Source organism: Lichenostomus cassidix, chromosome 9 (genome assembly GCF_008360975.1).
Source record: "Lichenostomus cassidix isolate B80296 chromosome 9, HeHo_3.0, whole genome shotgun sequence".
In the NCBI taxonomy this organism is placed as follows: domain Eukaryota; kingdom Metazoa; phylum Chordata; class Aves; order Passeriformes; family Meliphagidae; genus Lichenostomus; species Lichenostomus cassidix.
The window spans coordinates 1-70,117 of NC_139490.1; the positions used below are offsets into that span (position 1 = coordinate 1).

Sequence of the window (70,117 nt, forward strand, 5' to 3'; positions counted from 1 at the left end):
TGAAAGAAAGCACATCTGTAATTTTAAATACTGAAGGGTAACTGTCTTGACCTTCCTCCCCTGCACCCTCGGTGAGGCACTGCATGAGGCTTCGTAGGGTTTATCTCAGCCTTGGCACAAAATGCTGCATGGCTCCTATGGTGGGTAACTTACAGTGTATGTTCCACGTGCTATTCCGCTTAGCCGAGTCACACAAAAGCGAGGAAGATGCTCTAAGGGGTACTTGGGACGTACTGGTTGTGTAATCGTTCATTCTGAATGGGTCAGCAGCCCACAGTATTATGGCCTGTGAGCAGAGATGACAGCATGTAGGCAAAGGCCTCCCGTTCCCCCCTGAGCTGGGGGAGAATGGGTACAAACCTGCTTCCTGCAAGCGTATCCTCTTGGCCTGCTGCATGCTGAGGCTTAGACAGCTTGGAGTGCAGCTGCAGGCTTTGGCCTCTGTGCATACACACCTCTCCCAGAAGGTGAGATGACTTAATAACAACTTTTCGTGGATGTAATCAGCTGGCTGAAGGTCAGTGCAAAGTATGTGTCTTGAGGGAAACTTGTGGATGGAGTGAGATACGAATGTTTGGGTGAGGAAGAATGAGGAGTGTGTGATGACCATCCCTGGAATGGAATTGGAACTCTGCAGAGAATGGAGTGCATGCACTGCTAGGCAGCCTTTGCTGTATGCGAGTGTGAAGAAGCCCTGGAGATGGGAGCCATAAGAAAATATTCCAAAGCGGTGAGAATGATTAGAACGTGTTAGAATGGGTGGTTCCAGTGGGATGACATGTGGGTGGGGTCACGGATGGTGCACCTGTATGAGAAATGGTATAATACTGTGAAACTTTGATGTGCTGGTGTGGCTGAGCAGGCCTGAAGCCCTCCCCTGTGGTCAGGACTTAAGCACGCAGCTGGTGGGTAGGAGGCCAAGGAAGAGACGGCATCAGGCACTTGGACTTGCACACGTGCAGAGCTGTTCAGAAATGATTGACGTGTGTGTTGCGTTCTGTTCCAGATGGTGGTGTTTGGCTGCTGCTGGAGTTGCCGGTCCCTGCGAGGATATTGTGGTGATGTGGCATGCGTAGAGAAGAGAAAGATGGCATCTGTTCTGTTCCAAAAGATGTTGAAAACAAAATGACATGAAAGGCTACTGAAGGAAAATTGTTGTGACTGAGTGCTACTGTTGGAAAATGTATCAGGTTAAAAATGTTGTGTAACTGTAGTCAAACGTTTTGTTTAGGTTTCCCCTGGGAAAAGGTATTTTAGGTTTCTTGCAGGGCAATGTTGTGCCAGATGAGGTCTGGTGAAGTCAGCATACCAACAGATTGGGAGTGACCCCCAAAGATAAGCAGAAAGATAAGCACTATGAACAGAGCAACCAGCAGGAACTTGTGGTTCTCAACAAGACATGATGGATATCACAAGCAGCTAGGCCAGAGCACCTGCAGCAGAGCTGAAGACATCCTGTCCCAGAAAAAAGACTGATAAGAACAACTGAAGAATGTCATTAGCATCAGAGGCAAGGAGATTGGAGTCCAATGAGAGACTGAATATGGGGAGTTTGCTCAACTTTGGAGTGATGAACACTGAACCAATGCTTTCCTATGTACTTTTACTGTATGCAATATCTGAGAAATGGAGTAAAAGCTGTGTATCCTGGAATGATTGTCTCTGCACACCCGGGCTATGGGTGGATGAGATGATTGCTGTGGTACATCCTGACCACAAAATAAAGTAATGCCTTGAGTCTGTAACATGAAAATGTTGTTGGAGAGTTTTTCTATTTTTTTCTGCAGATTGGGTGACACTGGTAAACACATGGCAGTAGTGTAGAGGTGGAAAAAAAACCCCCAAGACCCCATCCTTGCAAAAGCACAGGATGGGGTAACACATGCAAACACAAGTGAATGAACCCATGAAACAAGTGAAAAAACCCCAGCAATACATAGTAGAAGCCCCTATGAAATGCTGTAGAAAGAGATGAGCAAAATGTACGTAGCTGTGAGAAACAGATGTGTGCTAGTGCTGCAGTATCCCCCAAAATGTGTTTTGTTTTTCAAGAATTGTAAATGGTGGAGTTTTCAAGAAATGGTAAAAAGACCCACTAAGATTTGAAAGAATGGTAATTTGTGCTAATACAGTTGAGAGAAAGCGTGTAAAAATCAGGCACTGAACCTTAGTAAAATTCTATAGCAAAAGAGCTCCAACAATTGTGAAAAAAGTGAAACGGTAAAAAAGCCTCCGCTCCAGTGTTGCCATAGCGACAGGCGGGCGGAGCCAGGCGTAGCTTTGGGCGGACTCAGGGGGCACCGAGGGGCGGGCTCTTGGGCGGGGTGCGGGGAGCACCAGGGTCGTGGCTGTGTTCCGAGCCCCGTGACGTCGACAGGCGGGGTGCAGAGACTACCAGAGGCGTCGCTTTGTCCCGGGCCGAGAGACGACAGGGGCGGGGCCAAGGGAGGGACGAGGGGCGGAACAGTAGGTGGAGTACAGTGACGGACGCAGAACCGAGGGCGGGGAGGTGGGCAGGGCTTTGGTGACGTCATTGTGCGGCGAAGAAGATATGACGTCAAAAAAAGCCTTTATAATGAAGGCGCTACTCTGGCTCGGTGGGTATTGCCATAAGCCGAATCTGTGCAGTTCAGGGGTTCGAGTCCCACCGCAGGCTACACTGTGCGCGTGCTAGGCACGTCACGGCCACGTAGTGCGGCAGCCCGCCGGGCCCGCCTACCCCCACTGGAACGTAACTAAGGCACGTAAGCCAGAAGGTGGGGCGACTGAGGCGGGGTCCCCGGCGAGAGGGGGCAGCCCGCGCGGGGGGGGGGTATGGCGGCGCCTGGAAGGCGCCTCCCGGGGTGGGTACCCCCCAGAGCCACCGCGCCGCGCGCCGAATATTGGGGGGGGGGGGGGCGGCACGTGGCAGGGGGCGACGCACCAACGTTGCCAAAAGCGCTTTTTTCCACCTACAAACATACAAAAAAAACCCCATCTCCTCAAAAACACACCACTTCTCTCCCTTCGAAAACACAACACACAACCAACACCAAATACCTCTCCTACTACAAACAACAAAATACACAACTAACAAACAACAACACACACCAAAAACATACAACAAACACAACAAACAACTAAATATACACACCTACACTCCAAAACATTCACACACACATTTCACAACACAACTAACAACAATGCCCAACACCACACTAACTAATGGCTCTCACATACAACAAACACCTCTACAAACTACACTCCTACAAACACAACACACCAAACATCCTCACAAACACAAACAAGTGACACTTCAAAGAACTACTACTCTCTTCTACACTTTACTCACCACACTTCCTCATTCCCACTACTACACAACAAACACCCTTCTGCTCACCACAAACACTTCAACACAACTTTACACATTTTAATACATACAACACCACCATCTTTTCCACCTACACATTAGACATAATACATAATACATTCATATCTAATACCTCATTGGACTTTGGATACAACACCTAATACATCTATTTCCTCCTTTTTTACATTCTCTCCTATAGATCATCCTTCCTTAGAAGCTAAGCTCCTTCATTGCTTCATTTCTATATACAAGACTTATGTTTGCACTTCCAAATCTATCTGCTTTGGCCTTGTACAGACAAGCTTATGCGGGGCACACATTACTCTTGCTCTCTCTGCCTCATCTGCATGCTGCCCCAACCAACATTTTACAATACCATTTGCCTTTCCTTCCCTACACTTTAGATCCATTTCACACCCTCCATTATTCAAATCATAACCCTTTTCTTACTGCCTACAAGATCACTGTCATCAATGAACAACACAAAACTTGCAAGGGCTCCCTGGCTCAACATTACTTTTTCCTCTTTTTCTATATTCCTCTTCCCATTTCACACAGGACCTTTTTCATGCATATTTAAACAACTGCAATTAGCACTGCTCCACAACAACTGGGGAAGTGCTACTACTCCCTCCAGCTCACCTTGTGAACAAAATCCAGACGCAAGATGCCGCTCTGTAGCTGTGGCAAACCTCCAGGTATTCATACAATTAATAAAATAAATAAATTAAATTCTATGCCTTCAAAAAATTAACCATGTCTGTAAAATCTAACAAAACACATTAATAAAACTCTCCTGATCAAGTAGGTATCCATTTCAATGCTCAACACACACACTTTCAACTTTTAAAAACTTCTGCCTTTGGATAATGGTGCTAACACTTCTTACACTACAAAAATTGAAAATTCTCACCTCAAATCTGGGTTCTGGGGGATCACAGCAAACTACACCTGGCCTGTCACCAGCCCACATCCTACCTAGGCCCGTATGGGATATAGGCTCACCTTGGGCTTACACACAGCTGCTCTGCCAAAAATTCCTCCTACACTCACAACACTACATGGCACATGTTCTTAAGGCACACCCTGAAAGGGGTAGCTTTCAAGGGCACTCTGGGATGCAGACGGCTGCATCACCCACTGCCCTTAATACCTCCCACTCATCCTTCCTCACAGCTAATGGGCCAAGGCCCCCAACCCTCTCCACAGCCCCCTACAGCCCTGTGGTGCCAAGTGCTGCCCTGGACAACACAACACCTGTCAGCTCTGGAGCCCAAATCCTGGTTTTGTAAGCCTGTGGTGGGACTCAGCAATAGGGACTGGGGGCTGCACCTCTCCTGGGGTGACCTTCGGCTCCACTAACCTTGTGTGCTAACAATTCACACGGTAGCCAGGACTCTGCCCGTGTCTCATGGGTTCCCCCCCATCCCGGTTAGGGCTCACCACTCCACACCCAACCTGTCCCAGACATGCTCTCACGCCCCCAGCAGCCCCACAGGAGGCGGTCCCCTGGGGCTCTGCACCCTGTACACATTTACCTATGTCTCTCTGACATCCCCTCTATGCCACCGACAGCAACCCCCCTTGGGACTGGGCTCTATCTCCCACACCCTTCTCCCTTCCGCTACTCCCCATGCCTCTCCCACAAATTTCTACTCATGCTTTCCAGTGCTCATCAAACACAGAAATAATTCACACATTCACACTTTTCATTAGGAGTTTATTTATTAAAGGAATCATGGGGAGTAATAAGCGAAAATAAATTGCATCAGTCTGCACTTACCACGCAGCTTTTCCTTGCCAAATAAGGTGACCCTCAACTCCCTCAGCAGGACTAAAAAATCCAGCTTTGCAGTTCAATAACAGCCACCTTAGACCCACTGGGCCCAAAAACATAAGAAATGGCACACTTCTTTTATAGAGCTCTGCAACGAGTCACATTGGATACTAGTTTGGGGACTGCCACAATGACAGTCATGCCATCCTGGGAAGCTCTGGCTCTGAAGAGCCTGCTTGCTGGCAGCTCCTGCAGCCAAAATTTATCCACCAGGTTGATGATTGGCATCTTCAGCCCCACCTTCATGCCACCCTAGGCAGCTGAACCGGGACACCCAGGACATCCCAGGCAGAGGTCCCTGCAGAACCATTAAAATGATTCACTGCTTTGCAAAGCAAAGCTCAAATGGCTACAAGGCATTTCTCAGGAAAACCCACCAAAAATACCAGAAATTTTAGTGCCCAAAAAACACTCTTTTTGGAATGCAGCCACAGCCCAGCTGATACCAAACGCTACACCTATCTGCATTTTTCAGGCTGTGGATAATGCCTTCAAAAAAAGGCTATGCCGTCACCACCCCGCACTGACAGTATCCTTGGGGCAACTCTTTGAGTTTTCATGTTCAATTGACAATAGGAAAATAAGACAGGTCTTTGGCATTTCTCTCAGCACTCTAGCATCTCACAATACCCTTCATGAAAAGAAGGTACTACCAAAAATGACAACATGATGGATGGCAACATCTATCTGGTCTCATCAAGCAACAGTGCCAAGATGCCAAAAGAAGCCCCATCAGGGAAAAAATGCAAGCACGGAGCACAGACCCCTGCTGCGGACACAGCCCAGAGCAATGCTGAGAAAGCATCAAGAAGGAACAAAATCCTATGACACAGAACACAATGGACACGGACAACATCACACAGACACGATGCACACGGACAAATCACATGGACACGGACGACATCACATGGACACGGACAACAGGACACAGGCACGGGCTGAAACGCCTCAACAAGATTCCTAGTGCAAGACTGCCCAGAGGCCGATGATGCTCAAGGAAAGAAGCCTCCACAGCAATAGCACAGGATAATAAAGGTAAATCCCGACAAAAAGTTACTTCTGAAGCTATTAAAAGGATGCTCAAGAACCTCAGCAGGCCTACAGATGGGGCCAATGAATGCCACGTGACCGTGCCAGGTTTCTTGTCACAGCTCCTTGATCACAGATGTTTGTACGATGCAAATAAAAATCTCAATTCTGTTTAAAAACAAGGATTTTGTTTATTTGTGAAGTAAAAAAGGTGCAGAGCCCCATCAGAGCCACTTTGGCAGCAGCTGGGAGGTCCTGGGCGTGACCTAGGAGATCCCAGAGTCCCCAAAGAACAAATGAATGCTTTTCAAGACAAAAGGAAAATCTTTTGACAACAAAAACGTCACACAGCGACATAGCCAGAAGGATTCCAAAGATAATTTCTCTTCATTAACACTGCTTTCTCCATCCATTCTTAAACATAGTCACACTCAAATCTTTCATCATTAAATTACATTAACAAGGATAGACTGACAGGCCAGCACTACAATAAAGTCAAACCAAACAGTCAAATTATCAATTTCTCAAAGAATACATTTCAATTCTTAAAAGGAGCAATGCCTGGGGAAGTTCTGGAGCAGTCAAATGTGCTGCTCAGATTTGATTCTCCTCCTTTGCCTCCACACACAGACAGAAATTACCCCTCTGTATAGGATACATTTTATACCATGTGTGTTAACGAAAGGGTGGCTTGAGAGCACTTTTTCCCTGAATTCTTATGGCTCTACAGGCAGCACAATTACTTATACAGGATGGCCTCTTCACCAAAAGGAAAAAGATTCAGTCCTCAGTAAAAGTACAATTTTAAGAGCGACTAATGTCTGCTCATGGCACTTTTCAGACCCATACCTTGGCTGAGAATATGAACACTTAGGAAAATCTAAGAAGAATTTTCAGATTTTAAAAATTAATTTAGAGACCTACAAGAGGCATACTTGTTTCTTGTTATTTCAGACATTAGCGTAAGAAGGGTAATGTTATCTAAATAGGGAGGCTTTTTAGCACCGTATCAAAGGCGAGTGCAACGTAAGATGTATGCTGCATATACACCCACCGAGAATTGTTTCCGCTAATTCCGTTCCTTTATTGGAAAGTGAACAGAGGAGTATGTCTGCTAAGGGAAGATAGAACAGAAAAAAAATCTAATGGAAGCAAAGTGGGATATAAAGTATCATGCAGCATTAGTAGCTGTATGCCACTCCAAGTGAAACTGCTGACTGTAACTCACTCTTACAAATCACAGTCTGCTGGGTCCCTAGCAAGGTCTTGCTGTAAAAAGGCTTGGCTAATGCCCTTCTTATTTTCCACAAATCTTTCAGGGCAATGGTTTCAAGAAATACCGACAAATATCCACACTTAAGAAAGCACTCCAACATGTCTTCAGACTTCTCTCCCATATAATTCTTTAGCTTCCTTATTCTCTTACTCTCAGCACTGAAGCCTTTTAAAAATTCATCTCACTTAGTGTCCCAGGCAAAGTCACTGATTTTCTCTTGCCTCTTCACTACATCCTTGAAATTTCCTTGCCAAGAACCCAGAAGAAACATTCTTTTTATTTTTACAGATTTCTTTCACTTCCAATTATTACAACTCCTTACAGCTAACATTCTTTTCAGCCTTTCATGTCTTTACATTCCACTTATTCTCATTTATGCTACAACCTTTCATCTTCTCTCAAGCTTTCCTTTCCAATCCTTTCCTTTCCAGCTTTTCCTGCATTATCCTCACTATGTACATGCACGGAGATCGATTTTTACTCCACTTCGAGCTCATTCAGCTGAGCTCCATCACTATTGGGTCTGGCTACCCTCTTCCATTCCATAATAAAAGAAGTCAGGGAGCTAGGTCACAGCCTACAGCAACTATTATCTGCTGCATTTCTTCTGTCTTTTCTGAACGGGAACACTGAGAAATCTAAATAGACGGTTTCACCTGGTACTGTAAGGGCAAAAGGCAGAGTGAGGTTTATGTGTCTCTGTAATTAGAACTGGGGCCACCTTTAAACCGATAATAAAAATGTTCCTGTTGCAATGCCCTGACATCCTCTGTCACTCAAAGATCGCAACACAGCAATATAAGACATGCTGAGAGGGCTCAAAATAAGGAAGCACTTCTGGTTTGAAAATATAAAGGACACGTTCATCACTAAGTGTTTCTCACTGAATGTATCCTTGCCCAGACCCCATTGCATGAACAGCATTTTCAAAGAACTGCAAGTCCTGCTGTGGAGTTCCAACAGCAAGTTGAGAAAAGCAGATAGAAAAAAACAACACTGGAAATGTCCATGCCTTATGCCCATTTTACCGGTTTGATCCGATACAAAAGGTCTGGCAACAAATAAGGGCTGGGAACAACCTCAGCGGGTTGCATGAAACACACGTGATCACGCATGTTTACTTGTCCAGATTTATTCATCACGTACATGAGAACTGAAGTAGGGGCACCTAGTTGCTGCCAGGACCTGGTAACAAATGATCTGTGCAAATACTGAGAGCCTGCCTGGTCAAATGGGATAAAGGTTTCTTGTTCTACAGGAGGTTAACTCCTGTAAATGGTGTGACTGAGTAAACAGTACTTAGCTTTAGAAAACCTGGGATGGTCAATAACGCTGTCACTGCAAAGGAGAGAAACAAAGCTGCAGAAGTCACACTAATTACTCCCGTTATATCCCGGTACGTTTCAGAAAACTGCATGATAGAAGGCAACAAATACAAGTTCTTGTCCCACTAAGCTCACCGGCATACAGCCAAAGGTGTAAATATCAATGAATATGCACAATGAGACATGAAAGGAGTGAGAAATGCACTTACACAAGAAAATGATACCAAGATCTGTCAGAAAAGCTACATGGCCCTGGAAATGTTTTTGCCTTCAAAATATGCAGAGTAAGACATACCTATATTAGGAGTTAAGAAGACTAGCATTTCTGGACTGCTTCCTCATATGGTAAGGAATTGTAAGGCTTCCAAGACAAATGTAAAATGTAACAGTTCTGAAATCAGTTAAACTCATGTCATTGCTGTTTCCATTACGTTGCATCCAGTATGCATTCAAGTTTTTCATTTATGTCCTCATCCCTCAACAATGAATCATTACACTTGCAGATAATTGTGGAACAGCTTGAGTGGAAAGGATCTGAAAGATCACCTAGTTCCAACCCTTGCCTCACTTCCACCTTGGGCACGGATGTCAATCACTAGATAAGATTGCTTAGGGCCCCATCCAACCTGGCCTTGAACACTTCCAGGGATGAGGCAAAAGGTATTATTCTGCATCAAACTAGCAGCTGTAAAAAAAATGGGGGAAGATTTTTAAAACATTCACAGCTTGGATCACAACACAGGTCTTCATCAGGTCCAAAAATTATGTGGCAAACCTAAATAAAATTGGCCAAGGTACATACAACTAAAAGGCAATTTCTCAGGGTTTACTTAGGTATGTATCGGCTAGATCATCTCCGAAATAAAAGATAGCTGACAGCTTTGAAGTAAAAGAAAAGTTAGTAAGGGGATGACACTGGAGACAGAGCTACAAAAGAGAAACAGGTAGTTTGCCTCATTAACAAAGAAGTTAAGGAGGAGGTTTATTGTGATATGCCATTTAAAAAAGAAAAAAAAAGTAGTAAGGCTACTACTGAGTACATAGTTTTATTTCAGACTAAAGAAGGCCCCATGCGTCCAAAGCTTGCCTACTTCCTTCTACAAATCAGATAATCTAGTAAAAGACCCACAATTTCTGTTACTTATGTCCTGCTGTATTCTCCATAGTCATCTTTCAATGTCACAGACATACTATTGAAGTAAGAGGAATTCCACGGCTCGCTCCCCCATTTCCTGAAACCGGGCCTAAACCTCTCTTTATACCAGCCAGGATTAGCTGCAAAGATACACTTGGACACGGATCTTTGAAGGATGTGATGAGCAGTTACGAGACAAGAATTATACAGATTTCCCTATCAGAGTTGTTTAATATAAGCAGCTCATAAAAACCTAGATTAAAAATTGGAAGAACCATACTGAAACATATAGCTTCTGGTCCTGTCCATCTTCATTTATCATCTTCATAGTTTAACGACCACATTCACCAGCAGCGTGACTCTGCGGCACAGAAGACCACTATTACTGATTATCTGACATCTCCCAATTCTTTTACCTATCGCAGATGTCCCAAATTGCTACTCGTGCTGCCGCCGCCTCATTTCCTGCTCTTTTGCTCTTCTTTCGCTTCTCATCTGGACCAGTGCATAGCTTTGATCTGTCTTAACTCTCCAAGTGCAGTTAAGAAGCAATACAAAACTGAGCGGAAAAACAATGTACAAATAGTAAATATTAGGATACTGCAGTGCTTTTCCATTTCTTTCTACTACTTCGGAAGAAAACTCTGTAATCTGTAATACAAGTAATCACAAAAGGGCGTCAGTAAAGATGTCCATATAATATTTCAAGACTAATGGTGGCTCTACATATACCTAAAATGCTAGCAAGAAGAAACACATTTATTTCAGTTAAACTATAGACATTAAATGTGCCAGGGATGAATCAGATAATGGAAGAAAAACATTTTCTACTATGCTATTTGTAATTGTTAACGGGTACATAAAGAGAGGTCTACTCTTAGTTGTACCTTTTCCTAAATGAAACACATTTCCTCAACATATATCAACATAAATGACTCTGTGCTTTATCCAAATGGGCTTCTTGAACAGAACCTTTATTGATGTTAAGTGCTTAATAACCGCAAGCTAAACTCAATGGTCTCTCAGCTGGACCATTATACCCATTAAACCTTTAAAGAAAACCATATTCAAATTACATACGAGGTTGGATGTTTCTTGTGTTTTTTGGCTGTTTGGTTTTTGGCTTTTTTTAACAAGATTTGTGCCACAAATAATTCTGTATTATGGCTTTTTTAAAAAAGCTGAAAGTATATACATTTAAATGAAAAATACCAGCTGGGAATTTCTACCTACAAATTTTTTATTTCTTTTATATTACAGAATACAGGAATCAAATCCAGAAACTTCTGAGCAGTGACCCCTATGGGATCTGAAATATTCAGAACATCCCTTGACAATGGTTGTTGCAAGAATATGTAGGATCCCTTAAATAACAAAAAAAAAAAAGCCTTAAACTTTCCCTGAAACACTAAAAATTTCACTTGAAGCAGGGCTTTTCCAGAAGATATGGGGAACACAGAACGAGAAAGCTCTGTAGCCTAGATTTGGTGCTGATAAAAATGTTAAAGTTAACCAGCGATGTTCACTTCATACCTATGATGATGTAGTCAGAAGCACTGCAGGGCTTATAAATAACCTAAATAATCGTGGAAAATAGAAATTCAGGCACAAAAATAATACTGAAAACCTCTAAGGCTCGAAATGCACTCAAATCCACATGCTTCGTATATTAAGCGTGAGCCACGAGAGCTGTATCAGTGTAAACTGCTATTACAAACTGAATTTCATGAGCAATACGCCGCATCAAAATATAACCGGTCACTAGCAAAAGTATCAGTATAGAGCGAACAGAGCTTGGGCCTTCTTACTATGTCAGTTGTACATTTTAAAAGAACCAACCAAGTGCCCTCCCATCCCCAATTAGTACTAGCTATAATTAAATTGATCTTCCTATGAGCAACTAACGTACAGAATGCAGGGCATGGCTGGGTTGCCCAGCCCCGTGAACAGAACTGCTGCATCTGCATTGTGAACGATCTGGAAGCTGTGGGGAAACATTGATGAAATAATGATAAAAGACAATGAAAAAATAACCAGACTGTACAGTGAGAAAAGCATGAGTAGTTTCATTTGCACAGGATTAATAATGCTATGGTCTGTATCAATTACGTAGATGGAAAACCTTCATTGAACCACGCCTGATGTGCATGGACCAATTAATAAGAGAAGGCATTGTCAAACTACTTCTGTTTAGCTTCCTAACGTAGTCCCAAAATATTTTTAAGAAACCCACTTCATACAGCACAGACTGCAAGGCAGCTATATTTGACAGCTACTGTGACTATGACAGAGTGTAACATTAAGGATTAACCTTTTAACATGTGGACATTTTCTTGGAATGATACACCTGAGACAGCAAAACGTACCCAGCACAGCCAACAGTGTTGTGCACTGTAAATTTGACAGAGGAAGAAGTTGTTTTCTGCAGACTTTCAACAGAAAAGCAATTCTTTATCTCTTAAGTGGAATTTACGGCACTACAGCATGCAATCAGTGCGATTGAGGCGCTCGTAAGACTGACTCAGCACTCCTTTAACTGTTCACCAGATACATTTCTTTATGCCCAGCCTAAGTATTTCTTAGTACTGTGACAAGACCTCTGTCTTTCAGCACTTACGACATCACATTTAGCACAGAGATGGGGTTTCACGCCTACAGACCATTTCGTGCCGTGATGGTTTGGACAAGGACTTCTGATTGTTGTATTATAACCTAGACTAATGGCCTTTTTCTAATGCAAAACTGTACATCCAAAGACAAAACTACACCTGAAGATGATCTTACTAATTAGCCATTGAGCACACTGGGAAACTTGGGCTGAGAACACAGGAACGTGTACCTCTAGGTTCACATCATTCAGCTCTGATGTCAGCGAGGTCAAGTGTGGAAGTCGTTACACCACAGATCTATACTGCTGATGTTCTGTGGAGTCCTGAGGAAATAGTGTAAGACAGACCAGTGCTGCCCAAACTCATGGGGCCATGCTGAAACAATTTATTTGAGGTCGATTAAAATGACCTCCCAAGCAAAATTGCTGTTGCTTTATGCTAGCAGAAACTGCAAATTATCTTCCCATTTAATAAAAATGAGCCCTATAATCACGTCAGTAAAAAATTATGTGGTAATGCCTAAATGCTCAGAGATAGGGAATTAATGCTGATATAGATTTTTGACAACTTTTGACAACTATAATTGATGAGCATTATTGTTAGTGCATCATCTCTATAGTAATACTCTAGTCCTACACAAAGACCCTGGCTTTGTGTAGTTCAAAAAGAAAGAGGCTGAGAGGCAACCTCCTTGCTCCCTGCAGGTTCCTGAGGAGGGGGTGTGGTGGAGAAAGTGCTGAGCTCTTCTACCTGGGATGCAGGGACAGAATGCGTGGGAATGGCTCAAGGCTGTTCCAGGGCAGATTCAGACTAGCCATTATTAGGAAGAATTTCTTTACTGAGACGGTGGTGAAATACTGGAACCAGCACCCTAAAGGACGGTTGATGCCCCAGGTATATCAGTGTTTGGATTGTGCCCTTTTAATAATATGCTTTAACAGTGGTTCAGCCCTGAAATGATCAGGCAATTGAACTAGATTATTGTTGATCCTTTCCACACCAAGTATTCTATTATATTCTACTCTATTCTAATCCATTCCATTCCATTCCATTCCGTACCATATGCTATTATAATTCTTTACCCCTTTAGGAAAGGGGTTGAAGCAGCTCAACTTGGTGATACTAAGGTTCTTCAAAAGGGAGTAACTGTATTCACAAAATATTAATCATAAATGTCATTCCCAGTACATCACCCTAAATTTTTTTTTAAAATTTATTTTCACATACAACTACCGTTAATTACATGGCTTAGAACGGAGGAAGTACTACCTCGAAATTCAACAAAAAACTAGCATCTCCAGGAATTTTACCATCAGCTATTTTTTTAAGTATTAAGAGTTTCAGCACTTCCCGTAGTAAGGGAGAACATGCATGTTCAGATGAGATACCAACACTAGAATTTTTCTATTTTGAGAGAGTTTAAAACTCTGGTCTGTGGAGGTAAGAAATGATAAGGTTTATTGTTACCTATTGAGGGAGCAACGGCTAGAATTTGGATACGTGACTGGGACTCCCCTGTACAAATACAGAGCAAGAGAGTGATTTACTGTTTTTAGACCAGTGGTAAAGAGAGGGGAAAAAAAGAGAAACACATAGCTGTCCTGCCCACTCTTATTGCCGTGGCAAATGAGGAGTGGAACTGGTGACAAACCCCTGCTTTCTGCTCCCAGCCACATGTCCTAATCAGTAGGTCTTTTGGCCTCCCATCCCAAAAGAAAGCTGGAAAAAGGGGAGCAGTCAAATATGAAGCAGAGGGCAAGTTAGGAGAAAAACACATATACGTGTGCCTTGTTTAGCCTATTTGCCAAAGGAAAGGAGGCTTATAAATCAGTTGTACGCGGTTCTTTGTTCTTCAGTAACATTTAAACCTTTCCATTAAGTCTGAGAAAGCGCCAAGAGGTCTCAGCATTACAATTTTTTAAAAGCCTTGTAAAGACTGTTGAAAGAGGTAACTATTTCTCCAGTAAGAAATAAAGGTTCACCATAAATTTCCTTAATAGATGACAAGTTAATAATGCAACTGAAACAACAGCTTCTATTGTAGCTGGCTTGCATTGCAGATCACTGAGAATCAACCCAAAAGACAATACAAAAGCAACTGAGACCTACACATTTCACTGTTTACAGGAATGTTTATTTCATCATGCTAGCTAGAAGAAATTATAAGAATTCCTCAATCCACTCAGCTTGTGGCTCCACTCACTGCAATGCATTAAGTGAAATGAACCAAGCAAATTACAGAGCCTAGCTTCTTAGAAGGCCATCACATTTGTGTAGCAGGTGGATTTTTTATTTTTTTTTAAGAAAACAAGGCCGGAACTGTAACTGGCTCTGGGATGGGCAAAGAGAATATCCGTTAGGAAAGGAGAATGTGAAAAGCTGAAAGAAATTGGAGTGACAACATACTATTTTGATTATTTAGATAGAAACACAAAAATCTTTTCAGCCCTGTTGGAGTAAGTTACATTACATTGAAATCCTAGCACTGGGAAAAATTCAGCCCAAATTTTTCAATTCCATGTGCTCAATAATTGTTTAGTCTAGCTTCACAGTAATGTCAGGGTGAGAAGGGCTTCAAAAAGAGGACGGGATGACTCAGAACAGTTTTTGACATCAGGGAGGTTTGTGACAACTTCAGGGAAAGACAGAAATGGCTGAACAAAAATGAAATCAAATCTCTCTCAACACAGTCTTGAACTGAGCTACATTCTTTCCATCTATCTAGCTATGCACTTCACACCATTGAGGTGTCTGTCCTAACCTGACAGATTACCATTTCAGTGTTGTAAAAACTGAATTCCAGTACTTTAAGCTTGGATTGGCTACATGGAATCAGCTCTCCTGGGTTGCTTTTTTAATGTTTTGTTCTGAAATGTTCTCCACAATGCTTTATTAATTTCATGGCCGGTCAGGATCATTGTGCACATTTGCAAAATTATTAATTAAGTGTAAATGGCTAATCAAGTACCGTAGAAGACTACACTAAACACAGTCCTGTTACAAGGATAGCAGTTTCTTTTACCGCTGTGTAAACCCTAACTATATTTCAAAGGTACTCCTTGGTACTTGGTGTTTTCAAATGCCTTTTTAATTACAGTATAGACAGGTTCCTGTTAAAATAACATTATAACTCATTAAAAATAGGAAGTTCTCTAATGTACAAGGGTAATTTGACTTCTGCGACATGCATGGTGATGGAATTTTTTAATTGCATGGTGACCAGCTCATTTTCCATAGCAGTTGCACCTTGTTCAGTATGCAGGTTTCACCGCAGGAGCTGCTATGCAGCATTTTGTCCACACTTTCTGAATGCTGTCTCCTTATCTAGCAAAATCTATTCCTTCTCCCTCCTCGCTAGGTTCTTATCCAGTCTTTCTGTGCACTGACAACTGTTTCGCTGGCTAGTTACCATCCTCATATCTTACTTATCTTTTACCTAGTCTTGAATTTATTCCTTCCCGTCAGAACTGAGGCCTAGCTGGTGTTTCTGCTCAGCCTATCCTACGCTTAGATGCTTACCCATCCTAGCCCTCATCTCGCGAGAGCTTGTCCTGAGCACTCTTTTTCTGGCGGCTTTTTTCCTTCTATCCTCATGTCACGTGATCCTTTCTTCCATCTGTACTGGTAGTCAGTGGGATAACTGTTTATCTCTCAGGTTCTTCCTGTGACTTTCACCTTCGGATTATGGAAAAAGAAGTGTAAACAGCCAATACAAAGGCACAGATGCACATGCAATCGAGTCACACAAGCGAACCATAGAATTGACAGTCTGTTCAACCACGAACATCACAAAAATCTCAAACGTGCATGCGCAAACAGGTGTTTACATAGGGGCAGGAGCAGCACTTCTCTGGCACACTTTCAAGCTAAATACTGGCAATCCCAGGTTTTTGTTCTAATTGTTTAATGTGGAAACCAGAAGGAATTACGCTCTTTTGCTCCACTCTAACATAACACAAAGGAACCAAGGGAGCGGGGGAGGGCAGTCACCAACAGTGGCTATTCTATTGTTTTCTCTCAAAACTTGGCAAAGCAACTAGCTAGACACAGCTGAAATGTGCTGGCTAAAAATTTCTCAAAACTTTCATCTGTGACAGAGAGAAACCATGCCTAATAGCATCACAGAGAAAGTTTGTCAAAGCCACGGATCTCTGAAAAAGGGTCGCATACAAAACAACATTCGTAATCCCCACACAGGTACAACGTTACCGGCACCGCCTACAATTCTGATTCATACATTTTTAAGCATGCGATGCATGAATTCTAAATTAATGGCATTCTCTAAAAGCGTATTTTGTTTTGGGCTTATTATTTTGTGGTTGGTCAAGGAGCACTCCCTTGATTTTGGTATTTTTACAAGTAAGTAACTTGATTTCAAAACAGGTCTGGAAAAATGGTCTCAGCTCAAACCTGATTTTGCATACTGGGAAAATTTCAACTGTTCTTTGGTCATCAGTTTGCACTTGAGACTTTGTTTATTTCTTAAATACTTTCATGGCTCCTTTGCCATTTCAAGTTAAAAAGGAATCCCCTTCCTAACAGACTTCCCTGTGTTTACTGTGGTCACAAAGCAGTTATAGGTTATTGTCTCGACGACAGTAACGGATTGCAGAAAAGGATCTGAGCATCCTAGGAGACATGAAACTGACTATGAGCCAACAATGTGCCCTTGCTGAGAAGCTGAATGGTATGCTGGGCTCCACGAGGCAAAGTCCAGCCGGCAGGTCGAGCAAGGGGATCCCTGCCCTCTGCTCAGCACTGCTGAGGTCACACACCTGTAGGGCTGTGCTGAGTTCTGGGCTCCTCAGTATGGAAGAAAGACATGAACATCCTGGAGAGAAGGCAACAAAGGGCCACAAGGATGACGGACAAGAAAGCGTCTCTCCCACGAGGAAAGGCGAGAGAGCTGGGATCGTTCAACCTGGAAGAGGCAGCTCGGGGATCTCATCCACCTGTACAAACACCTGCAGGGAGAGTGCAAAGCAAGACGGAGTCAGGCTCTTCCCAGTGGTTTTACTTCTTCTTCCCGCAGGGCTTAGCGGCCACAGGAGCAACGCCTTCCTCTACCACCGCCGTTCCCACCCTGAGCCACGGCACCCTGACACTGTCCTACCATCTACTCGCGCAATGGAGTATTTTCAAGTACCATCAAGCTCCGCTTTACCCGAGAGGCACCGGGGTGGGCGGAGGGGCCGGGGGATGAGGCCTCTCGGAGCGAGCGCGATGCCGACCCCGGCCGGAGGAAAGGGGGGTGACGTGCCGCTGCCGCAGGAGGCCATGGCGGAGGCCCCGCCCGCGGCGCCGCGGGGATTCCTCGGGGCGGGGCCTCCTCCCGCTGCCCTTGACGTGTAGCTCTTGGCCCCGCCCCTATATAAGGGGCGGCCTCAGCGCAGACCCGAGCGTGGTCGCCGCCTGTCCCGCAGCTGATCCGCGTTCGGGCACCATGGCAGGTCAGTGTGCGCCCGCTCGGCTCGCACCACCCCCCTCGCGAGGGCCGCGGGCCGCGCGCCGCGCTCGTGAAGCCGCCACGCGATCCTGGCCGCGGGATAGGGGCGGCCGCGGCTGCGCCTATTTTTAGGCAGCCGTCCCGGCCGCGAGCGGGCTCCGGCTGGTGGGGGCAGGGGCTGCCCGCGGGGGGGTCGGAGCCGTCGCGCCGGGCACCGCTGTGCGGTTTGAGAGGACGCGCACGGTGCCGGCTCGCTGCGCGCCTGCCTCGATGCCCTGCCCCAGGCTCCGTCCCCTAACGGGAGGGATGTAGCCGGCGTGGCCGGGAGCAGGATGGGCCGGAGGGGCCACTGTGGGGCTGCAGCGGCTCACTGAGGGAAAACCCAGCACTCTCCTGAAAAGCCGGAGAGAGCTTGTGACTTCTGCGATTTTGTTACTTTGCAAGGAGTAGGTCCTTACCGCCTCTCCAAGTACGTCTCGCTTCTTTCTTCCGTTTTTTTTTTCCCCGATTCTTACCTGAAGTTGTCAGTAAAGTCGGCTTCATTTTCAGGTCTGGAAGCCTGCAGGAAGTCTGCCTCCCGACGCGTATCTTGATAAGATGCTCCTGTCTTCTCTAGCAATCCGCTACTAAAAAAAAAATTTAGATGTACCTAAGTCAGAGAACAGGGGGAAAGGCAAGCATCTGTGAACTCTGGCTATGCCTACGAAAAAGCTTCCAGGGGAATTTTTAAATGATGTGGGGCATGCACTCCAGTAGCCTCCTGCACAACATCAAATGAAAGATTGCTCCTAGCTCAGACTTCGAGGATGCTCATGGGTGTGTAAGGGCTAGCACAAAGACTCTTGCAAAGAGATATTATATGGCTTGTGAACTGGGCAGAAAAAGAGGTCTCTGAAGTAGCCTGGTTTTGTCTGGATAAGTCAATTAGGGAGCTGCGTAACTGTCTCTCATTCTGTGTGGTTTTGCAGGCATATTGTCACCAAGAGTTCATTACGTTTTGGGCCTAACAGTGGCTGCCGTGTAAATGTAAGATTCTGCGGAGGAAATGTTTACAGAGGAGGAAAGGATGAGGAGGGAGACCCACAGAGCTCAAATACCTGTTGTTTAGGTAGAACGGACTAGTCCTTTGCAGATGTAATTGCCATAATAAGCAGCAGCTGGTCTTGCCAGAACTGTAGTAGCATGGGCTCATTTACTTATGAATGTACTTTAGAAAAGGTATGGAATAGAACATAGTTTATTCAAAACTTTGGAAGGCTACGCTGACTTGGATGGTCTCCAAGTTGGCAATATTCGCCTCCTGTCAAGCAATTGTAAAGTTTCCTCCTAGAGCTGGGATGGAGTAGAGGGCTTCTTAGCCTTTACTCCATCATTAAATTGACTTTTATTTCTCTAAAGACCTGTGTGTGTGAATATTGTTTCACTAAGGTGAGGAGACAGAGTAGAAGTATACCTGCTAATAGGTCAGTAAAGAAAAGACCAGTCTTTCAATGGCAAGGTCACTTTAAGAATTAGGCTTAGATTGGCAGAAAAAAACCCAAACAAGCAACATTCAGGTGAATGTTGGCCACAATCCCACTTAGTCTACACTGGATTTTTAGTGAGCTGTCTGAGAGCATAGTGTCAAAATTCCATGTATTGAGTAGTAACATGAAAATTACCTAGTGAAAAAGCCTGTGCTATTAGGAGGATGTTCATGCAACTTAAAACATAGCATGCTTGCCCTTTCAAAGAAACATTAAGTTGTTCTGTACACTTGCTGAATATGAAATAGTACAATTAGGCAGCTAAAAGTGAATTGAAACAAAATATCTTTATTCCAGGCATTATAGAAGCTTTTTTGATCTTTGTGATTGACCTCTATAATCTAAATCCCTTGGGACTAGTTGGTTTTGCTGCTAAGCAAAACAGAAGGTTTTGTAGCTGGTCTATAGATCTTGTAAATGAGGTTTGCAGAGCTTATAGGCAATTATGGTACATGACTTTCTGTCATGAACTGTTAAGGGGGTATTCAGTCAAACAGATATCGGTGATGACTGCCTGGTGAACTTAGGAGTTGTGCCAAACAACAACTTTTGTGAAAGGAGTCAATGTTTTAATCTTACTACTAAGCTTGATAGTAAGCCTTTAAGTGCCCTGAACCCTCACTCTGATCTAAACTCACTAGAAGATCTAATACCTTCTGTAAAGAAAAAAAATCAAGGCCGATAAAATAAAATTGAATGACAATCTACTCTTGAAATTCTTAGGAAGACACTGCTTTGTCGACAGTGTTGAAAATGGATTGGTAGAAAAGAGCTTGCTTCATAAAGTGATATAACTTTGAAAGGAGGCCTGCGTGAAAATAGTTAACAGTGAACTGAAGAACTTTCAGAAGTTACTTGTTTGCTTCTGTCAGTCCCACTCTCGCAGTTTAAAACAACAGGAAGATTAAAAGAATGCAAAGCTTGTATTATATGGCCTTAATAAGTACTATATTGGCAAAACAATGTCTTAAGCTATTTGTAAGATACAGCTGAAGCAGAAGATCATAGTACCTCTTTTTGCTTGAACAGTAAAAATTTGTTCCTGCGAGTTTTAAATTGCTTTTTGTATTACTAGCTACTTCCCATTTAAATCTTGCGTTCTTGTCACAGAGCTGCAATCATGAGTTGCAGAACAACTCATCTGCAAAATCCTGAGCTTGCAAAACTTAAAACTGTTGTCTAAGATATAATTCAGTGCTCACTTTAATTTAAAAATGAAATGAAAGTTTTACACTGCTGTAGCTTCAGGGTTGAGAGCCGAACCTAGAGAAAACTCCAGAAAAGCTTACTGACTTTAGGCTGAATGCAAGCCCACAGACTCCAAACACTTTTAGCTTGATGGCCTATTAGTGGCCAAACTAAGGCTTTTTAGACTTTTTGGACTGCCTCTACATTTGGCATGACTTGTTTAACCTGTGGGCAAATTTCAACTGGTGTTCTCTTGCAACAGTCTTGATTTTGTGGGTCGTTTTACTGCATTTTGCCATGTGTCGAGTTACTAGTAGCAAATACAGCTGTGCAAGTAATCTGCTTCATACAGTCACGTAGGAAGGCCCTAACAAAGAGTTAAAGGGCACATCTGTGAGGTCTCACAGCATGATTACCTAACAATACTAGGTTTCTAATGTATCTGTCTCAGAATAAAGTAGTTGATCACGCTAACTTGACCAAGTTCATTTCTTCCAGACCAGTCTTTTGTGACTCTAGCCACAAATGACTCCTATGTGAAAGGAGCACTGGTACTTGGTTCATCCTTGCAACAGTACAGAACAACAAGGAAGCTGACTGCACTCATAACTCCTCAGGTCTCAGATCTTATGAGGTAAGGTCACTTACATACTTCAAACTGCCACAGTTCCTGCTGATGTGCAGGTTGAAAAATGGAAGTTAAATTCCTTAATAGTAACTTTTCAAAACTCTGGAAGCTAAACAGCTTATTGCAGCAGAATTCAACTTATCTATACCATCTGGAGTTCTGTAAGTTCTTCAGACAGGAAACTGTTCGTTATGTTTTGGTGTGGTTTTTTTTTTCCTTCCCTAAGATAAGTTAAACAAGTAGTCTGTAGTTAGAGCTCTGAACCGTGACTTGATACTGATATTTCAGCTGGATCTTTGCTCTCCTGTAGTCCTGCTTAGAATTGTCCAACAGTTTGATATTGCCTGTGCATTTGTTGGTGCTCTGTGTATGCATGTGGAGGTGGGAGTAGGGGATTGCTATTTATTTTTTTTCAGAAGTATTCCTGATTGAGATAATATAACATAAGCTCTCTTGAAATCTAGCAGACACTTCAAATTTTCTCATGGGAGAAGAAAGCGAGCAGAACTAAAGTAGCACCAAGTATGTCAAATCAGCAACTCAACAGAGGCATCTAACAAGGTCACCACAGTACAACAAATGAAATTAACAGGCAACTGCTTCCTACAGCCTCCTTAGAACAGTCTCACTATGGAGTGGACTGGATTCTCTTTCCACATGTAAGAGGGTAAAAAAAAAAAAAGACATACAAACAACAAAACAGTTAATAACTGTGGGAACTACAGATGATAGGTCAAGATTCTCTGCATGGGGAAGTACTTCTGAGAAGACTTCTCTATATATAGAGACTATAGAGAGGTGGCTCAATAAAAAATGGAGTGACTCTCCCTGGAGTCTCGTGGCAGCTAAACAGTGATATAATATTAAGAACATCCATTCCAGCCTACTAGGTGAGTGTGCTCTTTTAAGAGGAATCCTAAATGTACTTACGTGCTAGTGCAAGCCAGCTAGTACTGTGCCCTTAGACCGCTGATACCTACATACCTACTGGTGTAATTGGAACTTGCATTTCTCGCCCTGTCTCCGTGAACTAGGTACGCCTTAAGTTCAGAAGCACTGTCCACACCAAACTGTCAATGTAAAGACTGCCTTGCAAGGCAGAGTTCCAAAACTCATTTACAAGCTCTGTGGCTCAAATTGTACTGGTAATTGCTGAGCATTCAAGATATACTGTAGAACAGTGAGGCTTTACAGATGTTTCCTATTTTAAGCAGCATGAACACCTTAATCACTTGAACTAATGGTGATGCTCTATGGATGATAAAGCAAAGGTTGGATATCTGCCACAGAATTTCACTACACTGCCTGAAGGTGTGTCACTCTTTAGTGAATGTGATACTGGCTCAAAACATTTCTGTACCCACAGCCGTGACTAAGTCAGTCCTGAAAAGACTTTATGGGATAAAGAAAGTTTTAGCAACTGGGTCTAGTTGTCTCACATGTCTCACATGTCCCAGATGTCACAGAATCCAGAACAGTTGCATTGCATAAACTTGTGTTGCAGCTGTTTAAGGATTCAGCTACTGTCCTGCTCAAGCTAGTCTGACAGCGTCCCCTTCTTAACTGCCTGCTCAGAGTAGACTGTTAAGTTGCCGAAAATCAGAGTTTGGACAGAAAAAAAGCTTTGTGGAAAGTTTGTACTACGTAGCCATGACTTACTGGACTTGATAGCCATGCAAACTAAAGCTCTGTTTGTGGAAGAAAATAAAAAAAAAAGAAACTTCTCTGTTCCCCACAATGTTCCCATTGCAAACTAGAAACTTTGGAGGCAGACAGGTGTACTTGTGCATTCCAACACAGGCAGTCAACTCCTACTTCTTTTCAACAAGAAATGTTGCTAGGTTCCCTGTTACTCCACTTCTCTTTACAGAATCTGTCATGTGGTCTGTTGTAGGAGTAACACCAGAACTAATTCTAGCCAATTGACTCTTCCCCAGGAGAGTGCTGGAAAAAGTCTTTGATGAAGTCATATTGGTAAATGTCTTGGATAGCGGGGATTCAGCACACTTGGCGTTAATGAAAAGACCTGAGTTGGGCGTCACACTAACAAAGCTTCACTGCTGGGAACTGACACAGTTTTCAAAATGTGTTTTCATGGATGCAGATACAATGGTAAGTGGCTGTGTCTCATGGTACCTCTTAAAGACCTAGTGTTGGGGAGGTTGGCTTTTTTCTGTGAGGTTTTTTTTTTTTTTAAGAGTAAGGGCAATAGAAGCCTTTTACTAGACAGACTAGTAACAGTAAGAATGTATGTGCCTTTTTATCCGAATTAACTGTAATGAAGTCTGTGGGGACTATTTCTGTAAAGTATTGTCTTCCATAAGATGAGCACTAAAACAAGAACTTGCTCTCATGTTTTCAGGTTGATGCCAAAATCCATTAAAACATGATACCACAATTCCTAAACTGCAAACTTTTTTTTAACCCCTTTACAATTAGGTTTTGTCAAATATTGATGAGCTTTTTGAGAGAGAAGAGCTGTCTGCAGCACCAGATCCTGGCTGGCCTGACTGTTTTAATTCAGGAGTTTTTGTTTACCGACCTTCCATTGAAACATACAGTCAGCTGTTACAGTTTGCCACAGAGAAAGGCAGTTTTGATGGTACGTATTAATTTGTAGTTCTATGAAAGTTAGAGTAAAATGGTGACAACTAGTTGCGATGGCTCAGTAACTACATATATCTCATGAGGACTCTGTATTATAGAATTCTCAACATTACTACACAAAAATTGTATCCTTCTCAGAAATAGAGGCTGTAATTACAGTATGTAGTAAAACTACTTTTTCCTGACTTAGTGAAATAAAAATGAGTTTAGCCTCCAGACTAACAGCTCTCAGCATTTAAGAGTGTGGAATCACGTCAGAAGAAATCTTAAGCTGTAGCAATCACAGTGCGTGCTTTAGGAAATGAAATTCCAGTACTATGCTTCAGACATTCCTAACATTCAAGTCTTGGATGTTCTATACTAACTCAAGTTGCCACGGAAAAAGTAGTACCGGTCAACTTGAGCACAGCTTCAGAGAATCAAACATTTGAAGACACAACTATCTCTTCGTATGCTATGTGATAGCTTCCTGTCATTATAGGGTGGTGACTCTCTTTTGCAATATCAAGTGCATGTAGCCTTGGCTGCTTCCCACTATAGGTCAGTTGGGATCGGCCACTGTACCAGGTTTAAGCTTGAGAAGCCGAGTTCTGCTGTCCTGTAAGTCTACTAAATCTATTACCATTGCACTAAAAAGCGTATGTTGCTTGGAGACTGCTACAGTTAAAGGCTTCCAAGTATCACTGTCTCCTGTTACTTAATTTCTTTATGTAACTACTGTGGTACAAAACAAAGCCTAACTTAAAAAGCTCCAGAAAACAATGTAAATAAGACCCTAACCTGGAACTTTGAGATAGAAGGCAGTTAGCTGGCCTGCTGACTTACCTTTCAGTACTTTCTAAAAAGTAAAATTTCCAGATGTGACTCCTAGCCTGAAGAATAATCCTGGTTATTGTAGGGCCTCTTGTGTGTGGCCTTCTAAAGAACATTGGTCACAGCTGCATGCTTAATGCTACCCTATGAAAATGAGTACTGCTGGGTAATGAATGTCTGTACCTTGCTACTGACAAAGCTAGCAGTTGGTAGCTTTGTGAGTGCTCTCAGATACTGGGTGCAAATTGATCCCCAGCTGTGGCAAAATCTACAGCATAATTCTGAATTGTTGCATTTCACCAAACAAACCAAATTCAAACAAACCCCCACAAACACTAAAAACAAACAAAAAACCGCCCCAAACACAGCCCTCCCCCTTCACCCCCAATTAAAAAACCCACTCAAAAAGCAAACACACCCAACCAAAAAAAGCCCAAATGCACATTTTCATGCAAACTGACTGTTGTGTAGCTTCAGGAACATCTGAGACTCAGTGGTTATCTCCTTTGAGCTTTGTCCTTGACTGCTAGATCTTCTAGATCAGACCAGATCTTCTAGGTTGAAGGCCCTTGTCCTTTAAAAGAATAGAACTGCTTCCACAATATGCTTTATGACTTGAAAGCTAAAGCCATGGAACGGTGAAACTTCCATTGTGTCCTAAATGCAAAGCAACTGTTGCAGCACTTGACAGCAAAAAAAAGTGGGTTAATTGTTTAGGTTTCAAATTTCTAGAACTGTAATTTGTACTTCAGCTTCAAAAATTACCTATTTTTGATTACATGATAGCACTGATCTGAGTAGTGAGACCATGGAGACCTAGACCATCTGTATAAGCTACTGCTGAGCTCAGGAACTTGGTAGGGAGAAAGGGGATTGAAAATTAAATTGACCTAGAGAGTGATAAAAGATTCTAGGAAACTTAGTAAGAGAAATGTCTGAAAGATCACTGCTTTTAATAGGACACAGGGATGCAAACTTAACAAGCTACCAAACTATGTGTAGTTGAAGTCAAGCTGCGAGTATGTCATCTGCAGTAGTAGTAACCAGGGAGTGGAAGACCTTCCAGAATATTTTTTGAGTGTAACAGCAGACGGGTGCCTCCTATGTAACGCTGTTCCCCAGAAATGGCAGAATTATGGCTACTTATGTAGACAACTACTCTGTCTGTGTAAACTTCACCTTTCTAGATAATAAAGAACATGTCATGCAACTACTCTAGATACCATCTAAAAGTAGTGGATGGGGAAAAAAAATTGTTTTTAAAGAAATCTGGTTGTACTGCTTCCTTAAGAATGTTGCTATTGCTTAGACAATCCTTTGGCTCTTTAGCTTGAGAACCAAAACAGTTGCTTTTACAGTCTTGCTGTATTGTACCTTCATATGTATCTGTAAATATGTAGTTAATATGAGTAGTGCCTGATTTTTCACCTTAGGTCTAAGATCCAGTTTATATAACAACACTACTGTTGAAGTCTAATTAGGAAACCTAGATGTCTGTTTTCATTGTCTACTTTGGCACAAATGCATGCAATCTGAAAAAAAAAGCCAAGATGTAAAACAATCTGAGTGAGAGGAAGTCCGGTAGAGTAAGTGAAATACACTGCTGCTACCCCTTCAGTTCTCTTGTGATGAACACAACTTCTTCAAAAGTGCTTTCATTCCTTTATGGTTTAAGAGGCAAGTCAGAGGTTTGAAATTACTGGACTGAGTCTCCAGGCAGTTTCTCACTCTGCAATCTGCATGTATGCTGACAGCTGTAACAGGATACCTAGTATTTATATTTGTCAGTGTACTGTCTGTACATCTAAGTTTATGCCCAGAGTCAAGATACTTCAGTTGCAAAAAGCAAATTCTGCTCAAACAGCACTGATGGTATAAACCTTAAAACTGCCCTAAAACTGAATCACAGGCCAATAAAAACCTTTTTCTGAGTCAGCAGAGACTGAGTGAGAAAATGAAAGATTAAAATAAAACATTGTCTAAAAACTAAGCTATCCATTTACCTACTCTTTAGTAATGCTACTTGTGAATGCAGTTATACGTGAAAGAACATGGCAAGTGAAAGTTGGAGGACTCCCTTCAATCTCCTTGATAAGAGGAATTATTACTATTTAAAGACTGTGTTCATTGCAGTAAAGATTGAATGCATATAAATAAATAGGTTTTTACTTCTCAGTCACTGCTTATAAACTAGTCTGCTCTAGCCTGAAGGTTATATTTATTTATTTTTTTAGCTAATCTACTACTGGGATACCAAACAACTTCAGACTCGCTTAACCTTGTAACAACCTCTACTTGCAAACTGACAGTTGACCCCTCTGAAAACAAATTGTTATCCTCATTTAGCAGTTATTCAGGAACATTTTAGTACGGCACTAGGAATAGCTGTTTTCTGTTAAGGGATTTGATGGAGTTTTACTAGAGTTGTCACCAAAACTGGATGTGCTTTCCTTATCAGATCTGTGGGGGGAAGATACATCTGGGACCGCAGGTCTAACATGCTACTGATACCCTAACTCTGGCAGTGAGATGATGTTGGTCATGCATCTGTAAGCATAAGTAATAAAAGTAATTGTTGCCATTTGACCTTCTGAAGTTTTTTTTTCCCTGAAGCTGAACAGTGCTCAGTTGTCCTGTTTTGTTGTGGGGTTTTTTTTGCTGCCTTATACAGATTGAACTTAAGCTGTAAAAGAAACTAAATGGCAGAGTTTGTGAACAGCTTCCTGTCTTTTAACAAAAGTGACTCCATACATACTGTTTCGTTCTCAATTTTTTTGAATATTCAAAGGTTGCAAGGTTTACTGGGTTGTTCACAAATAGAACTTCCGTGCTCTGTGCCAGACTTCTACTGCACATGACAACTGCATTTCGAACTCTTACTTAGTGAAGTGACTGAAAAAGAACTTCGAACAGCTGTCTTATGCTTGTAGCCTATTAATGCTTTCTGTTTTAGGTGCAGATCAGGGGTTATTAAACACCTTCTTCAGCAGCTGGGCAACAACAGACATGAGCAAACATCTACCGTTTATTTATAATTTGAGCAGCACTTCCGTGTATTCCTACCTTCCCGCATTTAAAGCGTAAGTTGAGAACTTCAAGAAGGCTTTCAGAGCTTACATAAACTGATTTCTTGTAACAGCATGCACGGGCATGATGTGAGCTTACACAGATTTTCTAGAAGGAGACTGTTGCTGTCACTCAATATATAAGATTTCTTTTCTTAAAAAAAAAAGGTTGAATTTATGTAAGTCAAATGAATCATCTCAAATGCAGAGAGACAGCTGTATCTGTAGCTTAAACTACTCATCCCTGGTGATAACACTGAAGTTGATTTAGAGTAAGCACATTTGACAGGTCACTTGTGAAAGGAAGAACCACTCCTCCACTATGGGATACAGTCTAGTACAATTCTAACCAATGGCAGTAGGCTCTTTAATCAACTTGAGCTGAACTTCAGCATGACACCGGTGTTATCGTTCACACTTAGATAACTTGTCCTTACCTCACTCAAATTACTTAGGGTTTTTAACAAACAGTAGTTACAGTTTCAACTAATCAACCTATATCCTTCAAATAAGTGTAGTGAAAAAAGTTGGGGTTTTTTTTTAAATCTAGAATTCTCTTCTAATAGCCTTTCTAGCCCTCTCTCAGTTCCTCAAGTAACAGCAAGACGGAACAAAGGCTACAGCCAAGCACGTACCATCACATTTTTGTGATGAAAACTGTGTCCTCCCTAGCTAGCAGTATTAGTTTAGCATGTGAGTAAACGGTACGTCAGAGGCAGGGTCACTCAAAGTATTATAACCCAAGAGGTGGGGGTGGGGTAGGAAGAAAGGAAACCGAAGTGTTACAGAGAAACTCTTTATCTATTACGAGCTACAGAAGTTGGAGTCAAGGGGGAAAGTGCCAATTGCATAAAAACAATCTGATCTCTGAATGACATCAGGTTACTAGTGTCTAAAGCAGCAGCTAGCATAAGCAGGACTCGCTGGCTCAAAATCAAACTATGTCTTGTGATCAGAATACTATTTGGAATCTTGTCATGCTAAAAGTGGAACACTTATTTAAAGAAATATATGCAAGCCTCAGAATGACTAAGTAGCTGGACAGCATTTGATAAGCTAACATCTATTGTAGAGTATGTCCTCTTTCTGTGGCTGGCTGTTAGTCACGTGACCTTAATTTTATAAATTATTTGGTTGCCGTGAAAGGCTAGTTGGATCTGGGGGCTCCTGACAAAAATTTCCTTTAACAGATTGAATCAGTTGCTTAACTGAATTCATCAAACCTTCAAAAGTAGAATGCTGGAAGTGCAGCCCTTATAAGTAAAATTCCCTGCTCAATAGGTGGAACAATTTCCCTTGGTTAGATCAGCAGCTACACTCCTTATAATCAGCAGTAGGAATATAGTGAAATTTAAACCTACTGACAGCAATAGCTAAGTTTTTTTGCAGCTTTGTACAGTGAGACTAGATTTCACAGCAGTCTCAGTAATCCTTTTTCCAAAGGAAAATGCCAATTCAGGACAAATGCTCTCTAACTTCAAAACATTGATGAAGGACTTTTCTGGGAGATGGGGAAAGATGGATTAGTTGCTGAGGCCAGTGTGGACATAAAGCTTCCTAACAGTTGAGCATAAATGTCAAAATAAAGTATTGCAGATCCAGAAAGTATATAGAAAGCAGATACTGAAAACATCATAGAAGCTTGGCATCTGTTGTTCGACCATAAGTGGACAGAATACTAAGAGTACGCTTCTCCATTCGCGACAAATGTGACGTGGAATTTCTCATGCATTCTATTCTCTAGCTTAAATAGCCTTGATTTTTGAACAATGAAAAGTTTCCTCAGAACAGCAGCAGCCTATGATGAAGAAAACTCAGGTTGTGTAGTACTGTGACAGTAGTAATAAAACTAAGGTAGTCCTCTTATGCTAAATCTTGACATTTGGGATTTAAAGCCCACTAACTGACCTCTTCAAGACTGCGTTTTTTAACATGCAGTTCAGGCAAGTACTTGACCTTTCACACACACATAAGTCCCCATTCTGCAGTAAGATCAGTTGTATTTGAAACATTGAACATGAACATTGAAATATAGTCAAGGACCTTTAAATAGTGTGAAACCCACACCCACACAAAAATGCATACTGCCTCGGTTGGAATATCCTATGGCTTTAGAAACACACCTATATTGTCTCTGTACGTATATAGTCCAAATCCTGGTCAAAATGACCACCGTCAGCTTAATAAAATGTTAGACAAGCTACTTTGACATTACTATCCATTTCAGTCATATTATGTTGAGAAGAAAGCCTAATGTGATACAAATTGTACTAGGTGAGATAGCCACTGCTAGTATAGACTGGTATTGCTTGTTAACAAAACTGAATCAAGCTGAAACCTAGTTCTGGTACTGTAGAACAATGACACGAATGTTGTCTCAGTGTAAAGTTCTTTACTTGAGAAGAGGTGCATCTCATCTACACTTTAAATGCAGAAGAACATACTGATAACAGTTGGGACAAAGCTATAAGTCCATATTGAAAATTGAGTTTAAATGGTTTCAAAGAGAAACAAAAACAACCCACCACCAAACCCACACATGGCAACTCTAAGGTTATTTAAGAAGTAACGGTTGTCTAGCAAGACCCCACTGCACAAAGATCAGGAATCTTCTGAAATGCCTAGGTTATATAAGTTATTTTGCAGGGACATGGTCTGCTTGCAGCAGAGCCTTCCAACGATCCATTTCTAGAGGGCTAAAAACGGAAGGGGTAACTCTTAACACTGACGCATCTCCACGTAATACTTGTAATGCTTAACTCTCTGGCTTACTGACTTTGGAGTAGAATCTTTTTCACTTTTAAAAGCAGTTCCGATTGCAATGGCTGCTTGAGACTGCTCTCTCCTGAGCTATGGACATCATCCTAAAGCCTTGAATTGTCTGTAAGTATTTAAATAGCCCAGACCATAAGGTTTTGGCTGTTTTCAGACTAGTGTAATGTAGAATTCGGTTTGCAATTTTTCTGTTGTATTGCAATGCTTTCAGTACCAGTAGGCATTGGCAGTTTGATCATTTAGCATGTAGCCTCTTAAATGTATTAATATTTCTGTTTTCTGGTCAAATACAGAAACAGCAAGTTAAAAAAAGTTATGTCTGCCAGTCAAAACTCATTTTCTAGACACATGTACAAACCGGCTTCTAAAATTTTTCTGTCCAACAGGTTTGGTGCAAGTACTAAGGTGGTGCATTTCCTGGGAAGTACAAAGCCATGGAACTATACATATGACTCCAGAACAAAAAGCATAAAGGGCAACATGGGCGACCCTAAAATAGTTCACCCAGAATTCCTCAACATGTGGTGGGATACCTACATATCTGATGTTTTACCATTACTAGAACAGCACGGAATTGTTAAAGAAATTACTACAGGGGTAAACATGGTACGTGCCCTAATAATCTTGTACATCCATACCTAAGTATGGATGACAGGTTATTTACCATTGCAGCAATTTCCCTCCCCTCTGTCCATCTCAAAGCATGGGTGTGTTTTAGTTAGTGGGATGCAGGGTATTTTAGTTTTGTCCTTTTAAGCTTGGAGTAAATAGTACTGCAAAAGAAAAGCATGCTAGACTGGGCTTGGACGTAACTGTATGCTTGCCTAAAACAAACTATATAGGTAGCTAATGTTGCACCGGATATTACACTGTAGCAACCTCTTTGATGTAGTAACTTGTTTAATGTATACAGAGAACGGCCTAACTCTTAATGTGTTGCAGCTAATAAGGTTCTCAAGCACAAGAACCCCAGTTCAGCATGCAAATATGTACATACAGGTCTTGCATGCTGAATTGAATTTAGGTAAGCCTAGGATAACGAGAGAATCAATACTTGTATAAACTGGCAGTGATGAATGCCAATATTATTAAAACCAAAGTAATGCTTCTAACTCATTCACAGAGTTTAGTAGCCTGCATCTGACTGCAGGCTTCTTAGCTTAGTATCTGGGCCAGTTTAAGTTCTCAGCCTTTCTAAGACCAAAGTTACTGATCTCTTAAGATGTGCTTCCCTTGGTAATCTTGCATCTTTCTAACAAACTATTTGCAGCTATCGGGCTTGGTCTATACTCTGGCTTTCTCTTGTGGCTTCTGTAGAGAGGTACGAAGAACTTAAACTTTACTTCTTTCTTTTTTTTCCCTTGCTAACCTCTGTAAGTCTGCTTTGTTATTTTGCTAGGAAAGCTGCACAATCCCTGCCCACTGGCAACGCTTGCTACTGTGCATGATAATGTCTACTTTGTCGTCCCATTCTATGGCCCGTTGCTCACTTCAGCTGTACAATGTATTTCTATATTTTCACTCTGCCTTTCCTTTTAGGAAGAAGTTACAGAGGCAGTGTCCCATGTATCAGTATCACCGGTATTACCAGCTGAATCTTCAGAAAAACGCAAGGAACGGTGGGAACAGGGCCAAGCTGACTATATGGGAGTGGATTCATTTGACAACATCAAGAAGAAGCTCGATACCTACCTTCAGTAGAAATGCCTGTCTCAAACAGTGGTGATGCAAGGACTTGTTCCAGAACTAACAGCTAGAAAGGTATAGATGGTGGTCAGTTACACTTGCTAGTAGCTTGAGGAAAATCTTCTTGGCTGAAGGCGTCTGCAGTGCTACAGATGAAGACTGAGCAAAAGCTAGGAAGCAGAATCCTTGGGCCACCTATTACTGCCCAATTTCCAATTCTCCCTACTAGATAAAACCAGGTATTTTCAGCTTAAAATTTCTTCTATTTTGATCAATTGCCTCAAAATATTCTTTAAACTGGGTTTGTTACCTCACCTCATTAAGGTGATTAGCATTGATTCCTTTGCTTGCTGTTTTAGATGTAAAATCTAATTCATGGGGTTGCTCATACACTGGAGTGGTAGCCATTCTGCTTTACCGTAAATGTATTAATGACACTGGGATACATACAGTTGTAACAGTAATAGCACTGCTTTGCTCTTCCAGTCACAATTGCACTGAAATTTTGACCAGGTTCTTACGCACAGTGCCTGCAGCATGGCAGAATGCGTTTTTCAGTTCTGTATACTATGGGACTAGTAAACTGAGTTTTATCTGTTCCTTGCAATGTTGCACTTGATACAAAAATAAAAAGTTGTCATGCATTTCTGTCTTCCCTAAACTCTCGAGCAATTAAAAAAGAGGGAGCTCCAATGCAGTCTGACTAAAATATTCAACAGGTATAACACTTAAGCTTTGCTAATGTTACTCAAGCTCTCATTACCAAATGTCCAGCTTTTAGATAGTAATTATTTAGAAGTACTTAATAATTTGCCAGGGAGCTGTTTAGGGCCAGTCCCCTTTCTAGCTTGCCATAAATATAGGACAGGGCACCAGGGCACTGGAGGAAGTACCTGCTGAAGCTACTTGCGTTAGTAGCACGAAGTTTGGGAAGAAGGTATCTTTCTTTCAAGTGACTAAAGAAACATCATCCCTAATGTAAGCCCTATATCCTGAACTTAGTCTTAAACACCGTGGGGATACTACTTTGGTAAAGGAAGATCACAAAGCTGCTTAAGTAACTGTACCTACCCTGATAAGGAAAACTACTCTTTCCATGTGTAAAGAGAGTAAAAGTGCTTTTTTTGCCACATCGACACTACATTTACTACAAGACACGTGGAAAAGCAGTAAAAATAAAGCATGCTGATGACAGACAGAGATTGGGTGTTACCTGTACTCAGGTTCAGATCTATCCTTTTGCCAGAAGTCTATACAGAACAAAATTAGTGTTCTTTGACAGCTATACCCTGTACTAATCCAGAAACACTAAGAAAATATTATTTCATTATTTCCTGATAAAGGAGGATTTGGGCTGGAACCTAGTGATGGTGCTAAACCTTTAGCGTAGACATAAACAATCAACAAGCTCTCACCATTAACTGGTAAAGCAGAAGATGTAATGTGAGTATAAGGGTTAGTCAGTTTTAACTTGTTCTCACTACTTAATTGCTCTAAGATTAGTTTGTCACCATCTAGGAAAAATGCTAAAAGATGAGGTCCAAACCAAAGTAGCATGTAGCTACATAAAAGAACATACTATCTGAACTCCCAATTGTAACTAGCCCTTTCCTGCATGGGTTTTTCTTTTGCTGTGTTTTTGGTTGGTTTTTTTTTTTTTTAAACAGCTAAATTTGAAGTTGTGTTAAAGCAGGAGGGATTATTAGTTACAGTCTGTAATGACAAAAATATACTTCATCAAACAAATATTGGAGAGTTCTGCATACTCACAGAATACTCTATGGAAAATGGTAAAATACTGTTTTTAAGCTAAACAGTCTAAATTTTCCACCCCTTTTCTGCACTCATACTTGAGAATAGGCACGTTACTTCTTTTTAAGCTTAGTTGGAGAGAAGCAAGAAAGTATAAAAGTATAATACTTATTACCAGCCTGAAAATTTGGTTGAGCATGGAAGTTTTGTTACCTTAATACAATAAGGAGAGTTGCGGAATAAGATGAAAATCAGCATGTTTGGGGTTAACAAATACAGTTAGTGAAGAAAGAAAACCTGTAAAAATCATTCTATCCTAGCCTCTGTAACTCATACTATGAGCAAGTGTTTACCCACAGCCTCAGGAAGGCGAAAGGTATGGCACCTATACCAAATTCTATGCGGCTTATTTTCAATAAAATGACCTTTATGTCACTATTTGCCTTCACTACTTACTTCAAAATTGCTGCAGGCAGCTTTTGCAGAAAAGCAGAGATCCCTTTTTATCCCTTGCAATAGCGTCACTTGATACATCAAGCACTTTTCTGCTCTAAACTGAAGGTACTCGAAGCAGCACTGTACCCTAAACATCACTATTCAGGAGAATCACAGTGCTGCTTAGATTACAACTCAAGTATTGTAACTTCATTTGTTTTTATGAAGCCTATAATCTAAGGTGTTCCTTAGATGGTCACAACTCAGAGCAACTCCTAAAAGCTTAAGAAGCATTTTTTCCTATATACATCCTTATTTTATGTATGGGGTAAAAAACCCACAAACAAAAAAAAAACCAAACCAAAACCAGAATGATGGACTTCTAGCTCACTCTTCGGAATTAAAAATAATTCCAAAAGCTCACTTCTAGAACATACTGTTCAAACTCCACAAAAGACAATGCCAAAAGCCAAACACTACTTACGGACCATGAAAAGCAGGAAAAAAGCCCAAACAGCCAGAATACCAATCTGTTCAACCAACCAACTTCACCAATCAAATCAGACAGGACTTTCCTATGCTCAGCTTTTACCTCTTTTCATTCAGATACATTGATGGCTTTCTTGGGAGAGACTATACAGTTTAGTACTACCTTCAGTAAGTTATATTTGGCTTTGGAACATGGAAATTGTCATCTAATACAGGAAAATGATACTAGTAATTGTTATCAGTTGTTTTCATGGGGCTGTTCCTGATGCCAGGGAAAAATACCAGGAGTTTGTCTGCTTCTAAATTAACATCTAGGAGCAAATTAGTTTTTATAATTTATTTGAAGCATTTATGTTTTGAGCACAAAGACAGCAAAAGTGAAAAGTAGCATGGGACATGTAACTTGAAGACAAGTTGTGTCCAAAATACTAAATATGTTATTTATACAAAATAACACCAGATCAAGCTATAAATCAATCAGAGCCTTAATTTCTTCATTTTGTATTGTTTTACTTCACTTGCTGAAGGCTTTTTAGTAGCAAAGGCTCCTGCTGCAAGCTCCCTCTTGTTCTGAATTTTCAGGATATTTTTCTTCTACTGCATCCTTCACAATGAACCAAAATTAAACAAAAATCACCAACAAAACACAAAATCCAAACAAAAATCCAAAACACTGAAATGAAGATGTTATCTTTCTCTACATAAAAGTTTAGGATGAGAAATTTAGGTATTTTGGAAAAAAATGCTAGGGAGCTGAGTAGCCTAAGTACAGTTACATTACTTAGCTACTACTTTGTAAACACAAAGAAAAAGGTTGTAAAGCAGTTGGGGGAAAAGGCTGGGCATTTTAATCTCTGCACTTTTTTGTTTTAAACAATTATTGGAAGGATATCTAGCTCTTCTTTGCTATTTTTATTAAAAGAGAACCTGTCTTAAATTTTCCAAGTAATATGTTTGTGATGGCATATTAACGAGGCAGGCTAGCTGTTCTTCCACAGCTAAACAGGCTGCTATGACAATAACAAAAGCATTCTACATACCTTCAAGATAATGAACTGTAATAGCCAAGCTTACCAACAGCAATACTACCCCATCTGAGTCACTCCAAATAGCTCAACAGAGACATTTAATTTCTATTAAGATCTTAAAATCCAAAGCACACACTTCAACAATCACTCTACAATTTATGTTTACTGGTGAGACTGTGATGGCACAATTGTTTTTAAAAGACAGTAAAGCTTTTGGGAAAATAATTATTTATTCATAACCAGAACACTGTTGGGATCATCTTTCAACTCACCTTAGTAATGGCAGTGTTATGCTTCTGATCCAGCCTGTGACACCTCTCACAACACTGGTCTTCCATAGTGGGATTCCAAACCTATTAGTAGCAGCAATGAACAAAGTTAAATAAACTCAGTTCAAAACACAGTAATAGGCACATAGAATCAAGAAGCAGATATTGCACCATCACCCTTGAACAAATACTGCTTGCAGATTAATTACTCTGGGCCTAATGTTTCACTCCTTAAGTACACTGCTATATAGAAAGCTTTGAGAAGTTCTGGTTATATGTTCGTAACAAGCAGGAACTTCAGGTAAATGCTTTAAAAACAGAGTTTGTCAGGAATCTAGGGGACATCAAAACAATCCTGTTATTTTAATTCTGAAACAAACATTGCATATACTAACTGCCTCAGTACCTGATGGCAAAATCTAAATCAGCTGGACACAGGCATTTACTTAACAATAAACTGGACTGTTATATAAGCCCATGTATGCTTTCTTTAGTATATACAGTAATCACCATGTTAGGTAAACAAGAAACTTTGCTGAACACAAAATGATAACGTAGCCATTACCAATTATACTTCAGATGAAACATTAAATGTAAGGATTTGTGAAATGCTAAGTCTGTGCTCTGCATTTTTCCAGCATGTTTTTCCTACCTAGAGGTATAGTACTACTAGTTCTCAGAGAATAGATACTTAAATCTACATACACTGTAATAGTGTTCTGTCTCTGATAAGCAAGTCTCGTGCAATGGGCTCGCCTTTCATGTCACCCACATACCGCAAGTTCTCTAAGAACTCTTGTTAATGACTGATTTTAGATTCTAAGAATCTCTGATGCCTAGACACACTCAGAGACATCAAACTGCAAGATAAAAGCAAAACAAGTCTTGTTTCTGCAATCTGTGGTAGTAAGCAAAAGAGCAACAAATTATGTATTTGTCACTGCAAGATGATAATTCATGGCAATCTATTTATGGCAAACCGTTCTAATATTAATCTCACTGTATGAAAACAACACGATGGCTGGAGGAAAGACCTAGCCCAAACATGCAGAAGTGTGTTCCATTCCATTTTTGCTGTAGTCGAGGAAGACTGAAGTGTACTATCACTCTTTTCTCATCAGCCCAGCAAAGGAAAAGTGAATTGCAGTACTTCTATGCCTTTCTGCAGTATCTCATACAATGGATACTGTGTTTTACATTGGAGAATATTAAAAAACCTGAGCCTTAGAGAAACATCTGTGTACTTGTGATGCTCTCATTAAAGGTTCGTATTTCTTCCTAACGGTGGGAATCCCGCAGCTGTGATTGTATTTAAACAAACAAATAATTTCTTAAAAGGGTGGGAGGGAGAAAGTATTCTATGGTTGGATAAATGTTCCTCCCTTGCACTGTGGTATTACACATCTCAGAGAAGGAATGCAGACCTCCGAGCTACAGTTCTACAATAAATTCACAGAATTTGAAAAAATGGTTACTCCACTGGTATTTTTGCTTCTTAAATCCTATTATTGCTGCTAGTGCACTTCAAGGAACACTAATGCATGACTGAATCTCATTTGGCACTGATTATTCAAAAGAGAGATCATAAAGGATTCTGTGGGCTCCTCCATCAAATACAAGTAGTAAACCACTGCCACTTGGGATGGTTACCATCACAGGATGGCTACCAGCAGGATGAGAAGATGCTGTTCAGTGGTGTATAAAGGCTGCAATCATATTCGCCCCTGGGTTGTTAGGTATAACTAAGACTGTAGATGACTCAGTGTTAGCAATGCTTACCTTATTTTCTTACAACTGCTTGCCACAATACAATGAATGCATTATACCTCATTCATTATCTTCACAGAAGATTAAAATTCTCTTGCAGTTTCCACAACTATTCGGAGAATCGTTTTAAAAAAAAAAAAAAGCAGCAGTCAGACTAGATGGACATTATGGTAGTGTAGGTCCCTTCAAACTGAACTGATCAATGCAATACATACAGAAACAATATTTGTGAAGATGCATCGTCATTCACAAAAAATTCTTCCCCGGCAACTTCTCCATATTCTTACTCATATTTAATTTCTTTCCTTTATTAAATAAATACCTTTTGTGTACATGCTGTTACTATCACTGACCTGACGTCCAAGCTCGTACATTTTCTTTACTATTGGTGGTGACAGATGCCCAAGTCCAAAGCTATACTGTTCTTTTCATTTACTCTGTTTCTTTCAAGTGCAGAATTTGTTTCAGTTTCCAACTGCCAAAAAACTTGGACATCCCAGCAGAGGCGTAAACAGTGGGGAAGGCAGGAAGGGAACAGAAAGACCGTGATCTTGTACAATGATCTTGTACAATAAAACCAATTTTATTAGGAATACCATTTTGCTATCAATACATGAAATTTACGTTTTTAGTCCTTACAAATAATTCTGCATTTCTGAGTGCCTTAATGAAAGGAACAAAACTTCCTAAATTTAGATGTTTACCAGTCTCCCATGACCACAAAAAGGTAGCCTCAGACTAATGTCTTAATTTATAAATAAATTCTCAATAATAACAGAAGAGATTAGAGCAGACAAGCATTACATTAAATATATACTGCTCCTCAAATTCCACTTTATGGCTTTTGACGTTCATAATCAACAAATAGAAAACATTCAAAAGTATCAGAAAGAAAAAGAAATAAAGAAGGAACAGATTGCATATGCAACACTGTAAGGTGTCACACCACTCTGTTAGTAGTACTACTACTAGCATTCTTTCCACACACAGTAAATATATGGACAGCACAAAAATATAGTGTTAAAAAGATGCCAGGGAAACAAATGAAGAGAAGTCCTATTTGCCTTTTAACAGAAACTCATTGATGTCATTCATTCTCAGAGGGGCTTTCATTCTACCTATTAGGAAAACACCAAAGGAGCTTCACCTAGATTAAGCCATATCATCATGAACAACCCATTACTCACAGGATCCATTAAAAACACTTGGGAATCTGTTGTCAGATTTAATCCAACTCCACCCACTTTCAGAGACAAAAGCATTATAGTTCAGGACCCTGCTTGGTTGCTTTCGAAACAACAAATTGCTTCCACTCTTTTCTTCTGTGCCATTGACCCATCCAAACGAGTAAAGGCAAGCCCTGATTCTCTAAAGAGACAGTAAAAATGTTCAATTTAACAATCCATTTTCTGTGACAACAGGAAACAATACATTAAAATCCTGACCTCTGCTTTGGAATGTGTATTTAAAATTCTGTTTTATTTGAGAGATCTTTCTAAAACACCATAAAAACACATGTTTATTATAAATAACATCAGTTCTACTTACTTCAAAGGATTTTCTATCAGTGACAAGAAAGCTGTGAACTGAGAAACAACCAGACATTTAGCAGCTGGACTATCCCTCTGCAGTTCTACCAAAGCATGCATAAAAGCATTTATCTGAAATCAAATAAAGCATTTATCTGAAATGAAAGGAACTTACTTTGACTTGGCTAGAGTCCATTCCTACAAATGGCTTTGATAAAGTTCGCATCAATTGAAAGAAATCACTGTTCAGTAATACCTTTTACATGAACTAATCTTGAATTCTGTGGGTAGGCTTTCTTTTAATTTCCATAGGAAAGCAAGGGTTCAGCATTTTTAATGGTCACAAACTACAGGGTGATTGAGAATGCTTTGGGAAAGGGGATTCACAACCCATTTCCCAGACATTCTTAACGCTGTCAAAAGTCAGCAAGTCCCCTGTCTCCTATGGAAAACAGGAACAAAGTACTGGAACTTCAGAAAATAAGTCTTAAGTAATGGACAGCCTCAAGGCAAGTGCTCTACCATAGCAATACTCAAGAAATGAGAAAGGCTTCCCCCAGAGATTCTCAGGCAAATAAGGTAAGCAAGACTCTTGCTTAGGTATGACAGGGGATAAGGAGGCACCAAAACTCTCTTGGGGCCAACAAGAGAACAAAAGGAACAAGGAATTAGATTTGAGGCAGAACACTGCCAGTTTTCTCATGGAAGGTTTAGCTATGATGAGGTTAAGAACCACTAACTAGAGAGAATGCAAGTAACTGCACCAGTTAAAAAAGAAAAAAACCCCTTGATTTATTCTAGAGCATAACGTTCAAAATTAGTTCTTTGGTATCCACAAAATAATTTTTGGGAAATAAATTTGTAACCAGCATTTGAAAGAAAAAATTCTTCATTAAAAGTTAAAACTTTAATGTTTCAGAAAAGCAATCTCAAAATGAAAACCTCAAAGTACAAAGAGGAAGATACAATTTCTGGCAGCAAATACATAATGGAAGTGAGGCCAAAAAGTCATGTGGCAGACCTTGAGAAACAGGTCTGCAAAGTAAAATAACTACATGGCAATGTTTTTTTCTGACAAGTGTTCTATTGAACATATGATGCCCATTTAGTTTTCCCCTCTAGAGCAGAATATCTATTGTTTAGGTAAGATTTAAAAAATAAGGATTTATTTAGGTTTTGTTTCCAAAAGTAAATTAATATTTGAGTAAGTTTCAGTTTATAAATCCACTCTATCTTCAGAAACTGAAATAAAAGGCAAAGCTCCTTACCATAAGTTTTATTTCATTAACACACATGTATGTACTAAACAATGACCCGCATCAAATTACAATGTGTTGTTCCTTTTGTCTCGTTTCCCTACTGCAAAATTTGTGGTGTGATTTTAGAACACATTTTCTTCTGTGCTGGCTAGACATGCTGTACAGACTTTTAAATAATAACTGGAAGCATGTTATCCATATGTATAATATGTTCAGTATATTTACACAGTTATAGAGTATGCTCTACAAAACTGTAATGAAAGCTAAATAAAACACAATAGAATGCACCTTTGAGTTAGATATCCACTCCCAATCAGGCTTCTTTCCATTATTCAAGTCTATTTCATCTTCTAGGGGACCATTCCACCAGGTTGTCTACTTGAAGCTCATTCCTACAGAGAGGGCATTTGGCTACAAAAAAGCCCAAACTACATTAAAAGAAACTTATTAAATCTGGTTATTTATAGTGAATGATAAATATAACCTTTACAAAGCACCTTTTACACATTTAATTTATTGATGTTCATTTAAAAAACTCCTCAAGGACTCATTCTTGTAAGGCACTTTGTAATTTCTGACATGACAGTCAAAATATTTCATTTGCAAGAACATTAACGTGACATAAACACAACACATTTCATAAATACTCAGCCTTCATTAAAAGTCAAGTGGTCATCTTTCTGAGCATATTTATATTGAAATAAGTAGCTTGAGATTTTAAAGCAAGCATATATCTGGGCTATGGGAACAGGACTATTTAAAATATGAGAAAAATAAACCATCTTTCAAAGACAATGTCTTTCTTAGTTACAAACAAAGAATGACCTTTTACCCTTTTTCTTCAAAGCCTGCACAGAAATAATAGCAGTCTGATGAAATATGCTTTGTCAGGACCAGACAGGGGGTATCCTCTCTTTTTCCCCAACAGACATGAGAAATGAGAAATAATTTAACACCAAAAGCCTTTTTCTCTGTAGTGCATTATAGATAAAGCAAAATTTATACAACAGCACTTTCATAGGACTACTCAAAAAATTGAACAAAAAACTGTCTGCACTGTACAAATGGACAACTTTGTGAAGCAAAAATGACAGACGTGCAAAACCTCCGCCTAACAGAGCAACCCCTTAAAATTAGCTAACTCTGTTTTTATATAGAAATCTGGCCACGGAACCAAGGCATCTTTGGAGAGACTACAAAGCAGACCTCACAAAGCACATGAAAACTGGGAGCTGCTAATCTGGAATGAATCCCTAGCCAATTACAGATGTTGGCAGTCATAATTTGATACATTAATTTATTGCAGCAATAAAGATATCCTTTCAAGAGACAGAATTTAAACACAAACAAATCTGACATATCAGTTTTCCAAACGTAGTGAACAAATGAGCCATTCCTGATTTGGTAACAAACCAAAAATCCTCCAGTGACAAGACAAAATAAATGAATTCTATCAAATCTGGAAAAAAGTTTCTGGGAAAAAAAAAATCCTGACAGTGCTCGTAAAGGCTTTTTTTTCTTTTTTTCAATAGAAGTCTCACATCTCTCTGCATCCCTTCTCCACTTTAATACTGTAATTATAAACAAAACTCGAAACCTGGCTGTACAATGCCAACACATATACTGAAGACTTCTGGTAAAAGCAAATGAAAATGGCAAAAAAAACTCTCACAATGAACAGCTTGAAGAAAAAAAAAAATGCTTGAATGCATATGTGGCAAGCTTTTATAAGAATGCAGTTAATACACGAAGACATTAGATTACTGCAGTGATCTTATAGCTTTATTGTGATTTCTGCATACGATATTTACTTACTTGCACAGGTCTGAATTTAGTCTGAACAAAAGACTAAAATGAAAGTAGTGTTAACTCTCAAGCTGTTAACTACTAACAGGTTTTTCCAATTTCAGTGTATGCTTTTATGTTAACATTAGAAAGATAAAACAATTTCCAAGTTTGCAATACAATGACAGGCCAAACTTTTCACTCAGCAGTTTTTTCACATCTCATTCCTCACTGATGGCTTAATGCTGTCATTTGTATTAATAATAGAAACCATTATCTTGCCTAAAAGAATCCTGTTTGAACCCAAGCTGTTTGGGGAGAGGGCGTCCAATTTGTTGGTCTCCTTTGTTTTTAAGGTGATACCTAGAGTACTTTCCCAAATAATTTACTAGGAGAGAATTCCTTTGTAACCATTCAGGCACAGAAACTACCCAACTCAGATGCAGTACTAGTACAAATACCTATGATGTGGAAACAGCGAATTGCCCAACTTTGGAATTTTGATGTATGTCAGAGTTTTGGCTAAAAGCTGCAAAAACGTCCTTGGCAATTGATTGAAATCAGGAATCATTTTGAAGGTAAGAAAGGCTTATTTACTCACAGTTTTAGAAACTTACGATCGTTCAAAAGAGCAAAATCCACACTCACCTCTGTTCAGACTTCACTACTATGAAAGCAATCTATATATCAACATGGAACTGGACAAAGGCAATAGTTCTGGAGATTCCATGGTCCTTTCTAGGCAAAACATAGTAAGTAACTCAACTTTACAGTCCAGTGGTATATAATAATTCCATCACACCATAACCCAATTTATTTCTCTGCATGTTAAAAGCACCAGAAGGTTTAATCGGGGCACCAACTGCTACAGATACATGAAAAACCTCTGCACTGGAAAAAGGACTCTGTAAGTGCTCTTTCCTCACCAGTTTCCCTTAAATTTCTCAGAAGCACTAGAGTAGGATAGCTGCATCAGAATTTTGTGTATCTGGCAATGGAACAACGTCAATCCAGAAGCGAGACAGACCACACTTCCCACCACTGTCTTCTTAGGGGGACTGACTATGCACTCACAACCAGGGACTAATCCGTCCCTGTTTGTTGCTAATAAAGAACACCACCCAGGTTTATGCTAACATTTGCAGCTCTATTCTGGCTGAGGAGGAGACAGAACAATTCCAAAGAATAAGGGCAGCTGCACTGGATACACATGGTGAGGCTACCATGCTATTACATTGCCCAAGAAAGAAAAGGGCAAACAAAATAGAAAAGTTTATCTTAGAAGCACACAAGAAAAATAAATACTATGATTTTCAAAAGAGCAATCAAAATACACTCATTTACAAGCTTTTTCCAGAGAGACCCCAGAGAACGGCCATAAAGATGGCCCTCTAGCCAGACAGCTATTTCCCTGTCAAAGCTTATCAGCTTGAAAAAAGGAGTGTAGACATGATTTTAATTCAACAGTCAACTTCCAGTGCAAAACTCTGGTCTCTTTTAAACACAATAGTATATATGTGCATCACATTACATACAAGCAGTGAAGAGGCATCCAGCCATTGCATGGAGGCATACAATGCTGCACACTTTTACCCCAGGGACAAAGTAAGGTAAGAACTACAGAACAGGCTTATTGAAAATACTGATGGACCTTACCACTGTTCAGCTTGACAGTTACTCTCTCCACAGATTGACTTCAGGCCAATAGTTTTTACAAGCCAGCTGATGACTACGATTTAAAACAACAAGAGCTAGACGGCCTGCTGGTGATACCAGTTCATCACCTTCGAATAGCTATTACAATTAATTTTAACCATAGAAAGATCAGCCTGTTCATTTCTGAGGACTTCAAAAATACACGGTTTACAAAACACATGTGCACAGTGTGTTATCACAGGAAGAGTCAATGATTCCAAGCAAACTGCGCATTCTTCATCTGAAACAGGGCTCCAAACCAACTTCGTTTTACTCAGTAATGTCTCACGCAATTCTTCAGGAATCTTATCATCTCCAAATACAGAAACATACTTAAACCCAGAGACTTCCATACAGGAAAGACTCTGAGCTCTCATCCATCAAAACAATTGCATTGATCAAAATGGAATTGGAACAGTCGGTACACAATGAGGATATAGCCTACAATATATAAAAACACAAGCTGCCCCATACTACAGAAAATTCTGACCTACTATTTCAAAATATATTGAGTAATCTTATTTGAAAAAATGGCAATTAGAACTTGAAGGACCTCAACTGTATGCTCAGTGATATGTGCAACACAACGCCTAATGGGAATAAGCAATTTTCATATGGCAGCTCTTCAAGTAGCAACAATACTATGGATGTGACACTATTTATGGTTAAGATTGCTTTCTATTTTAAGTAAAGAAATTCAAGTCATACTGAATTAATAATTAAGCTCTAAATAATTATTGAACAATTATCAAATAATTTTTCCAACCTGTATTCTTCAGGAAGATAAACAACAACCTTCTAAACAAGGCTCTGACTGTATCTCACTGGTCTTCCTGTTTCCTGAGAAATCAACAAGGGTGTCCTCCTTCTTGCCTTACAAAAACTGTAAATAACACCAGTGTTCAAAGGGGTGAAGATGTTATATTTTGACCTATTTCTTGAAAAACCCTAGTATTCTTATCTTTCAAGAGCAATAAATTTCTTTATTTGGCACTTTATTTGACATTCTCAGACCGTAATATTTTCTTTTGAGCATGTAAACAAAAAGGCATCTGTCTTCTCCCCCTTCCTCAGCTGGTTTGAGGAGTAAATGACACCATTTCCAGTGCCAAAGGGAATCTACCTAGTCAAGAGCAGGGAATGGAAAGTGCACTCACTACTCATGGAACTGCACTGTCATTACAATACCACTCTAGTTTTATATTTCTATCAAATAAATCTCCCTTGGAAAAGCAAATTTGTATCCTTTCACTATCAAGAAAGACTACAGGAAGTAGTACTTCTATCGCATCTTAATCAATATAGATCACATTTACATATTGAAACAGCTTAGCGTTGTGATACCACTGTATTTTTACCCAAAGCCTATGTTGCAAAGTCCCAGCACTCCAGATTCAGAGTCCCGCCTCGAGCGGACAGGATGCGCTCACCCCGCCACCGCCCAGTGCCGCTCAAGCCCCGCCCCTAGGCACGTTCCCGCACTTGCGGCTGTCTTTCCCCATCGCCGGGAGGAGAGCACCCTCGGCCAATCAGCGGCCTTCCCTCGCGCCGTTTCCTCGCGGGCAATGACCAATGCGAAGCCAGAAGCTGAGGCGAGGGGCCAATCAGCGGTCTTCGCTCTCGCGTAGCCCGCGCGAGTAAGGGCCAATGGGGAGCCAGCACCTGAGGCGAGGGGTTCGAGGCGGTTAACGGTCGGCAGTTGGTGCCGGTCGGTCGCGGCGGCGGACGTTTTGTGGTGCAGCCGGAGTTCGTCACCTTAGCAAGGCACCATGGTGGGAAACGGGGCTTCTAGCGGCTGCGGGGAGAGAAAGGGTGTTTGGGAGCGCTTCTGCTGTGGCAGTTCAGGGGAGTTCTTGGCTGCACCTGCCGTGGCGGGACTTGCAGGCAGTCTCTGCTTGAAGTCCCCGCGGTAGCTCTGAGGCATAAGGGTTGGGGAGAAGGAGAGAAATGAATGTAAAAGTTTATTTACTGTAGGGGAGGCGAGGCATAGAAACCGGCCGATGACGAGCTACGTACAAGGGAAGTTTGTTCGGAGCAGGCACCTCCCGCGCGAAGAGGCGAGGGGCGAACTAAAACTTGACCCAGGCGGCAGGCAGATAGCTGGAAAGAGCATGGTGGCCCCCGGCCGGCTCTATCCACCGGTTTTGAGCCCCCTTGGCGCATGAAGCCGTAGACGCCACAGCGCGTGCTCCTGCGACGGCGGCGATGAGGGACGGGGCGGGTGGTGCGTGCCCTGGGCGTAGCCAATCAGAGGGGGAGGTGTGGCCGGCGACGGTGAGGGGCAGTGCGGGCGGCGCGTGCCGAGCGCCATTGGCTGGGCGTAGCCAATCAGGAGGAGGTGCAGCCGGCGGCGGTGAGGGGCCGCGCGGGCGGCGCGAGGCTCGTGGCAGATGTGCGGGGCTGAGAATGAAAACGTGGAGCAGAGACTGCGGAGTTCATTAAGCTAGCAAGAAAACGGGAAAGAGCAGCCCAGACACCTTGCTTTTTCTTTTCCACCTCTGCTTTTTTTCTAGATCACTGTAACAGTAAACTAGAAAAACAGCTTTTTTCCATGTTGGATGTAAGACAGTTGAGGTATTGGGACATTAAACATACGTGGCACAATTGCTTAGAATCAAAGGAGCTAGCTAAAAGGGGGATTTGATTGGGACTCTCAGACGATTTCACATAGGAATATGTATGAAAAAAATATGTGCTAGAGCCTAGATACCGCTGTGCTTATTATAAAGGAAAACGTACAGAATGGTCCGGTGCGGGAAAGATTCTCACAAGAGTTACCCAGCACGTGATCTGGTAACAAGTCAAGAAAACTGGGGGGATATTAAATAAAGAAGTCTTCCAAAACACTAAAAGAAGGTGAAAAAGAGACTAGGCTGAATATTAAATATGGAATATATATGCAGCATTGTAAGGGATAATGAATTTGTATTCACCTATGTGTTCATAGAGACTATGTTGTGTTTAGGATCTTCCAGTGTTCTCAAAGTCAGTGCAGGTCAGCTAAGATGAGCAGTGTCTTGCCAGCAGCAGAAAACCTGTTCCCTTAAATTATCACTTAAGAGCAACCAGGGAATATAACAGCAGAGAAAGATCATGGAAAGTACAACCCAGGGGCAAGTATCTCCATGTCTCATTATCAATTCTGTTTTTACTTTGCAGCGTGAATGCATCTCCATCCACGTTGGTCAGGCTGGTGTTCAGATTGGCAATGCATGTTGGGAATTGTATTGTCTTGAGCATGGGATCCAGCCTGATGGTCAAGTGCCTAGTGATAATACTATGGGACGTGGAGATGATTCATTTAACACTTTCTTCAGTGAGACGGGAGCTGGTAAACACGTTCCAAGAGCAGTGTTTGTGGACCTGGAGCCAACTGTAGTTGGTATGTACCCAGCATTAGAGGGCTTAAGTGAAAAAGTGAGGATCCATTACACATTCCCTTCTGTCTTTTTGTTTATTTAGAACAGTATAGATTTTAAAACGTGTGTCTGGATGATGTTCTGACATTTGAGGTTATTGTAATTTGAAAGAAATTAAATAATGGTCTATAGGTAACAATACTTAGAAAACAAGAGAACTTTTTTACAATCTGGATTATGTTTCCAGACTGCTGCACTGCATACAGAGTTTTGTTTGAGTGCTCTCCAGTATCATGTCCGTACCTGTAATGTAGTTCTCTGAGTGATCTCAGTGTTCCTTGAGTACAAATACTGCTTTGTGTGTGCCTGATGTTTACCCGAAAGCAAAGGGGCGGAAGTTGTGCCAGCTTCTGAGACTAGTCAAACTGTGTGTAGTCAGAGATGCTGTCTACACTCTTGACGCATGTGCTTCGTGTGTAGTCACTGGGCAGCACACGCAGAACTGAACAGATCAAATTTATGATATGGTGTTTGGGGTTTTTTTTAGATGAAGTACGTACAGGCACATATAGGCAGTTATTCCATCCTGAGCAGCTCATTACTGGGAAAGAAGATGCAGCCAATAATTATGCCAGAGGCCATTATACCATTGGAAAAGAGATTGTTGATCTAGTGTTAGACCGCATTCGCAAACTGGTAAGAATTCATGCTGCAAGTTAATATTTAAAATAATTTATACAGCTCTATAGTCAGCTCTATTGATGGTTTGCTGGTTTTTTGCTAAGAATTTTGAGCGTAGTTAATTGCTGAAAACAAAATAAAATAAACCTTTTACTCCCTTGCCTGCCCTGGCCCCCCTTTAAATTAAAATTCAATCAGTTAAACCAGGACCTTTCAAGAACACTTTTTTATTATAATAATGTAAAACTAACAAACTTATGACAGAAATGTTTTTGAATTAATAGTTTAATACTGATTTTTCCAAAACCATCAATAACTTCTTTCTTCTCTCATTTTTTTTCCACCCCATTGTAGGCTGATCTATGCACAGGGCTGCAAGGCTTCCTTATCTTTCATAGTTTTGGAGGAGGCACTGGTTCAGGGTTTGCATCACTGCTCATGGAAAGGCTGTCTGTTGACTATGGCAAGAAATCTAAACTGGAGTTTGCAATTTATCCAGCACCACAAGTTTCCACTGCTGTAGTGGAACCCTACAACTCAATTCTAACTACCCACACAACATTAGAGCATTCAGACTGTGCCTTTATGGTAGATAATGAAGCCATTTATGATATATGTCGTCGTAACCTGGACATTGGCCGTCCTACTTACACAAATTTAAACCGATTAATTGGGCAAATTGTTTCATCCATCACAGCTTCACTGCGTTTTGATGGAGCCCTCAATGTAGATCTGACAGAATTTCAAACTAACCTGGTTCCATACCCACGAATCCATTTCCCCTTGGTAACATATGCTCCTATCATCTCTGCTGAAAAAGCATATCATGAGCAGTTATCTGTGGCTGAAATTACCCACGCTTGCTTTGAACCAGCCAACCAGATGGTCAAATGCGATCCTCGCCATGGCAAATACATGGCCTGCTGCATGTTATACAGAGGTGATGTTGTGCCCAAAGATGTCAATGCAGCTATTGCCACTATCAAGACTAAACGTACCATTCAGTTTGTGGATTGGTGCCCAACCGGATTCAAGGTACGTCGCTTTTAGGTGCTGGATATCTAAATAATTAGGAATTGTGTAGTCTTCAGAGGTGACAGTTATGCTACAATGTTGTAATGTCCCTGTTAAATATGGTGATAAAGTGCAAAGTAACTCTAAGCTATTTTATGTATTTATAATCATGGTGATTTTTGGTTGTTAACAGAAGTGAGTCTTTAAGCCTTAGCACTCCTAAGGGAAGTTCTCATTTGTTTTCTTGAAGGTGGGCATTAACTACCAGCCTCCAACTGTGGTGCCAGGTGCTGACCTTGCCAAGGTGCAGCGGGCTGTGTGTATGCTGAGTAACACCACTGCTATTGCAGAAGCATGGGCTCGGCTCGACCACAAATTTGATCTCATGTATACTAAGCGTGCCTTTGTGCATTGGTATGTTGGGGAAGGGATGGAGGAAGGAGAATTTTCTGAAGCTCGGGAAGACCTGGCTGCCCTTGAGAAAGATTATGAAGAAGTTGGCCTAGACTCAGTAGAAGCAGAGGCTGAAGAAGGAGATGAATACTGAGGAAACGAAAGCCTGGAAAAGTGCATTTACAAAAAAAAAAGAAAATTGCAGAACCCTGTTTCTTTGTTTTCAACTGTGTTTCCAAATAAAGTTCTAAAGATTATACTGCTGCTTTTTCTCTTCCTGACTATTAATGTGTGTATTCATGAAGGAAGGATCATTTGAGATTGCAGGTTTTGGTAGTGGATCTGTTACCTGTTACTTTTAAAAAGTGTGTGGTAATTTTTATCTTCCTAGATTGGCCTAGTTTAAAAAAAAAAAAATACGTCCTTTACCAGTATGGTCACATGAAAAGAGCTTTAAAGACACAGGGAAGCAGGTCAATCATAGAACGCTTGACTTGTGTAAGTGCCAACCCAGTTGGTTAGAGCATGGTGCTAACAAAAACACCGAGGTTGTGCTTTCAATCCCCATACAGGCAATTCAGCTAAGCGTTGGATGCAATGATCCTTGTGGGACATTTCTAACACAGAATATTCTGTGAAATAACTAGGCTTTTGTTTGGGGATTTGTTGGTTGGGGTGTGATTTTTTTTTTTCTTAGGAATAAAGCATTGCTGTATTTAAATACAAAAAAGTCTCTGTTTTTTACTCTGGAAGAGGAAAAACCCAGGTTTCAGTAGCCTAATGCGTGAGGCACGCTGCTGCCGGCGGCAGCCGTTCCAAGCCGTGCCCAAGTGAAAGCCGCTCCACACACATACCACCGACCAAACACCCGTCAGCAAGGTCTTCCATTTAGAAGCCAAAGTTCCCAGTACGTCTCACACTCCTTAAGGATCACTTCCCGTTTATCTTCCTACTCGAGAGCTCTCCCAGTGTACGCCGCTAGTCTGCCGTGACAGAGGATTCCCGGGACTGCTCGCACAAGCTCGGAGCCACGCTAAGGCTCGTACCCACGCTAAGGTACGAGGATACCTGCCCCGGGGCATCCGCACACTGCCCACGACACCGAGCCGTCACAGCGCCGCGCAGAGGCGGCTCTGCCCACCGCGGAAGTGCAGGACACCGCCCCGAGAGGCTGCGGGTGCTCTGCGCTGCTGCAGCGGAAGTTTTCGAGACCATGGTGCAGCTTTACAACCTGCACCCGTTCGGGTCGCAGCGAGTAGTACCCTGCAAGCAAGAACCGGCGCACTTCTGCTGCGGCCAAGACGTGCTGTTCGTGGCCAGCACGGCGGCCAGCTGCAGGGTAGAAGTGTTCGCCGTGCGCGAACAGGGCCGCTGCGAGGCCCTGGGCTCTTTCGCCACGCTAGGTCCCGTGCTGCGCATGGCGCACAGCTCGACAGGTAAGTCCCGGCGACCCCTGGGTCCGTGAGTGCTCGGCTGGGGAGGCGGGGACGTCTCCGGCTCGAGTGTGTGGAGCGGCCCTTGGGGCTCCGCCGGGCGAGGATGGCGAACCGGGCGGGCGGGGCGGCCGTCTGGGGGGCGGCCGACCTTGCTGCTCGGGCTCCGCTGCGGGAGGAGGGCCTGTCTCTTCTACCCGCCTATCCCTCAGGCTTCCCCTCAGGCTTCCACTCAGGCTCCCTCCGAGCCCGAGGTGGGGCGCACCTGCTGGAGCGGGCTGGCCAGCGAGCCGGGCTGGCAAGCGCGGGCCGGTCCCAGCGCCGGCAGCGCTCGGGACTGCAGGGAGGGCGCGAGCCGCATCTGCCTTCGTCATCGGGCTCCGCTTCGGTTGCGGTCTGTGCTCCTGCCCCTGCTTTTGGGTTTTTTTAGATCACGGAATGGGTGGTCGTTCCATCCGATCCCACAGCTTTTCATGAGTCTATTTGTTTATTGCTTTCCCTGGTCTGTAGAGAACAAAACATTTCCTCATTAATGGGTGTGAGGACGCGGGGCTTAGGGGGAACCCTGTCTGCAATCACAGCTCAGAGTGGATTTACATAGGAGTTGCTCTGGACCTACATCTGTAAGTCCTTTTTTTTAAATACTGTGTGAAGTGTGTGCCATGCAGCAAGGAAACCTGCACTTTAATTATAGAAAAATTGCTGAAAACCGTTTTTGAAATTTTTTGTAAGAGTTTAGACTTCAAGATATTCTTTGTAGTGTACTACAGCAGGTAAAGAGCTCAAAAATTGTCATCTATTCTTTATCAGTATGTATCTGTATGACTGCTTTCTTTTAAGGAGACTATCTGGTGACAATTGAAGAAAAAAGCAAAGCAACTTTCCTAAGAGCATATGTGAACTGGAGATGCATGTCTGGAGGGAGTTCTCGCGTGTGTGTTCGGATGGTTGGTCACAAGATGGAAGAGTCATACAGCGAAAGTTTAAAAGAACAGATGTCTGTTGTTGAAATGCCACTTTCAGATCCTCCACTGTGCGTTTCATGTTGTCCTGTGAATGGAGATCTTCTTGTGGGCTGCAAAAATAAACTAGTCATGTTTTGTTTGAAATACCAGGTTATAAACCAGAATTTGACTGTGCTAGATTTTGAACGCTCCTTAATTTTGCACATTGATAACCTCATTCCTGCTGAAATTGCATTTTGTGCCAGACATATAGCCATAACAACAGAGCTGAATGTTCTAATCCTGAAGCTGGAACTGGTCCAGCGAAGTGCAGACAGGACAGAGCGATGTGCTCAGGGAGTCAGTGCAGCAGAAAAGGCTGTGGATGGAGGTAGGTGCTGACATAAATTTTTAAATTTTTTTTAATCTCTAAGAATCTACTAATTGATTCCCTTTGTTCTGGAAGTAGGCTCAAACAAGGTCTTTGCCCTTCAGAATATATTTCCAGATTGCCTTATGACTATCAGCTGAATATTCGAGGGCATGAAAAGCCCAGCCTACAGTTGGAGGTAGTATTTCAAACGACTGTGCCATCATACTGCGCACTTAGAGGATAGTGCCACCTTTGCAGACACAGAATTAGGTCCCTGTTTTAGGGTGCCACCATGGGGTAAGTTAAAGTGGTAGTAGTTCAGTGTGCTATGTTCAGAAAAATTATTCTATCAGTGTCACTGCCCAAGTAACTGGCTCACACAATTAAGAATGTTTCTGTTGTGATGGCTGTGTACTTTTGTGACTGTTAGACTCAGAACCTGCCATAATCAAGCAAATTCTCCTTTTTCAGTCCTTTATATATTATTTGGCGGCTTGCCTTAGAATTCTAGAAATTCCAGAAATAGGTGTGCTCAGAAGGTTTTATTCCTGTGTATTACAAGATACCAATCCGTGTGTAATCAATTATTAATTCCCACCTTTCCAAAAGCATATGTATCAGATTAACACCAACAAACCTTAGGAAAGTCCTTTCTTTATAATTGAGGAAACTTAAAAGAATAATCTTTTAGAAATGGAAACTCTACATAGAAAAAAAGTTTGAAGGTAAATAAGACTTTTCAGATAGGGACAATATAAATGCAGTGTTCTTCACTGAGTGAAGATGGATTTTTTCTCAGATAATGGCATCTTGCCCGTAGTTGTTTTCATTGCTAAAAACTACATAGAAAAGTTCCAGTTACTTTCTGAGTATTACTACAGTTTACTTTCTGGGAGTTAAGTGAGTTTAAGATAACACAACTCTCTGTGATAGCTGCCTTTGCCTTCTCAAAACCTCTTCAGCCAAAAGTCAACATTTTTTGATGACCAGCCATTTACAGTAATGTTTGCCTCGGACTCACTTTTTAATGAACTATCTGCCTATTAGTTTGGGGTTTTTTCCCAGGTATTGTGGCTCTTAAGCATTCAGACTGTTGAGGCTTTAACAGGAGTTGTTCCTATCTTCTAGCACGGCTGTTTTCAAAATCTCATGGTTAGAGGAAGCCAGTGCTAGCTAGATAGCTGTAATTGGAGTATGTAATTGATACAAGGTCATACTGTTTTCTTACTGCTGAGTGGAATGGTTTGAACAATTAAGATAGCATTTTCATTGCTTAGGTGTGAAAGATGAAAGTCCTTCAACACATGCTTTGCAGCTTGAATTAGATGAGTTCATCATATGTCAGAAGCCAGTGGAACTGCTTGGGGAAGAAAGTAAGCTGTGTGAGATACCCATCACACTAGAATCCACAGAGTTACCTACAGAAGACACAAAGAACTTCCAAGTGCAGTATCTGCTTTTCAGGTATTACAGATGTATTTTCCCTTTTATGGGTTAGTTTACTACAAAAAAACAAATTTAGTTGTGTGTTCTGTCTTTTTGAAAGAAAACTCTTGATATTTTTACTTTTGGGGTTTTTATAAGGTTTGGTCTTTGTTTTGAACTGAGGAAATTATGGAATACCAAAGAAAGCCCATTTTTTAGTATCTTGGAATATTTCACTTAGAAGGGATCTGCAACAATCATCTAGTGCAGCTACCTGACCACTTCTGGTAACTCCTGTTAAAGCGTATTATTAAGGGCACAGTCCAAACACCTCTTAAATAGTGACAGGCCTGGGGCATCAACCACCTCTCTAGGAAACCTGTTCAATGTTTCACCATTTTCGGTAAGAAAATGCTTCCTCATGTCAAGTCTGAACATCCCCTGGCACAGCTTTGAGCCCTTCCCATGTGTCTTGTCCCAGGATACCAGGGAGAGAAGTTCAGCACCTGCCTCTCCAGGTCCCCTCCTCAGGAAGCTGATTTAGTCTTCCTCTTTCATCAAAATTTTTATCAAAAGCCGAGGAAGAATTGATATCAGGGTCCAACAGTGAATTCCAAAGCAAAGCAGGGAAAAGGATGATACATAACAGGAAAAAACCCAAATAGTATTGGAGATGGCATGATGTTCCATATGGCTCAGCAGAATAAAAAGAGAGAGGGAAAAAGAGGTTAAATTGAGGTCCAAACCAATTACAAGATGTCTTCAATGATCTCAGACTCTGACATGCATCTTGCAGACAAGCAAAGAGAGATGCTTTTGGTAGCAGGAACTCAAGGGACTTCTGTCTAGCTGTGCCACATGCTTCTTGGTGTTGCTGTGCAAATGGCATTGGTAGTAGGAGTGTGCGTTGTTGTTAAATGTTAAAACATGAGCTATACTTCTTATAGCCAGTGCTATTTACTTGTCCAGAGTAGATCATCATAGTTTCTCACTGCAGTCCCATGTTGTTTCGGACTTTCTTTCTAGACGCTTTACACCCGACCAGTCGCCTTTTGGGTTTTGTGAAGAGACTAAGTTGCACTCTGTTCAACTGCTTCCTGTATACCAGACAGGTATATGGATATGCATGAATGCGCTATGGACTGTGTCATAGGAAAGAGCTTATGAAAGGGAGGAGCTTCTTTATATATCCTGTTTTGTACACTGTATGATTTCTATATGGTTTGTTTTTAAATTTTGTTCTTTCCTCCCTTTTCAATGATTTAAACAGAGCTTCTCTTAACAAAAAAAATTATTTAAATTTCTCAAAGTTATACATAAACCTTGAAGTAAAATACCTGTTTATCATGCCAAAACAGGAAGACTAAATCAGCTTTTATCAGTTCTCCACTGATAAATTTTGTGTTGCAAAACAGTCACTCTTTACATTGCATTAATAAAACTGTCCTCAATGTTACAAGATACTAAAATGCCACTCAGCCAGCAGAGGAAATCAGAGTAGTAAACCTGAATAATCACTAAGATACTGGTTACCTTTCTGAAAGGCTTTAATTAAAACTGGAAGGGATGAATGGAGATATTAGGGGTTCACTAGCTCAAGTCCCAAAAGACCCATGGAAAAATTTAATGCTGTATATTAGCAGTCACATTTCATAGAATCATGATATGTCCTGAGCTGGAAGTGACTCACAAGAATGAGTTGTGAGTGAGCTGGAAGTGACTCACTCATAGAATCCAGTTCCTGGCCACGCTCAGGAGAACCCCAAGAAGCCCACCAAATGCCTGAGAACATTTTCCAAATACTCCTTGAGCTCTGGCAGGCTTGAGGCCACTGCCCTGGGGAGCCTGTTGCAGTACCCGACCACCCTCTGGGGGAAGAACCTTTTTCTAATACTCAACCTAAACCTCTCCTGACACAGCTTCATGCCATTCCCTTAGGAACTGCATGTAGAATGCTCTTAGATCTCTCCTCAGTCTCCTCCAGGCTGAAAAACCAAGTGCCCTCAGCCATTCCTCCTATGGTCTCCCCTCCAGACCCTTCACCATGTTTGTAGTCCTCCCTTAGTCTCTTCTCTAACAGCTTTATATCCTTCTTATATTGTGGTGCCCCAAACTGCCCCCAGGACTTGAGATAGTGCCACCCCAATGCAGAGCAGAGCAAAACAATCCCCTCCCTGCCCTGCCGGCAATGCTGTGCCTGATGCGTCTCAGGGTATGTTGGCCCTTTTGACTTTAGTGACTGCTCACTCCATTTGATGTGGTTTACTGTCTGCTAAGTAGCAGTGCCTCATTTAACTTGCAGCTGACTGAAAAGAATGAGCTACTTGCCATTTAACTCCAGCTGTCTTATGGTCTCTTGTGATTTGCAGTCTTCGGCAAGAGGGTCTGTGGAATGTGAGCACAGGTGTTACCTGCTAAAGTGGCGTCCTAATAAATTCTGCCATTTCCAGCCTTTCCTTCCCTTAAGTGAGGACCTGGTTTTTTTTGAGCTGCAGCTCTGGATGAGCATTCATTCCAGCTTACAATTAATTGTCTAAGATCAGGCTTATCTTTCAATCCATGAATGCTTAGTTGTGGTGAATTTTTCAGGACTCCCCAGTGCTGTTACATCTATAGAATTTCTTCACTAGGTGGTATGTCCATATTTTTGTGAAAATGCCTCCAAAAGAGATAACATGTGATACAAAATTTTGATGTGTGCACTGAGCTTCATATAAAACTTCTTTTTACTAGCTAGTAAGAAAACCAGCCTGCAACTTGGGCAGGTTTGATAGTATCTTTCAGGCATCAGGCTTGCAATAGAATTGCCAGGTATTGATTTATGAAGTACATGAAATGCCTTTCTCATTGTTACATCTAGGAAGTTCTGCAACAGCCTATGAGGAAACTGAGAACAAGAGAAGACTGCTGAGTCTCTTTTGCTTTTTCTCTTTACCTCATGTTGGATATCTCTACTCTGTTGGGAAGTCAGTAGAACTAATTTCTACTTATCAGTATTCAGAGAAGTCAGAGCAGGCAGTCCTCACTCCACAGTTCCTGCACGTCATTACAAGGTACTTTGTTTATGATTTTACTGATAGTATTACTGTGTTTCTCTATGTTGCTGTCCTTTTTAAAATTTTTTTTCCCCCTCTGATACGTCCTCTCCCTCCTCCTGGAAGTCTCTGGGCAGACTTACATGTTAGTTCAGCATACCCTCCTGCTTAGGCTTTAAAGCCCATTTCTTCAAAGGAAAAAGAGCTGATTCACTGTAGTCTTGGCTACTTGATTTTTGCAAGTCTCAATTTCTTCCCTTCATTGTTGTGTTTTCTTCTTTCCCTGCAGTCAGAACCTGCAGTGCTTCACAGTGCGATGCAGTGCAGCAGCAGCTCGTGACGAGGATCCATACATTGACACGACTGTTAAAGTGCACTTCTCGTTTTCTCACTAACAGAATGGGGATAGTGGTTGGGCACTTATTTGACTTACGTTTTCTTTTGAACACTGTTAGTTTGTAGTGGCTGACCCAATCACATCCAAAGTGAATATTTTACTTCAGGTTATGGCATGTTGTATTTTGGTGCTCTACAGATGTCTCAATGAAACAATCTGTTATTGCCCCTTAAAATTCTAGAGCATTAGTAGAATGTTTTCAGAAACATGAAAAGCTACAAAATCACTTCTGTTTTAAACAAAATTCTATGCTTTTCTGTATAAAATTGGATGAAGGGTGCAAAGTTTTCTTTTATTGTACAATGTTTTTCTCTCTTAGGTGTCCTTGAAAGACCAGTTTTTCTAAGAGGCATATAGACAATTGAACAAGTCTGCTACCAGATACTTAAGGCACGTTTTTTAGGTGGAGGGCTTTTGGTCCTTGGAGGTCTAAACTTTGCCCCTTCCCTAAATTGCTAATCAGTACAAATCTATTGAATGTAAAAATTGTGATACACACGAATAAAAGTGGTAGGAAAGATAGACAGAGGTGTATTTTAAGATAGCATTTAAGGAATTCTTGTGAGCATGTAGACAGCAGACATAAAGAAACCACAGGACAGTAGAAGTTTCATAAAATTTTCAAGAGCCAAACATGTATTCTCTGCTCTGCTTAGCTAATAGCAGCACGTGACACAATCTGTCCTGTCCATTCTCCAGTCTCAGCTTTCTGCATTTTTCACTGTGGGTTACATTGAAATCCATCACAGTTGCTTCAGTCAGGCAGCAGGCTGTCACTGTAAGAGTTTTGGAGAGGTATGAAGGCTTCAGTCCTGCATGGATTTCCCTGCTGCAGCTTGCCATCCACAGTCTGCCCACCCACTCTGGACATGGATTCCTCCATGGGCTACAGTCCCTCAGGGGCGTTCCTGCGCTGGTGTAGAGTTTGAAGTGCGATGATGTTGGTGGTTATTTTTATTATTTGCTATTACTGTTTTTCCTGCTGTTTTTTTACACCAGTTTTAGAGCTGCTTCGTTCTGGGTCACACTAGCCCAGGGCACTCTAGAGCCCCCAGGTCACCACTGTAGGCCTCCATCTCTTACAAGAAATGTTGAGATGTCTTCAAAAAGCAGGTTATACATATAATGCTGTGTTATCTTGTTTCACTGTGTATGTTAATTTGTAAGTGTAAAATTTTTATCTTTTTAAAGCTGTGAATTTAGAATATTTGTGAGCAAATGAGGTTGCATTTTTCAATTTTTAGTACGGTATAGATGATAGAATATGTTTTACCTGAAAAGGGCATATTGAACAAATTGGGGAAATAATAAGGTAACGAGGGCAAGCAAATATAATACTTCTATCTGTAATTGCTTTCTATAAGCAACTGAGATCAAGACCTTCATAACGAGGCAGTCCTTTACAACTTGGCCAAATTCAAACTATTCAGGATAAAATTTTCCATGTTAGGCATCGGGTTCTATTATTTTGGGAAACACAGCTGAAACTGTGTAGTTGCTTTGAAGAATGAAATAATTATTTTTTTAACTAATTATTAAATGATTCTTGTTATGCATTAATAAAAATCTTCTATTAGTATTATTAGTATTGTTAGTATTTTTAGTTTTAGTAGTACTAGTATTAGTGTTATTAGTATTTATTTAGTATTTATTTGGTATTTTTATTCTTGCTTAAGTGAAGCATTCAAAGTTAGGAAAACCAGTGAATGTTTTTAATGTCAGATTGTGGTACAAAGGTTACTTTTCTTTTTCTGATTTATTAAAAAACTTGATGTAAATACTAAGTGAAATTACAAAACAGTCACTTTCCTTTATAGGCTTGTCCACCTGTCACACTGGATGTCTGTACATTAAGAATGCAGCTTTTTATAGGCCCAAGAGCTATCTGTCATTTCAAAAACCATATAATTCTTTTGACTAAGGCAGACACAGAAGATATTACTGAAAGAAGAAAGCCTACAAGAAGGATGCTGTAAGGATTTATGTCTTTTAGGGTGGTGGTACTTATAGCTCTGTGTACAGTGCTGAACGTGTGGATACTGCAGTTGAAGAGTGGTTCCTCTGTTGAAAAACTCTTCAGACATAATTCTCATCTTAGTGGTGATTGAGAACAGCAATCAAGCTTTCTTTTTTTTTTTTTTTTCCAATTCTGTTGTATTTACTGACATAGAAGAAATGAGCATAGGGCCACAAATGCTTAAAATCAACAAAATGTTAAAATGACATTACTAAGAACTTATCCTGAGAATTAAAAAAAAATTTATCTTGAGAAATAAAAATATGTAGAGTACCAAAGCTACAAGTTGCAAAATACGTTGCAACACAAAATGAAAATGTCTTATTTTTGGCTATGGGTTCTTTCCAAGAAAGTTGCAAACATCACTGCGGTTACCTCGTGACACAAGTTGGATCAGACTTTGCCCTGAGTTAGTCTTGTAGCATGTATGTAGCCAGAGGCATATGTGACTTATTACAAGTTTCCATGGAAACTGGTATTCCCTTCCTTTTCTGAGGGCTTTTCATAAAACAGCTAAGCAGCTATTCTAAACACCTATTCAGAAACCATATTTATTTGAGTCAGTTCAAGTCAATTACCAAGAGTGGGACAGCTCTAGTTGATTGAGGAGTTATTTGAACCAGTATTTCCTAAAGTCCAGAGCAGACACAAGAAGGGAAGGATAAGCCCATCAGGGAAAAAGGCTGTTCAAAATACGGTAGTTTTCTTTCATAAAGCACATTTTCGGCCAGTAGCGTTGTTTCAAATATTCTGATTGGCATTTGAAGAACATACAATTTTTGCCTTCTGGAAAGAACGTAAGTTGAACAAAAGCTAAGCTACTTAGCACCACAATTTGAAAATAAAGATGTAAATATTCCAGAACAGTTAAAATAAAACCAAAAACCAGAAGAAAAACAAGTCTGTTTTCCTACAGTGTTTTTAACCTTAGCGCATTATAGACCTAGCCAACATTTTAGAATAAAAGCATTCTGATACCTCTTCGTGCCACGTCTTGGCAAACACTTTGATAGAGCTGCAGGGGCAAACGTGCACTAAGTCCTTACAGGAGGTAAGTAAAAATCTTGGCTAATTTAAATTACATAACTATTCAAGATCTGGTTGGATAAGGCCCCTGGCAGTCTGACGTGTTCAGTGGGTGGCATCCCATGCCTGTGACAGGGGGGGTTTAGAACTAGATGATCTTTAAGGTCCAAGCCAAGCCATTTGATGATTCTATGATTCCTCTAAGTATCTGATACTACCTAGTGTTAAGCTTGGAGAAGATGTAGTAGACAGTTCTGATGGTGTTCCTGGTGTATGAACTTGCCTATCCCTGTTCTGTTATTAGCCAGACATAAATTCACGGCTTAACTCTCTAGCACTTACCTGTCTACAAACATACCTATTTATGCATTTGAATTATGAAACGAGTGGGGTTTTTTTGGCTTCACAGTGTTTATTTCAACACTGAGAACTCAACTCTTTTCCTTTTCTCTAGTTCCAGAAAGGCTGACAGCATCAAATCCAGAACAGATTCTGAGTCAGAGCCTGGTTGGAATTTGTATATTATAAACACTGTTTCAACAATTCAGCTTTACAGAGAAATGGTATTGCCCAACTCCTGCTTTTGTTGTTTGCTAACTAAAAAGAAGTACTGTTAATTAATCTCCAATGCATGTCATCACTGAATATAATGTAATGTATTTCTTATGAATAGCCCATAATCCTGTTTCAAATGGCTGCTGTTCAATTCAAATTAGAATTGGTCCTGTATATTCTTAATTTTTGCCAGCAGCCTAAGTATATCCTGTGTCTATTTTAGGTAGATTATAGTAGAACTTATGAAAATGTTAAAACTGAGAGCTGCATCCATCTTCTAAGTGAGGCTCACTTACTGGTCAGAGCAGCTATAATGGACCCTCATTTCCTTAAATCAGATGAGAAAGAAGATCTTCTAAGAGCATTTCAAGAAAGTTGTGCCTTCTTGGGAGACTGCTATAGCCGGTATGTTGCAGATGTCAAAGTGGTATAAGAGAGCTGTGTTTCCGGTAGTTTAACCTTAAAATGAAAATCCATAATTCTTTACTATTTTACATTAGTATTGCATATGTAATATAAGTTTTTCCATTTTACAAAACCAGCTTAATCTAGTTCTCTCTTCAATATCTGGTTGTCTTTATTGTCATTAAACAGAATTCAACATTATGTTGAATATGAACAATATATGCACATGACTGATGTGCCTGTGACTTCGTTTGATGTAGTTTTAGTTCTTACAAAGAGTGATGGCAAAAGTGTTGCCCTTTGTTGTTTTGTTATTTTTTTCCTTCCTCTCTGTTGCCTTCAGGTTTGACACAAAGGATTACCACCTTGCTTTGCCATACTACAGAATGTCAGGTTTGTCCATGACTGAAGTTTTGAAGAGACTGGTTTCAGAAGGCGATGAAATACAGACATACGAGAGAGGATTTATATTTTACTTAACTCATTCTCTTAATGAAGACTCAAATGAAGAATTAAGTAAGGTAGAAATAAGTGGGTTTTTTGTAATCTGGGGATTTAGTTCTGATTTTAAAACTGTGTATGAAATGTTAATCAACTTCCGTTTGAAAATGCTGAGCTGCTTATTTAATTTTGCAGTTACTCTTTTTCACATTTTTTTTATTTTTCCCTTTTTGTTGAAAAAATAGCAAGCAGCATCTGTGATGCTTTGGGCTGCCTTCAAGCAACATATTATGGGTTTGGCTATCATAATGCATTTTGCTAGTGATCTGGTTCCCACTTGAACAGAGACACTTCTGTTTTAGAAAAGCCCTGCCTCAAATGTCTTTCATCTCTCATTCCTGTAGCAAAAGAAACAGTTTCTTTGAACATTGCGAAATTGCACAGATTGGTAAAAATTCATTTTGGGGGGTGGACATTCTCCTAGCACCCCAGACTATGGGTTGAATCACTACCACTCAGAGATCCTTTACTTTTACCAGTAGGGAGGAGAGAGGAAGGAAAGCCACTGTAATTTGATAGCTAAGCTGAACTTGTCTGTTTAAAAAAAAACCCGAACAAACCAACCATAAAAAACAAAACAGCAGAACTGTACTACTTTCACATGCCATAGAAGACTGTATAACTGAAAAGGTCTAAACTCTCAAATGGCTTTTATTTCAATAGGAATCGGGAAATAAAGTTCTCCAGATATTCTATCTTGCGGACCCTGTGCAGCTGCCTCACATCCTTTGCAGTCCCTGCATGAGAAATGTATGTCCTTTGACAGCTGTAAAGTATCTTCAGAAAGTAGAAAAGATGATGCCATCAGTGGTCCTGACACTTACTAAAGCTTTCTTGGCTCTGAAAATGGGAGACATGATAATGTATGAACATGAGATGGACACTTATAAGGAGGTAAAGTATGCTGAGAGTGTGAGCTATTCATGCTTTGCTAAGTCCAAGTCAATAGTTTGACTTGTAGTTGCATTTTAAAGTGAAAGGAACTTTCGGTCACTCTTCTTTGTCCTGATCTGCTGTGTAGACTCCACTGCATGTCTGCAGTAACAGTAGAATGTTACTGATCAGGATGGCTGGCATACACTGGGACTGTACAGTTTACCCTGCAGGCAGGGTAGTCTTGTCTTGGTGAAGACTTATAAAATAAGCAAGTTTTGAAGCTCTTAATTCTTGATAAATAAAATGCTGTTTACTGGGATGTAAGGTGGCTTAGGCTTGAGTGTTGGGTTGTTTGGTTGTATTTTCTTTCCTTCTGATCTGATCCATTAAATATGTTCCATTGCACTTCACCTTTAAAAAAACATTTTATTTCAAAGTAGGAAAAAAAACACTTTCAGGAAGCTAATCTGAATTTTTCTTCTAGGTCTGCCTTATATCTCTTAAGTAGTTTGTTTAATTCAGTTAGGCGCCATTTTCCCACTGTCTTTAAAATGGGAATAATGTGTTGTTGTACTTGCCTTCAAAATCACTCACATACCCAGAAACAGCTTACTGTTGCACAAAGCACAGCACATTTTGATCATTTTTTCAGGGGTATTTTCAAAATAAAAATCATACTTTAGCAAAGTAGTGTACTGAAATTTTTCAAAGTAGCCTTTTGAAAAGTCAGCCGGTGATTTTTGAAACCACCCTGTGTATCAAATGTCTTGGATTTCTTAGCGAAGTCCATCTTTTCTTATGTGCACACTAACTGCATCTTTCAACAGCATGTTAGCTTTCAGTGTTCAGGCACAGGGCCTGTTTTCCAGGAGGCGCTGCTCCAGAATGTGGTTTGGAGCTCAGTCTCTGGAGTGTTACTCTATGAACTGCAGAAAGAATTTACTTTCTTCCCTGACTGAATTTCCATATAAATTTCACTGCCTGAGGAAATACTGAGTTTATGGAGTGGAATCATATATGCATTGAATTCTTTACCTGATTTATATCTAATTATGTTTGTAGACTACACTGGCTTGTGGCTTCATTGGGCAACCACAACTCCTGCGGCAGCGTAAGGAAGGAATTGTTAGGCCAACTGAGTTTGCTGTTTACCTGAAGGAGATGCAGCCTGGTTTACTGGTGGCTGCCACCGTGGCTTTACATGAGAACAGTAAAATTGAACTAGAAGAAGCAGATATGTTTTTCAAGGTTGGCCTGTGATCATTTTTTTGCTTCTTTTTTTCATAGTGGTGGTGTTGTGGGTAAGAAAAGCAGCCTCAGCTGCTCCTTCACCCACATTTCAGCATTTCTTCAGAAAGAGCAAGATGAGGGTTGGAGATATTCTAGTCATGATAGATGGTTACAGAGCTAGAAACTGTACCTTCTGGAAAGAAATACTGGTTAAGAAAAAAAAATCCATTGAATTCTTTGTTTTAACCTTATCAATTCAATGGAAAGTACTCTGATCTCAGAGCTCTTTCAGTTGCTTCCTAGTGTTTGAGCTTCCTAAGGCTACAGAAATTTAACAGAGTTTAGACAAATTTATTCCATAAGCTCCTTTTAAAGAAATCTTTAGGATTAAAGAATCAGACTTAAATATGAAGGTATAGAATGTTCTGATAATGTGTATAAATTGGTGAAAGAAGAGTGTGTGTCTGCAGTTTACTAGAAGACATACTAATAGAACAGTTTTTCTAGTATCCCTGAAAGTTTCTTTCTTTCATCTGGGAATAGACAAACCTTTTTTGTCTTTTTTCTACAATGAATAGCAACACCTGGGTTAGAACATGTGATCTTCAATGTACACGTGTTGCAGTCTTACTATATCCGATACTATGAAGGACCCGTATCAAAAAGTGCAAGTCATGAAGTTCAAATTAGAACAAGTGGTGGTGTTTAAAACCATTTGGAAACCAAGTAAAATCCTTTTTGCTGACACAGCAGATCTTAAAACATCTTCCTTGTGGGTCCTACCATGATACCCAGCTAAGCTACACAGCATATCTTATCATGGACTGTAAAGTGTTCTTTTGAAGACACCTGCTTGTCTATTGGCATATATAAAAATCCTTCACATTAACAGTCTGTAAATACTTGCTGACAGTTGTACTGACATTTCTTGCAGTAGAGTAAATCCTGAAGAAGAAATCAAATTTGTTGGTCAGAATTTATTACCTTAAAATAATTTAATGAACTTTTTACTTTGCGTAGCAGTGTATTATATAGAATCACAGGACAAAAAAGGAATCAAAATTCTGCTTCTGGTAAAAGTGAAAAACTGTCCCTTCTGTCTTTTCTAGCTTCTGCTACTAATAATCACCATAGTCTGTGCTAACTTGCTGTCTTCTGTCATTTTTGTTCTTAGATGTTGTGTAGTAGCAGTGAAAACACTATTCCCCAGCTCTTGGTCGATTTCTGGGAAGCTCTTCTTGTAGTGTCCTGTCAGGAAGAAATCATTCAGGAGCTCCTATTGAGGGTTACTTCTCAGTATGTTTGGAGAATATCAAAGAAGCAACTTCCTGAGACTAAGCCGTTGAAAACCACAGAGGATCTAGTAAGTGGTAAACCACACAGAGAAAGTTTTAGGACTGCAGTGTTCCTCCAAAATATATCCAAATACTATCCTTAATATTTTAATTCTAGACAGTTTATCTCTTTAAAGAAGCAAGACTGAAAGCAAATAAGGTGGCGTGCAGCTACAAATTAGTATTGCTGGCTCTGGGTAGTCCTGCTCCTGGGGGACATTTGCAGATATACTTCCAACAGGAATCTCAGCTCTGGATAGAAATAAAGGCTAAAACGAAACAATGAGATTTTGTCGTGTGGATTATTTATAATTTTATGAAGCTAGCTAAATGAGAAAATTGTATGAATGATGTATTTTAAAGAATTATGAACAGGAAGGCTGAAATATGGAACTAAATAGAAGTTTCTAGTTTATTTGTTGGTAAATTGCATGAACCAGAAAAAAGGGTAGGTGCTTTTCTAAATTACGCTATTTAAGATGAAAATTTTCTTTACTTGCAGTGAGTTTCACATGGAACCGTCATTAACAGAAATGTTTCTTTTATTGCAACTTGATTCTGTCTTGTGTAGATAAACTCCTGTAGTCATTTTGGGTTGATCTTTCCATGGGTAACTTCTATCATGTCAGTGGAATGTTCATCTGATAAAGATTATTGTGAAGACATCTCAAGACTACAGGTATGAAACGGGTATTATATCTTACTGCTTACAGCTTAGATTCATTCTGGAAATGTTCATGTATATATGAACAACTTTCTCCAGCAGACTCTGCTCCTTCTTTTCCACTAAGTTATCCAATTTGAAAAAAAAGACTGACTAAAATGATGGAAGAAAAAAAATATTGAAAAGTTCTGCTGATAACAGTATTTACATTTGCATCCACTCTAAACCTGCTTTCTCAGTTTTCAGCAATATTTATAAAAGGAAGTATTATTTCAGAAATATTCTGACAAGTAAGAGTTTTTGTTCAAAGATTATGGTTAGCATTTTTTTTGCAATGTTTCTCCTAAATCCAAACAATACTTTTTCTTCTTGTCTTCAGTCTCTTTTATGTAGTCAGTCAATCAATATAACTTCAGCTCTGCCTATTTTGGAGCCCTTGACAGAGGCTGACAATGTCGGCCTCACCATCCGTGTTCTCTGCAATACCCATCTGGGCAAATATGAGGAAGCCATTGACCAGCTCCTCAAAAGGTGTCCCGATGCAGCTGTGTTCTACGCTCAGCATGAGCTGAAAGGTGACAATCAGGTGCGCTACTTTTAATGCAGTTGTTCACTGTGATTTGGGTTTTTTTCCCTAACTGAAATGCTGTATGTACAGATGGACTCTGGATGGATCACATAGCCTAGCTTTCAAAGAAAGTAAATTGCTTGGCTTGCATTGAATCTCTTCCTTGGCACTTTAAATCCTTAACTCTGTCCCCACTAATTGTAATGGAATATTTTCTCCTCCAGTTTCTTTTCTCACTTACTCCATTCATTATAGTAAACTTAAAGCATAATGGCAGAGTGCCTCAGAAAAGAGAGTAATATGTTCTTCCACTGTAAATGAAGAGCTACCTATTTTCTCACTAATTGATTATGCTCCAAATTGTTTGACAGTCTTTATAACATGAAATCTTAGTGATAAGCTAACTGACAAGAGAACATGGTCCTTAGAATAAAATTGCACTTAAATATGTTATTCCTGTGTTCTAGTGACATCTTCTGACCTGATTCTTAACTGATTTTATTGCAGTGTTCAGGAATACAGGAGTTTACTTCATTTATGCATTTGAATTATGTATCATCATTATGTATCCCAGTCCAGCTACTTAGTTAATTGTATTGAATTATGTATCCCAGTACAGCTACTCAGTTAATTGTATGCAACTCTGCTGACCAGAGTCAGCAAAGGTGCTCTCTACCAGATGGATATACTAGAACTCCATTCAGAACCAGATTTGAGCTTTTTATTTAGATCTAAAAATAGTTTCTGTCATTATTTCCGCATAGAATGGTGTGTGAGGTTGCAGTACTGAATCTGAATACAAGTGAAAAAAAACAGTTACCGAGTTTTAAAGAAATCCCTTTCCTTCTCTCCATTCTTATCAACAAAATTGGGCACAAAACCTGAAATGCTCCTACAGCTGTTGGAATTGGACACATCATGTCAGGAGACATAGCAGTGCTATTCATGACTTTCCATGGAGCTGTTTAAAGAAAATCCTCTGACTGCATCGGTCTTGCTAATTATGTGACTATTTTCATCTTCTAAACTTTTTTCTATAGAGGTACGAGGGACACTGTGTAAAGGTTTTTGAGCAGAAAAAGTTGCGCCAAAGATTGAAAAATACCACATACACAAAATCACTGCATTTCAAAGCATTATATTAAGTAAATACTGAGTTCATCATGACTGACCTGTATTTGTACTCATCTGAGCTTAGTTCAGTGTATTTTTAGCAGGTAATCTATACCTAATTGCAGTCCTTGTTGATTTACACTTTTGCTATGGGTTTTTGTGGATTAGGCTCTGTGGTGGAACAAGTTGCTTCCTGAACTTTGTGAGAGAACTAGACTTACTGGAAATGACTGCCCTGTTCTTATTTCATCACTCAAAGGTAAATCAATTGGTTGTAACTCAGCTCCAGAGGGCTTTGTACATCAGCTAACATCCTAAATAACTGTGCAGACTAAGGACTACTGATGTAATAATTTGGAAAAAAAGGGGATCTTTTTCTTTGGTTAAAGCTAATACAGTTTAGCAGCCTTTCTGGCCATTAGCACAGAATTCTGCAATGTAGGTGGTACAGTCTCATAAAAATCATGGCATTCATTTTGTATTGAAAACGGGTAAATTGTTGTAATCCTACTCTTTCTGTATAGGTTAGGAATAGACACCATTAAAAAGCCTACTAAATAGGTCTTTAGGAAACTATACAAGTCTTAGGAAATATATAGGTCTTAGGAAATAAGCTGCGGTTGATAACATGGGAGGCTTAAGTGTGTATTGATGATTAGGCCATAGACTGAAAAAAACACAGTGTATTAATACTAGAAGTAAATAAATCCGCCCTAGTACTTCTGTAGTCCTATTGTTACATGTTTGTAAGATGTTAATAATATTGTGTATAGCTGAGAGGCCAGTTGATTGTTTTGACAAATCAAGAATATTAAATAAAGCACATCTATTGTTAAAAGTATACCATTGGAATGCCTGAGAAAAACAGCTTTGTGGGGTTGCATTGTGTAGCACAGGTTGCCATGCTCTATCATAAAGCTCTAGTTTCTGGTGCCAGCAGTTTTTCTTTGGAATTATTTTCATACAACTGTGCTGTAATTGCTAAAGAACATAATGTTAAAGAGCTTGGTCTGATAAGATGCTTGCAAAACATCCAGTTTTACAGATAGTGTTGAGTTAGGGTACTAATAAGATTTCTAGGGCTTGCTTTGCATTTCATACAAAACATGTGAAGTACTAGATCAGACTTCATTAAGATTAGTGCCATGTGTAGACCAGATGAGTCAAGATAGAGGTATTGTTTTAATCTAAGTCATAATTTCAGTTTACTTTTTAACTTCTTAGAGTTATGTTTGCTCCCAAATAGCTATGTCTCAAATTTCATTCCAGTTGCAATATTTAAACAATTTGATGACCTTATTTAGTAATTACACTGTTAATGCTTTGGGTTTTTTTCTTTGTTCTAAACTCAAAATACCTAAACAATATTTTCTCCCCTGCTCTGAGCAGAAACTTTATCAGTTGTTGCAATGGAACTGGAACTAAGGGATTTCCTCAGTCTTTTACCAGAGGATGGAATGGTAGCATTTTTCCTGCCACATCTTCTTCACTGCAGCCAGAGGAAGCTGCTGACCTAAAACAATGAAAGTCTGCTATCCACTCAACTACAAAGAATGTAGTTGAATTGTCTATGAATGAATTCTGTAATAAAATGAATTCTCTAATAAAAAAGTAAATGAAACAAACAGTAGAACTTCTTATAAGGTACCATGGAATTCCCTTCACATACATCTTATGTCAACTACTGAAGGACAGCTATTGTCTGAGGCAGAGCATGTTTCAAAGCTCATTCTGGTGCCAAAGGAGCTAGGAAATACAGATTATACAGTACAACTGGACATACAGTGTTTTCTGAAAGTAAAGCAGAAAATTGGTCTTAAATATTAGTTGGATCAGTGACCTAGGGAGGAATTCAGGCTCAGGTATGTGTCTAACTGTATGAGTCAAAGGGAGTACCTTACTGTTTCAAGTGGAATTAGGCCCAACTGACTTCATTTTGCAACACAGACATTTCCTTGAATTCTAGCTGGCAAAGTCAGGCTGCTTCTGTCATCTTAGTTACATACCCAAAAAAGTGTTATACTGAAAATGTTTTAATTTAGCAACTTGGAAGAAAAGGCCATTCATCAAAGAAAAACACATGCTCAGTCAGTAGACAGTATTTGAAGTATCACTACATCATAAATCCAGCTGAAAACTCTTTACTACTGTGGTTTTTGGTAAGCATGTTGCGCTTGTGCATACTGATGTTTGTCTGTCTTGTGAGCAGAAAGCATCTTTCTGGCTGATTTCTTTCTGATGAGCTGGAATTCAGTCATAATAAACTGTCACAATGTTTATAACTTCCTTAGTTTGGGTTTTTTGACAATTACCAAAAATGCAATGACTCCTGTGGTCCCATAACCATCTAAACCACCTAAAGGCCTAATTAGCTGACATAGACTCTATCAAATCAGTTTTTACTGGAGTTGCAATGTTATTTAAACCTGTAGAAGTCAGTCAGAAGACATCATCTGTATTTCAGCTAAAATG

General features: G+C 40.5%; 5 protein-coding genes and 1 long non-coding RNA gene across 21 annotated transcripts in view; 4 read left to right on the forward strand and 2 right to left on the reverse strand.

The window, feature by feature from the left end:
• Positions 1-507: 507 nt before the first annotated feature.
• LOC146432978 (uncharacterized) lies at positions 508-1,753 on the forward strand. Its single transcript, XR_014853952.1, has 2 exons — positions 508-730; positions 1,007-1,753. It is a non-coding gene; the product is annotated as an uncharacterized LOC146432978 (long non-coding RNA).
• Positions 1,754-5,052: 3,299 nt separating this feature from the next.
• Positions 5,053-40,264, reverse strand: LOC146432979 (uncharacterized). 6 transcript variants are annotated; one of them, XM_085068806.1, is made up of 5 exons: positions 38,388-40,264; positions 38,047-38,127; positions 36,271-36,351; positions 18,522-18,655; positions 13,772-17,524 (listed from the first exon to the last, which is right to left on the reverse strand). In XM_085068806.1, exons 3-5 carry the CDS (start codon positions 36,334-36,336, stop codon positions 17,365-17,367), a joined length of 360 nt encoding a protein of 119 aa, XP_084924932.1. In that variant the 5' UTR covers positions 36,337-36,351; positions 38,047-38,127; positions 38,388-40,264; the 3' UTR covers positions 13,772-17,364. The 6 variants fall into 6 exon arrangements, 3 of the variants coding, with proteins under 3 accessions (XP_084924932.1, XP_084924933.1, XP_084924930.1); XM_085068807.1 differs by having other exon boundaries at positions 13,772-16,235; positions 17,336-17,524; positions 38,047-40,262; XM_085068804.1 differs by having other exon boundaries at positions 38,047-40,264.
• GYG1 (glycogenin 1) lies at positions 17,890-32,938 on the forward strand. Of its 4 annotated transcripts, none has more exons than XM_085068802.1 (9): positions 18,241-18,475; positions 21,219-21,354; positions 21,813-22,007; positions 23,286-23,460; positions 23,788-23,950; positions 27,722-27,848; positions 30,995-31,214; positions 31,879-31,929; positions 32,148-32,938. In XM_085068802.1, the coding sequence occupies exons 3-9, from the start codon at positions 21,979-21,981 to the stop codon at positions 32,307-32,309; spliced, it is 927 nt and encodes a 308-aa protein (XP_084924928.1). In that variant the 5' UTR covers positions 18,241-18,475; positions 21,219-21,354; positions 21,813-21,978; the 3' UTR covers positions 32,310-32,938. The 4 variants fall into 4 exon arrangements, with proteins under 4 accessions (XP_084924926.1, XP_084924927.1, XP_084924928.1 ...); XM_085068803.1 differs by having other exon boundaries at positions 21,816-22,007; XM_085068800.1 differs by lacking the exons at positions 18,241-18,475; positions 21,813-22,007 and adding an exon at positions 17,890-18,010.
• Positions 40,265-45,939: 5,675 nt separating the features above from the next.
• Positions 45,940-50,013, forward strand: LOC146432981 (tubulin alpha-3 chain-like). Its single transcript, XM_085068798.1, has 5 exons — positions 45,940-46,074; positions 47,462-47,684; positions 48,209-48,357; positions 48,697-49,377; positions 49,607-50,013. The coding sequence occupies exons 1-5, from the start codon at positions 46,072-46,074 to the stop codon at positions 49,901-49,903; spliced, it is 1,353 nt and encodes a 450-aa protein (XP_084924924.1). The 5' UTR covers positions 45,940-46,071; the 3' UTR covers positions 49,904-50,013.
• Positions 50,014-50,895: 882 nt separating this feature from the next.
• HPS3 (HPS3 biogenesis of lysosomal organelles complex 2 subunit 1) overlaps positions 50,896-70,117 on the forward strand; it is a 20,607-nt gene continuing 1,385 nt past the window's right edge. Inside the window, exons 1-18 of one of the 4 annotated variants that reach the window (XM_085068796.1) lie at positions 51,046-51,185; positions 51,693-51,805; positions 52,023-52,517; positions 53,777-53,963; positions 54,951-55,036; positions 56,785-56,977; positions 57,249-57,330; positions 59,174-59,328; positions 60,854-60,962; positions 61,178-61,359; positions 61,703-61,880; positions 62,524-62,754; positions 63,799-63,984; positions 65,141-65,329; positions 65,872-65,979; positions 66,344-66,550; positions 67,814-67,904; positions 69,035-70,117. The exon at positions 69,035-70,117 is cut by the window's right edge and continues 1,385 nt beyond it. In XM_085068796.1, coding sequence (XP_084924922.1) covers positions 52,094-52,517; positions 53,777-53,963; positions 54,951-55,036; positions 56,785-56,977; positions 57,249-57,330; positions 59,174-59,328; positions 60,854-60,962; positions 61,178-61,359; positions 61,703-61,880; positions 62,524-62,754; positions 63,799-63,984; positions 65,141-65,329; positions 65,872-65,979; positions 66,344-66,550; positions 67,814-67,904; positions 69,035-69,162 — 2,736 coding nt within the window. In that variant the 5' untranslated portion in view covers positions 51,046-51,185; positions 51,693-51,805; positions 52,023-52,093 and the 3' untranslated portion in view covers positions 69,163-70,117. Of the gene's footprint in view, positions 51,186-51,692; positions 51,806-52,022; positions 52,518-53,776; positions 53,964-54,950; positions 55,037-56,784; positions 56,978-57,248; positions 57,331-59,173; positions 59,329-60,853; positions 60,963-61,177; positions 61,360-61,702; positions 61,881-62,523; positions 62,755-63,798; positions 63,985-65,140; positions 65,330-65,871; positions 65,991-66,343; positions 66,551-67,813; positions 67,905-69,034 lie in introns of those variants that run through there. The other 3 variants (XM_085068794.1, XM_085068795.1, XM_085068797.1) reach the window with 3 other exon arrangements.
• CP (ceruloplasmin) overlaps positions 59,464-70,117 on the reverse strand; it is a 29,410-nt gene continuing 18,756 nt past the window's right edge. The window contains exon 19 of one of the 5 annotated variants that reach the window (XM_085068791.1): positions 59,464-59,552. In XM_085068791.1, coding sequence (XP_084924917.1) covers positions 59,515-59,552 — 38 coding nt within the window. In that variant the 3' untranslated portion in view covers positions 59,464-59,514. Of the gene's footprint in view, positions 59,553-61,137; positions 61,414-62,493; positions 63,148-69,662 lie in introns of those variants that run through there. The other 4 variants (XM_085068793.1, XM_085068792.1, XM_085068788.1 and 1 more) reach the window with 4 other exon arrangements.

Excerpts from the sequence above, each read along its gene's own strand:
- LOC146432981 (XM_085068798.1), top strand. Across the intron at positions 47,685-48,208 it reads CCTGGAGCCAACTGTAGTTG|ATGAAGTACGTACAGGCACA; the intron begins GTATGTACCCAG and ends GGTTTTTTTTAG. Across the intron at positions 48,358-48,696 it reads TAGACCGCATTCGCAAACTG|GCTGATCTATGCACAGGGCT; the intron begins GTAAGAATTCAT and ends ACCCCATTGTAG.
- LOC146432979 (XM_085068806.1), bottom strand. The coding sequence starts at position 36,336 with ATGGAAGACCAGTGTTGTGAGAGGTGTCACAGGCTGGATCAGAAGCAT. Across the intron at positions 18,656-36,270 it reads ATAACACTGCCATTACTAAG|GTACATCTAAATTTTTTTTT; the intron begins GTGAGTTGAAAG and ends TCTCTGACTTAG. Across the intron at positions 17,525-18,521 it reads GACTTTACTGACAACTTCAG|GTGTTTGTACAGGTGGATGA; the intron begins GTAAGAATCGGG and ends CTCTCCCTGCAG.
- GYG1 (XM_085068800.1), top strand. Across the intron at positions 23,461-23,787 it reads TCATGGATGCAGATACAATG|GTTTTGTCAAATATTGATGA; the intron begins GTAAGTGGCTGT and ends CTTTACAATTAG. Across the intron at positions 23,951-27,721 it reads AGAGAAAGGCAGTTTTGATG|GTGCAGATCAGGGGTTATTA; the intron begins GTACGTATTAAT and ends TTTCTGTTTTAG.